The following is a 72,089-nucleotide window of genomic DNA, read 5'->3' on the forward strand; positions in this document are numbered from 1 at the left end:
TATGCATGCGCAATGCGCATATGGCATACCCTATCGTTGGTCCAAAACAGTGGTTCAAACATTGGTATACATCAGTGGTAACCAACCTTTTCAAGCCCAAGAGCCCATTTTATTCCCAATTGTAAGCCATGATCTACCACTAAAATAGGCTATGTTTAAAAAAACACTTTTTTTTGCTTGATTTCTGACAGGCTCAATGCATGTGCACACATCCACACAAAGACTATAGTTTAAATAAGAATAAATACTGATAGTTATATAATCAATGCCAAAATATTAAGACAAATGTATTTTTCCATAGTCAGAGTAGAGTAGAGTAGTCACTGCTTGCCTGTGTAGGTATAGTAGTGAGTGAGAGGCTGTTTAGCTCTGTGGGTTTTTATACCATAGTTCTGTTCTGATATGCATGACTATTATGCACAAGTCAAGTTGTGCATCACAACGCCCCCCCGTGTTGTGATGCGGGGGGTAGCGGTCAAACAAGAGAACAAACAAACTCTGCAGTTGATGGCCCGATACACATGTCTGGGGCCATCACTGCAAGCTATTCTAAATCCACGTTATGTGTATTGGTATACTGGCTGCCTGTCAGTCTGACACCCGCTCACTCCGGGATCTACTTGAATGGCTCGTGCGAGCTACTGGTAGCTCCCGAACCCCTGGTTGGTTACCCCTGGTTTAGAGGGTATGCACTATGCGCGTGACATCATCATTATACCTTATGCGGGAAGGTCTACTCAACTGAGTAGTAATTGACATCCAAACAGAAAAGTCTGATTGCATTAAACGACGTTAAACAATGTTAAACTCACTTTGCCACTTGATTTGCCATTCACTTTATGCATGCGCAATATGCGCATATGGCATACCCTATCGTTGGTCCAAAACAGTGGTTCAAACATTGGTATACATGATTAGGCCACCGCCACCCCATGAAAGTGTAGGCCTGCAAATGATAAATGGAACCAAATGAACTCTTGGGTCTATTTGTACATTTAAGGCCTATTCATCATACTCCAGTTTTAGGTGGTTAGTAAGTTTTAGGTGATAAGCGGTGAACCGCTTATCACCACTGCATGACGTCATGTTGTAGTTTTCCCAACCAAACTCTTCTCCCTTCTGGCTCCAAAACTGTGGAATGCACTCCCCGTTGCAGTCAGAACTGCAGCATCACTCCCAATCTTCCGCCGTAGTCTGAAAACCCACCTTTTCAGACTCCACCATGGCCCATAGCACTTACCCTACCCCCTTAGACAGCACTTTTTAGACTTAGATAGCATTTGATACAGACTTATAGCATGTTATGTAGTCATAGCACTTCATAGTATATATGTACAGCATAGTATAGTATATATGTATAGTTTATATGTACAGTGTCATTATATATATATGTTCTAGCTACGTTCTTAGCTTACGCATGTTTCTTGATAAATGCTTTTTATATATGTGATGTATTCCCATGCTTTTGTTCTTGCTTAATGTAAGTCGCTCTGGATTAAGAGCGTCTGCTAAATGCCTAAATTGTAAATTGTAACCACCGCGGTGGTCATCTTATCACCTAAAACTGGAGTATGAATAGGCCTTTACAATTTACAATTTACAATTTAGGCATTTAGCAGACGCTCTTAATCCAGAGCGACTTACATTAAGCAATAACAAAAAGCATGGCATACATCACATGTATAAAAAGTAGTTATCATGAATCATGCGTAAACTAAGAACGTAACAGTGGAGTATCTATGTAAACTATACATACTATACTATATAATATATTATACATGTGTACTATAAAGTGCTATGACTACATAAAGTGCAATTCTAGAGCTGTCTACATAACAAGCTATAAGTCTGTTTAAAATACTATCTAAGTCTACATAATGTGCTATCTAAGGGGCTAGGCTAGGGCAAGTGCTACGGGCCATGGTGGAGTCTGAAGAGGTGGGTTTTCAGACTACGGCGGAAGATTGGGAGTCCATTGGGTTCCAATGGACCATTGGGTTCCAATTTAGCTATGGGCCCGCCCCCCTGGCTGGAACCACCTCAAGGATAAAGGCTAACTCTTTGACAACACTAAGCCCAGGTGCTAAACATGAATAACCCTGCCTGCCCCCCAGAGCTACTCAGCAGAGGGGGAAGAGGGGCCTGGCCTTTGACGTTTTTCACCCTGGACCCTGCCTTTGCCCTGGGGTCTACAAGATCTACAAGGTAAAACAGACGTCTTGTCCTTTTCCGGACCTAGGCTGGAGGTACCCACCTTTAAGCACAACTCAGCGGGCACTAAGTGAGATTGATTGATTGAAATATTTTGCAGTTTGCAGAATTACAGTACATTTCAAGTACAAACTCAATACAAAGACTGTTAACTGTGAGTGGACGACCCAATTAAGCATTACACTTGTTTACAAGAGGGTCCACCTTTCAATTCATCAAAGAGAGAGACATGAGCCGTGGCCGCAGGGACCTGGTGGTACAACCGCCTCCCCGACAGAGCGGGCGAGGCGGACTGGCGGGGTTTCCCCGGATGCTGGGCGGTCGACCCGCCACCTGTTCCATAACACCAGGTCCCCGTGGTCCATCTCTAACTTGTTGCCCGCCGAGGGCCCAGGCCCAGGGGCACTTACCTCCAGCCTACAGTAGGCCCCCTGCTAAAGCGTTATTCATAGTCTGATTTATCGGTGGTGAGGTGACCACCGCAACTACAACATGACGTCACTGAGCCGCGGTGAAGAGCAAACCACCGCTCTCCCCAGCCCTTCTCTCTGTTTTTACTCACCACCGCTCCACGTTATTACAGCTCCGGTGGTCACCTCACCACCGGAGCGGTGGTCACCTCACCACCGAAAATCCAGACTATGAATAGGCCTTAAGTAGCTCCTTGGCACGTCTCCAACCCATGCCGCTACGGGGCTCCTGAGTCAGGTAGACGGCCCACCCTGTGTAGCCTACCTCCATGGCTGGGAGAGGGCCCATCTGGTACCCAGAAAGGGTGTGTGACTGTGTGTCCCATCTGGTACCCAGAAAGGGTGTGTGGCCCTTCGGACAGGTCGGTCAGCTGAGCGACAGTCCTGGAGTTTCTGTCCGAAAAGTCAAAAATTGGGTGGTGTGGGTTGGTCCAGTGAAAACCCAGATCTATGTTTGATACTTTATAACAACTTTAATGTCAAGATGTAGAAGGGCAATAAATAAAGTAATATAAGTCCAAAAATACATTCATTTATTAAAACGTGGTTTTCATGTATTTATACTATTTATGTATGTATGTACTGTAGGCCTATTTAACTTTGGTATAAATAGTCTCCCCTGGCTCCATGGTGATATGATTCATAGAGCTATGATACAGTAGTACAGTTGTGTGGTGTCATACTAGTTGTGTACGTACTGTTCTGTTCGGCAAAAAAAAAAGAAAAAAAAAGCCTGTTCCGTTTTTCACTCCACTCCCCCGCCTTGCCGCGCTGCATGCTGGGATTCTGCGGGAAGGAGCGGAGCGGGCAGAGAATGCGGGACGCCATCTTTAAACCCCACAACAAGACTCTCTACACAGTCACACAGTACAGCAGCAGCGCCGGGAGGGAATGAACGAACAACGACACAGCATCAAGCCAGCGGCTCCCACAACATACGCAATAACTTTGTGATTTCTGGGGGGTTCGTTTAGCGGGCGAAGTCAACGAGGAGAGCCGTCCGGAGGGACCCGCAGCACGGCCGCACCACCGTGGCCCAGTGGACGTGTTGTTGAGCACAACAGCAGCCGCACATCAACAATAGAGACGGGAAAGAACAACAACAACGGGACTGTTGCTAGCGAGCTTAGCATCTTAGCTCCTCGAGCTAATAATTCCGAATGATAATTACGAGCTAAAGCTAACTGTTAGTGAGCCACATCGCTAGCTAATCTGCTCTAAACGTTGTTTTTTACTAGACAGTGTTGTCTTGTCCCGACTAACAAACAGTCCGGTGGCGATTCATAAAACCCCTCTTCGTGTTTTTACGACACGTACCCCCCGCCTCGTCCATTTTTCAGTGTTGGGGACTAGAAATCGCGGCTGTTTTTTTTGGCTGTTAAAACTGTTAGCATTAGCTGGGCTAACGAGCTAAAGCTAAGTCCCCGGACTCGCCCCCACTCTCCCCTGCTATTCCCCGTCCCTTCCCCATCGGCCCGGCCGGCCGGAGATGCGTGGAAGATGTCGGTGTCGGGGCTGAAGGCCGAGCTGAAGTTTTTGGAATCTATTTTCGACACGAACCACGAACGCTTCAGGATCATAGACTGGAAACCAGACGAGCTTAGCTGCCAGTTCAACGTGACCGGAGAGAAACTGTTGATTATTCACTGCAACATAACGGTAAATACTGGACTTAATGTGTGTGTGTGTGGTGGGGTGGGGGGGAGAGAGGTTACATGACCATCCGCCTTGTTTATTGTTAATTTAACCCCTGGAGTGTACAAATGGAACCAGATGGACCCGTGATGATGGTCCACTTGGTTCCGTTTGTACACCAAGAGTACAAAATGGATACACCAACAACACGGAGCATTATTTTTTTTTTCTCTTTTTTTTTTTTTCTCTTTTTTTTTCTTACTGCTAGCTAAAGTTAGCTAGCATTTAGCCGATCTTTTAGCCCAGGCAGCATTTCGTGATGTGATGATGAAACTGTAGCAGGCTTCGTTCTAGGCTTTGCGTAGTTTGTTACCTACGCAGTGAGTGAGGATCTATTTCTTGAAGTCGTCACACCTTGAAAACACCCCTAAAGGCCACAGTCAAATGCGGCTGGTGACGTTATTTATTTTCTATCCTCACCACGATGATGAGGTCTAGTACTCACTCACTCACTGCAAGAGAGAGAGAGAGAGACACACGCAGTATGTTAATGTCAGCGACGTGATGATGATGATCTGAACGTTTGTTTTCCCACAATCTTTCCTCCTCTAGGAAGCATACCCTTCTACACCTCCCATATGGTTTGTGGACTCTGATGACCCGAGCCTTGCACAAGTTCTGGAGCGTTTGGAGGATGTAAGACGAGGCAATACCCTGGTAGGTGTCGAGGTCTTTCTTGGCAAATGCACGCACCACCATTATAAATCCATGCCATCGGACGCCCGTTGAATTTGCAGTGACATGGTCATGGCAGCATTTACAATGAGCTGAATTAATCTTTTAATGCATTTAAGGATGCCAAATGTTCTCAGGAATTAAATGTATATGATCTCACAGCCCAAGTCAGGAATCAACTTCAGCAATTTCAAAACAACAATGAGGCAGATAAATAATACAGCAAAGCTTTTCACGTTTTCTTTATAAACATTCTGTAGTGCTAGTTTTATCTAGCATGCTAAAGCAAATTTAATTTTCCTTTTCAGCAAAACTGCCCTGGCAGGGAACTGAGAGATTAGGGTTTATTTGATGAGAGTTGCCAGGTTAAATAATTATTGCCCAGGTTGTTTCTCAGCAGGGGTGTTTGTCTGTATGCATTATGGTGCCATAACGACAGCATGCTGGGTTTCAAAATACAGCAGATAATTGTAGTGCTAAATCATCTTTTGGCTTGTTTCAATAAGAACCTTTTATTTAACTGTCAGGCAATGCAATCAATGCAAATGTTTGTTTGCGTGTCTGTGTCAATATTTTGGGGGTATTTGCAACAGATATGCAGAATTGCAATACATTTTCCGATACATTATTTGTTTCCTATTTTATACTTTCACAAATTCCTTTGAAAATAGCTCACAATGCATCACATCTCAACACACAGTCGGCTATTTTCATAATTTTTTTCGTAAAGTTCACCAACAATGACATGACCAAAATAGGGACGCCAGTTTTAAAGTTTATTATGGTGGTGTTTTAGAAAATGTTCATTGCTCCTCATAAATTCCATGCTGCTTATAGTGATGTTCATGTAGCTGGAGTTAACCCATTTTGGGAGGGAACCCCTTTTGGTGTTATAACTAAGCATTATGATATACTTTAGCTATTAAAAAATAGCAGATCTACAAGCTCGTAGCGCGCCACCGAGTGGCGCGCTACGAGCTTGTAGGTCTGCTATTTTTGAAAAATCGTGAAAATGTGGCACAAATCTTTGAATATATATTCTTTCAGAATACCTTTTTTTTTATTTCGAAGTCAGGCCTAGTGCTGTTCACTGCCACTGAACAGGTTACCGTGTCGATTTTACCCATGCGATTTGTTGCAGCTGGGAGGGTTTTTGCTGTTGGTTATCAATATCGTTCAAACATTAGACAGCTTTCGGTTGTTGACGTGAATGCAGAGGTCGTCTGACAAAGCTGTACTACTCGCTGTCAGGCAACGGGAGGGGAGGGGTCCATTTGGCAGGGCTGACTAGGCTCAGAGGGGTGGCTTTTCATTAGGCCAAAGGGCCCGTCATGTGAACACCAATGACATTTTGAAGTCAGAATATCAATGACAAGCAGTTCCTTGTATACACTTGGTGGTGACATCCTTCAGTTTAGATAGCCTACTTCTTCACGCCACGTGGCCCATGCGCTTGTTTGTAGGCCATGAGATATGCTTTTTCTGGAAGTGTTGTCATTTTTTGGTGCCGGAGTTGTGTTCTTTTTTTTTTTTTTGCACCTTTGCACCAATACTGCTTTCAGTAAATGATGGCAGTTACACAAAGGCAAACTTTGCATTCCTCTGCACAGATACCATCTGTCTTTGCCAAAGTGTCTCGCTCTTGTGCAGTCCTGAGGTATGTTTGTGTCGCACAAAATTTGAAGGGAGTAATACCAGCTCGCAATACTAGTAATACCAGCTGTATATAGTGAATATTTTTCCTTTGGTTGCAAATATGACCAATCTTGTATATTTGGTCACAAATGTGTTTTTGATGTATATGGCTTTCTGAAATTACGTCATAGGCCAGTCAAGTCTATGGACTTTTAATGTTTGTCGAGAGCCTAATTATACATTTCCCACCACAGCCAAAGTCTATGGACTGTTTGTTCAGGGTAAATTATGATGTATTTTTTTGCCAACCAAGTCTATGGACTTTAATGTTTGTTTAGGGTCATCTTGTAATACATTTTTCACGGACATGAGAACATCCACATGCCCCCAAAAATCTGGACCCCCCCCTCACTTCACACAAGTGTGGGGAAGAAGGAAAAAATACATAAATAAAAAACTGCATAGAAGGGGTTAGCACCCCTCAAATACATTTTGGGTTAATCTCGAGAGAGAGAACTAGTACAGGATACTGGATAAAAAAGTGATGAAACAAAACCAATACATTTGCAGACAAATGTAGAACACAAGCTGCGTAATGATCTTTGTGGGCTTCTCTCTCCTGATTGGAAGACATTTGTAATCCACCTGAAAATGAAATTTCTGTTTACTAACCCATTTTGACCTGAGATCAGATTCTAAAAATGTCTTCTACATCCTGACAGTTTTCTGAAAAAGCTATGTTTCTATGTCAGGAAAAAAAAAATAGCAGACCTACAAGCTCGTAGCGCGCCACTCGGTGGCGCGCTATGAGCTTGTAGATCTGCTATTTTTCAATAGCTAAAGCATAACATAATGCTAACACCAAAAGGGGTTCCCGCACAGGATGGGCTAAAGAGCTTGATAACAGTGGTTTTCAACCCTTTTCATATCAAGGCCCATTATTTATTCGGCATTTGAGCCACAGACCACCATTTGATGAGATTAAGGGCCGATTCATACTCCTATTTTACCGCTGTTTCGGCGCTGTAGTGCCGAAATGATTTCGGCTCGTCAGAAATTTTCAGTAGCACCGAAGAGCCGATTTTAGGACGGTACCCCCCCCCCCCCCCCCCCCCGAACCTCAAATGACGTTTGATCCGAACCGACTTTTATTCGGCTATGTATGAAACTATGAATCGAGTATGAATCGCGCCTTAGCCTCAGACATGAACAAAACTAAAGAATATTTTGTTATTTTTGGATAAAATTCACAATTCCATGGTGTATTGATGTTGGTACCATTAGGATAGATAACAGGCAAAATAACAATTAAAGTTTACATTCTCTAATTGTGTAGACTTTGTAAATGAAGTAATGATGTTTAACAAAAAATGTTACTCTTGAGAGTGTTAAAGATCGATTTGATTACCAACCATCATTTAGCTGGGGACCACCTGGAACCCCCTCAGGGACCACCTGGAACCCCCTCAGGGACCACTGGTTGAAAACCACTGCACTATAACAATTACTATCAGAATATATAGCTATAAAGGTAAAAAATTGATATTTTTTAGTTAGAAAAAAACAAACATCTTATTAAATCTTTTTTGCTAAAAGATTAAAGCACTATATTCTGATAGTAATCATTGAGTGTTGGTTCAGTAACAGGAGTCTCAACAGCTACTTAAAAAAATCAGGTGGGTTGCAAAATGTCAGACGGTATCCGCTTAATTTTTATATTGTTCCAATTTTGTCTGCTCATTTCTTTGCCATCACTTCTAATTGCACATGTTTAATCTGTATTCTCTCCGAGTTCTCTCTCCTGATTGGATGAAATTGGTATCCCGACCTGAAAAAGCATTTTCTGTTTAATAAAGAGCTGGAGAGACATGGAGACTCCTTATTTGCTAGATCCGTATATATATATATACGGACCCCAACGTATACTAATATTGATCCGGTTGCTATGCAACGCCTCCGTCACCACCAGCTATGGGACGTTAAATCTGATCTCCGTTTACCTCGGCTCAAAGGAGGATTTTCAAACCTCAAAGTCGGAATCCAGGAGATCTTCAGCCATCCAAAGTTCGGATGTCATTTGTGACTTTGTACCACGTCGCTCCCGACATTTAACCGATTGATACAGAATCATATTTGTGCGATTTCCCACAAATCCTAGGATCCCTTTTCTAGGCATGTCAAAATAGGCGAACATTCTGCAAAAATAGCTCATCTACATGCTCACAATGTGCGAGTGTGACACATTATGATCTTGTAGATCGACTTAAGGAGGGGAGAAGTTTAGATGAAAATGGCCCCTGGGGCATCCAAGTCAATTAAGTATATAGGTTTTTAAGTGTTTAATAATGTGCAATTGTTCACCAGAGTTTTTGTTGACTGGTGATACCCATGGTTCACATTTTTTGCTTCATAAAATTAAATTGTTGCCTCCGTTCTTGTATTATGCTAAAAAAAAAACACCTACACTGCACCGACAAAAGCAAATCTTAAAATGTTCCTGTGTATGGCCTATGTCTATCATGTGTCTACTGCTTTTTTTTTTACCCTCTCAGTCACCCTGTTGCCTCTGTTTTTCAGCTTTTGCAGCAGCTGAAGAAGCTCATATGTGACCTCTGTCGGCTGTACAACCTTCCCCAGCACCCCGATGTGGAGATGTTGGACCAGCCCCTGCCTGCAGGCCCCGTAGCACAAGACCGAAAGGCAAGTCTGCCCAAAAATTGCTCTTGCCATGTAACTCTTTCTGTGGCTTTAGCACAGCACAGGCCTGCGTTTGATTTTGGGTGACACACTTTCTAGCGATGTGGGAGGAACATCCGTAGCAGGGTTCTCTGCACTTGCAAACCACTTATGCTCGCACAGTAGTGCTGAGATGGTAGCTTACAGGAGACCTGTAATGATGTGCTCTAAGCCTTCCACAGATCAATAGCCTCTTCCTGTGGTTTCGGGTCAGTGAAAGGTGCTCTCCTCGCTTGACAAATTGTCTCGTCAACTTGGCATGTCTGCTTTTAACCACTTGAACCCCAGCATCTTTATTCTGGGGGGGGACATTCGCTAAAAGTAGCGGATCTACATGCTCACGTCTCATTGTGACTTGTAGCTTGTAAGGGCCGATTCATACTCCTATTTTACCGCTGTTTCGGCGCTGTAGTGCCGAAATGATTTCGGCTCGTCAGAAAATTTCAGTAGCACCGAAGAGCCGACTTTAGGACGGTACCCGGCCCCCGAACCTAAAATGACGTCACATTGTAGGCTCTACAGCGCCGAACCGACTTTTATGCGGCTCTAAAATAGGAGTATGAATCGGCCCTAAGTCTGCTACTTTTGGCGAGGAGATTTGGGGTAGATTGAACAAAGAGTACCAAGTACAGTGCAACTCCTATTTATTTTTTTACTAAGTATAGAGGGTCTAAGTGGTTACACCACTAGAGTCAACTTACCTCATTGTGTTATGTTTATAGCATGGGACCACTGATGAAGTCACATCCGAGGAAGAGGAGGAGGAAGAGATGGGAGAGGTATGTACACACTATGTTCTAATAGATAGAAACTGTAGTCGACTACCATCTTTGTAACAAGATGGTGTTGGGAGATGGATGGCAAGCTTCCATTTTAACCCATTTAGGACTGACGTAAAAAAAAAAAAAAAGTTCACTCTGAAAGAATATATATTCAAAGATTTGTGCCGCATTTTCATGATTTTTCAAAAAATAGCAGACCTACGAGCTTGTAGGTCTGCTATTTTTCAATAGCTAAAGTATAACAAAATGCTTAGTTAAAACACCAAAAGGGGTTCCCGTCCAGAATGGGTTACCAACAGTGTGTATTAATACTGGCTAAATTTTCTATTTGTCATGGACAAGCCTATATTACTATTCTATCGCTTAAATGGTTAAAATAATGGGTCCTGACTCCTGACTTTGAGGTCACAATATAACTTAGGTCCCAGTAAAGAAGAAAGACAATCACTGTTTAAAAAAAAAAAGATCTTGTTTGTTAAGGGTGCCATTATTATCAGGTTATTATTCATGTTTATATTATTATCTAATAAACTATGAATGATCGAGCTTGCACAAAAAGTAATTTCATCCACTTAAATCCTGATGTGATAAAACTGTTTCTGATTCTGAATCATAATGTTCAAAATATATAAGGAATTTTGAGAGATAATAGAGAGATGAGAGAAAATATATAAGAATTAGAGTAAGGTGCAAAAAAGTAAAACTTGGAATATAATTAGTGTAGGGTCAGACCAGGTGTAACAATTATGGACAATATGAACTCTATTGGACATTGAAGAATGGGGCCTGCAGTGCACAAAATCATTACACAGCATTTCTGTCAGCACCTGTAATATTTGATTACATTACAGTTATAACACACACATCTTCATGTATGAACATTTATAGCAGTATAGTTGTTGCTGTATACAAAGTGCTCTGTACCATGTTCTAGTTCCTAAATTAGCAATTGATTGTGTTCTGGCCCCTCATCTAATGGCGTAGGAAACAATTGGCTGATGGCCAAACTTTAACCCATTTTGGGCGGGAACCCCATTTGGTGTTTTAAACATTGTTATAATTTAGCTATTGAAAAATAGCAGATCTACAAGCTCATAGCGCGCCACCGAGTGGCGCGCTACAAGCTTGTAGGTCTGCTATTTTTGAAAAATCGTGAAAATGTGTCAAACATTTGAATATATATTCTTTCAGAGTGAACGTTTTTAACTCAAATCTTTGCTTCTGAGGGGGTTCCTGGAACAACATATTTTCAGATGGGGGTCGGTGGCCAATTGCATAACATTTTTGGGGGTCCTTGACATGAAATATTGAGCACCACTGATACAGAAACATGAGGTATTTCAGAAAACTGTCAGACTTTAGAAGACATTTTTTAAATGTCGACGTCGGGCCTAAATGGGTTAAACCCTGTACTTGACTGGAGTCCCCCAGGGACTTGTTGTGCCCTTTCTCATTTCCCTCTACACCAAATAACATTGCTAAAAAAAATAGCCAATCTACAAGCTTATAACGCATTGCTTTGCGCCAGGTTGTGAAATTGTAGTTCTATTTTTGTTCCCTCTGTGAACTTGTGTATGTTAAACAGATTTTGATGCTATATTAATAAACTTTGCTGGGAACCCCCTCAATGATCCCTGTGAGTCCCCAGACTTTACTTTGAGAACCAATTATTTATTGAATGTATCCATGTTGTGTCCATGTTGTTTAGATTTGTCTGGACAAAACTGATTATTCAATTCAACGATGTACCTGCATGTTTTATGTTTTAATCGAGGTTCCCAACCACTGGTACTAGAGCCCCCCTCTGGTGGTACACAGAGGAGTACTAGAGCCCCCCTCTGGTGGTACACAGAGGAGTACTAGAGCCCCCCTCTGGTGGTACACAGAGGAGTCGCCTCTGAAAAAAGACTAAAGTGGAATGAAATATTTATATTTGGTAGTTCTTCTGACCAAGCAATTGGTTGAAATAGGCTATCCAGCCATGCTGAAATGAGCATGACGGCACACCTAGCCGTTAATAGAAGATTTGAGAACGGTTTAATCACATTATAAATATAATCAGTTGTGCTGATTAGTGATTAGACAGCGTTTTGTCAGAGCAGCAGCATTATTGGCTTAGGAATGGAACAAAAAGGGCAGGTATAAGCTCCTTTTATTTTAACCCATTTTGGGCGGGAACCCCTTTTGGTGTTAGCATTATGTTATGCTTTAGCTATTGAAAAATAGCAGATCTACAAGCTCGTAGCGCGCCACTCGGTGGCGCGCTACGAGCTTGTAGATCTGCTATTTTTGAAAAATCGAAGGACGACTGACATGGAAACAGCTTTTTCAGAAAACTGTCAGGATGTAGAAGACATTTTTAGAATCTGATCTCAGGTCAAAATGGGTTAACATCAGTTATTACGGTGGTACATTGAGAGAATCTGATCTCAGATCAGTTATTACGGTGGTACATTGACAGCCAAATATCTTCTGAGGTGGTACTCTGGTATAAAAAGGTTGGGAACCATGTTAGGATAAAGAAGAAATTATTCTCATACATAATTGAAAGATATGACATTTTGAATACATTAATCCATTTAGGCCTGACGAAATGAAAAAAAAACGTTCGCTCTGAAAGAATATATATTCAAAGATTCAAAAATAGCAGACCTACAAGCTCGTAGCGCTATGAGCTTGTAGATCTGCTATTTTTCAATAGCTAAAGTATAACATAATGCTTAGTTAAAACGCCAAAAGAGGTTCCCGCCCAGAATGGGTTAACCCTACATGAACCTTACGCCTTTATAGTCAATTGCTTTTCATGTGGATGACCTGAAAATGTATAAGCTCTTTCACTGCCCCTCATAAGTGTGTGTGAGATAAATGCCCAACAATGCCAATTATACCCCGCAGGACATCGAAGACCTGGACCACTATGAGATGAAAGAGGAGGAGCCCGTGGACGGGAAGAAGTCAGAGGACGACGGCATCGAAAAGGAGAACCTGGCCATCCTGGAGAAGATCCGTAAGAACCAGAGGCAGGACCACTTGAACGTAAGTGCTCATTCGGTAAGGTGACCTTTCATACATTTTTGGGGGTTGGGGCTGCATGCGGTTGATAGTGATTGATTACAGCTGATATAGATCATGATCTCAGTGTATTGGTAAATTATCTGATAGTGTTACAGCTGATATAGATCATGATCTCAGTGTATTGATAGTGTTGACCCATTTTGACCTGAGATCAGATTCTAAAAATGTCTGTTTGAAAATGACAGTTTTCTGAAAAAATCAGACCTACAAGCTCGTAGCGCGCCACTCGGTGGCACGCTACGAGCTTGTAGATCTGCTATTTTTCAATAGCTAAAGCACAACATAATGCTAACACCAAAAGGGGTTCCTGCCCAAAATGGGTTATAGCTGATATAGATCATGATCTCAGTGTATTGGTAAATTATCTGCATGCCCTTTTGGAGAAATTGTGCATGATCAATCCGCTAACTATTTTACATACCGTTTACACCATCCTATGTCTGTCAGTTTTATAGAGTTGAAATAATACCATCAAAATATGATCAACCCTGTTTTAATACTCAATAACAGTGTGTGAATGATTTAAATGACAACTTGAGTTTTTTTTCAACCGAGTTTCATGTTTTAGGTTATTAGAGAAAGTAAAAGATGAGTGTTATTATTATTTTTTGAATTTGCTGCTTTCTTTCGTTTAAGCTATTTTCGAACATGGGGCTAAATACATATTTTTGTACAAAATTTTACGGCGATTTTCTTTATTATTATTTACTATAGTACTACTAGACCCCAGGAAATTACATCTGGCCACACAAGATCACGGGATCTACTGAATGTGAAGGGGGGTACTAGGAGGATTCCAGTCAGTTTGTCACCTCCCCCTTGACATCCAATACTAGATCCCGTGATCTTTTGTGACCAGATGTATTAGAATGCCCCCGCCCCCCCTGTCAAAAATAGCTAAACGAAAGAAAGCCGCAAATGAAACAAAATGTACACTCATCTTTTACTTTCTCCAATAACAACCAAAAACATGAACCTTGGTTGAAAAAATAACTAAAGTTGTCCTTTTATTGAAATGCTGGCTTAAATACAAATACAAATAATTTTGGGCTAAATTTGCTTGACATTGGAGGTGCTGTTTTTCTATGTCCTTCTATATACTGTATGCCTACAGCATCCTTCCTATGTCCTTCTATAGACTGTATGCCTACAGCATCCTTCCTATGTCCTTCTATAGACTGTATGCCTACAGCATCCTTCCTTTCGGGTTACTTTAGATTCTGCCCGTTGATGCAGCATTCTTGTGCAAACAATTGCTTGTTCGGAGGGACTTTCCCCACCCCAGCCTTCTCTTCCCTCTGTTTAGACATTCAGCTGTCTGGGTTTATTTGGGGTCCGAAATTGGTCAGAAACTCTTATTATAGGTCAACCCAGTGGCGCAGACTTCCCATGCACTCCCAAAGCATGGGGTGGGGGGGGGACTTGGGACTTGTGAGATTCAGTCAGGCATTATCTCGCAGTGTGGGAGAGATGAATATCAAAGTCTAACATGTTTGCATTTGATGCTAGGAAAAGAGAAGGGAAGCCGCACACTCATATGCTCCAAAAGATACATTTATTGACGACGTTTCGAGCCAAGGCTCTTCATCTGGTCAAAACTTGACTAACTCTGGTTTTGACCAGATGAAGAGCCTTCAATAAATGTATCTTTTGGAGCATATGAGTGTGCGGGTTCCCTTCTCTTTTCCTATGTCACTTTTTGAACCCAGCACCTCCACGAAGTGATGTGCGCATTTTACTATAGTTTCTGCATTTGATGCTAGTCCATGCTTCGTGTTATTGATGCGTTATTAAGCCCGTGCTGTGTCTTCGTGTCTCATTTAATCTGTAGGGTGCCGTGTCTGGTTCAGTGCAAGCCTCTGACCGGCTGATGAAGGAGCTTAGAGAGATCTACAGGTCCCAGAGTTACAAGACGGGTATGCACTCCTTAGAAGTTCTCATAATTGGATCCAGTTGTTTAGTTAAGCCATTTTGACCTGAGATCAGATTCTAAAAATGTCTTCTACATCCTGACAGTTTTTTGAAAAAGCTATGTTTCTATGTCAGTCGTTCTTCGATTAAAAAAAAATAGCAGACCTACAAGCTCGTAGCGCGCCGAGCTTGTAGATCTGCTATTTTTCAATAGCTAAAGCATAACATAATGGTAACACCAAAAGGGGTTCCCGCCCAAAATGGGTTAATAAAAAGTTAACGCTCTATATTCTGATGGTCATCATTATTATAGTGTTCAGTTAACAGGGTCTCCCTGTCTTTCCAGCTATTTACTAAACAGAAAATACATGGTGGGTCACCAATTTTAATCAAGAGAACCATTTATCTGCTTCAATTTGATATTATTCCAATTTTGTCCGATTTATTTTATTTGTGTCATCACTTCCAATTTCACATGTTTATGTTCTTTCCTGATTGGATGAAATTGGTATCCCAACTTGGAATTGTTTGTTTACCAAAAAGCCGGGCAAAACTCTTATTTTACTGTTATTATACTCTTGTTATTGAACACATTCTCTATAGCAATGATTATCAGAATTTAGCTGTCATCCCTTTTTAACTAATGTGTATTATAATGTTTTTTCGTACCAGATGTGTTATAACGTCATGTTTGATAATGTATGTTTGATAATGAGTTCTTAATACTGTGAAGTAAAATTGGGATTTTTGTTTTACCATTACCTCACAGTGATGCAACATTCCATATGATTTAAAAGGATTGTGTGTAAATACTATTTGACCTAGCAGCTCCATTAGAAATGGATAGAGGCATGTTGATTTCCTCCAGAACAATGGATGTGATCTGATGCATACAAGCATTAAGGTTTGACGAAGCAGGCAATTTCTTGACACTTAAATAGGTGATGTTATCTAGGTGTGGGGATCTCTTTTCTCTCCCAGAAATGACAGAAAAGATGTGCTTAGATGTGACGGGTGTGGTAATCTTCTGTCTTATTATATAGTGGCAAATTAATCATTTGAATTGTAGTCTTATCTCATTGCAGAATGCAGTCTTATCTAATTGAATTGAAGTGTGAGCTCATTAATTTGCAGGGCAATCCAATTATGTGATCTTCAAGTAAATGGGAAGACTGGAAACATTTTAATTTTTAGGATTCTTTCAATGACACCAAACCACCTTGTCTCTCAATAGGCATCTATTCTGTGGAGCTCGTCAATGACAGCCTTTATGAATGGCATGTCAAGCTGAGGACGTAAGTAGCCTCTGGATTTACATTTTTGTTTTCGACTGAAACTATTTACTTTCATAGACTGGTTATATATTGATGACACATATTGTACAATTCAACAGGGTGGATCCAGACAGCCCTTTACACAGTGACCTGCAAGTCCTTAAGGAAAAGGAGGGAATGGATTACATTCTTCTAAACTTCTCATATAAAGTGAGTACAGAGATTAATTTCCTCAGATCGATTATTTTGCCCCGATGAAGACCCTGTTGGGTTGAGACGTTGCTGGTGGATAGAAGTATTGGGAGATGTAATCTAATGTGCAATCTGTTGATTGATTTCCTCCATAGGATAACTTTCCCTTTGATCCACCATTCGTGCGGGTAGTTTCACCTGTGCTTTCTGGAGGGTGAGTTTTTTCCACATGATTGTTTCCCCTGCAGGTTTAATCGACACCTGGGTGTTTGTCTGCTTTCTGGAGGTGGCTGCTTCTGACAACACACCCAGTACATGCCCCTGAGGGAGCAATAAAGATGGCAAAATAGATGACGATTTGATTATAACTTCATAATCTTATCTTGTAACATCTTGTAACTGTGTAGCTCATGTTCTTATTTTGACTTTTCTTCTTGTTCAAGTTATGTTCTTGGAGGAGGTGCCCTGTGCATGGAGCTTCTCACAAAGCAGGTATATTGACGTTATATTTTTACACTTAGACATGAATTGAATACATGGAATTGTAAGCGAAAACTATTGATATATATATATTATTGATATCAAAACCGATCGCATCGTTCCACAGGCTGGGAGCGTGGGACGTCATCGAAAATGTTCCCCACCCCCTGTTTAGCCGACGAGATGGAAAATATTAATACGTGAATAACTTCTAATGATCTAAATCATTCCGTCCGATTCTAAGAAAAGATTATGTGTCCCGTCGCTAGTCGCGATAGAATTAATCATACCTCCCGTTGTTGTTGTTCGCCTCAAGAGTGTTTTGGCTACATCAAGCTACTTCAGCCACATCCGGGATAACACCCGGTCCGTCTCTAAATGTGCTCCGCTGCTATAAATCGCTGGGCGCTCTGATTTAATGGATTCAATAACCCCGGGCGTTTGGGGTGTTGTAATGGCAGTGAATACTATATATGTTGCTGTGAATTTGTCTAATTTACACCTTTATGTTCATTGGCACTACTTTGACTCTACATTGCAGGGCTGGAGCAGTGCCTATTCCATAGAGTCTGTTATCATGCAGATCAATGCCACTTTAGTCAAAGGGAAAGCCAGAGTGCAGTTTGGAGCCAATAAGGTAAGCCGGGCAAACTGTTAAAGGAGTTCACTGAAAGTCTAATGACTAAAATGTCATGTGGTAACTTTAACCTACTTAACAGAATGAGAATGAGACACAGACCATGGTCATATTGCTTGATTTAGGGCATTTCTGTGAACGATTCTGAGAACGCCAAGTATCTGTTCCAGTAGTCATTTGCACGTGGTTCGATGCATAACAGTTGTAAATGGCTCATTCCTACATTTTTGGCACCGTTTGATTACAATGTTCAACAAAATTGAAGTATACCAGTGGGAGGGGTTTAATGACGTAGGAATTTAGTTATTGTTTTTACGGCTTTGTGTCTTAAGGGGCGATTCGTCTAGAACGGTGATTCCCAACCTGATTTTTTTTTGGCACTATCATAGGCTAATTTATGTGACTCATTGCGTATGCTCGATAAAGTCAGTCTTACTGGAGGCGTCAGACCGCTTCCAACGGATATGACCTTGATTTGGTCCAGTTGAGGCTAAACAGGGTAATGTGTAGCTTTATGTCAGCCTCAGAATGATTGGTCCAGTTGAGGCTAACCAGGGTAATGTGTAGCTTTATGTCAGCCTCAGAATGATTGGTCCAGTTGAGGCTAACCAGGGTAATGTGTAGCTTTATGTCAGCCTCAGAATGATTGGTCCAGTTGAGGCTAACCAGGGTAATGTGTAGCTTTATGTCAGCCTCAGAATGATTGGTCCAGTTGAGGCTAAACAGGGTAATGTGTAGCTTTATGTCAGCCTCAGAATGATTGGTCCAGTTGAGGCTAAACAGGGTAATGTGTAGCTTTATGTCAGCCTCAGAATGATTGGTCCAGTTGAGGCTAAACAGGGTAATGTGTAGCTTTATGTCAGCCTCAGAATGATTGGTCCAGTTGAGGCTAACCAGGGTAATGTGTAGCTTTATGTCAGCCTCAGAATGATTGGTCCAGTTGAGGCTAAACAGGGTAATGTGTAGCTTTATGTCAGCCTCAGAATGATTGGTCCAGTTGAGGCTAAACAGGGTAATGTGTAGCTTTATGTCAGGGGCCTCATTCAGCCTCAGAATGATTGGTCCAGTTGAGGCTAACCAGGGTAATGTGTAGCTTTATGTCAGCCTCATTCAGCCACAGAATGATTGGTCCAGTTGAGGCTAACCAGGGTAATGTGTAGCTTTATGTCAGCCTCATTCAGCCACAGAATGATTGGTCCAGTTGAGGCTAACCAGGGTAATGTGTAGCTTTATGTCAGGGGCCTCATTCAGCCTCAGAATGATTGGTCCAGTTGAGGCTAACCAGGGTAATGTGTAGCTTTATGTCAGCCTCATTCAGCCACAGAATGATTGGTCCAGTTGAGGCTAACCAGGGTAATGTGTAGCTTTATGTCAGGGGCCTCATTCAGCCTCAGAATGATTGGTCCAGTTGAGGCTAACCAGGGTAATGTGTAGCTTTATGTCAGCCTCATTCAGCCACAGAATGATTGGTCCAGTTGAGGCTAACCAGGGTAATGTGTAGCTTTATGTCAGCCTCATTCAGCCACAGAATGATTGGTCCAGTTGAGGCTAACCAGGGTAATGTGTAGCTTTATGTCAGCCTCATTCAGCCACAGAATGATTGGTCCAGTTGAGGCTAACCAGGGTAATGTGTAGCTTTATGTCAGGGGCCTCATTCAGCCTCAGAATGATTGGTCCAGTTGAGGCTAAACAGCGTAATGTGTAGCTTTATGTCAGCCTCAGAATGATTGGTCCAGTTGAGGCTAACCAGGGTAATGTGTAGCTTTATGTCAGCCTCAGAATGATTGGTCCAGTTGAGGCTAACCAGGATAATGTGTAGCTTTATGTCAGCCTCAGAATGATTGGTCCAGTTGAGGCTAACCAGGGTAATGTGTAGCTTTATGTCAGCCTCAGAATGATTGGTCCAGTTGAGGCTAAACAGGGTAATGTGTAGCTTTATGTCAGCCTCAGAATGATTGGTCCAGTTGAGGCTAACCAGGGTAATGTGTAGCTTTATGTCAGGGGCCTCATTCAGCCTCAGAATGATTGGTCCAGTTGAGGCTAAACAGGGTAATGTGTAGCTTTATGTCAGGGGCCTCATTCAGCCTCAGAATGATTGGTCCAGTTGAGGCTAAACAGGGTAATGTGTAGCTTTATGTCAGGGGCCTCATTCAGCCTCAGAATGATTGGTCCAGTTGAGGCTAAACAGGGTAATGTGTAGCTTTATGTCAGGGGCCTCATTCAGCCTCAGAATGATTGGTCCAGTTGAGGCTAAACAGGGTAATGTGTAGCTTTATGTCAGCCTCAGAATGATTGGTCCAGTTGAGGCTAAACAGGGTAATGTGTAGCTTTATGTCAGCCTCAGAATGATTGGTCCAGTTGAGGCTAACCAGGGTAATGTGTAGGCGCTACACAATCATTCAGCCTCAGAATGATTGTGGAAAAGCGGCGTTTAACCCATTCTGGGCGGAAACCCCTTTTGGTGCGTTATACTTTAGCTATTGAAAAATAGCAGATCTACAAGCTCATAGCGCGCCACCGAGTGGCTTGTAGTTCTGCTATTTTTGAAAATTTGTAAAAATGCAGCACAAATCTTTGAATATATATTCTTTCAGGGCGTACGTTTATTTATTTTTTTCGACGTCGGGCCTAAATGGGTTAACCTCTGCAAACTTGCCTCTTGTATAAAGGGTATGCGTGTGACATCATACCTGGAAGTTATGCGGGAACACCTGAGTGGCAAAATACTACTTTCTGGCCATGACAGCCCCTACATCCAAACAGAAAAGTCATATCTGATTTTATTAAAACGTGGCCCGATTGTTAGTGTTGATTCCCTTATGGTGGAACTGTAAAGCTAACCAAATTGTTTTTCTGCCTTATGTATAGCCGGAAAGGTGACTTTCCCTATGCCTAACTATGTTTTGAGACATCTCAAAGCATAGCTAGCCACAGCAAATAAGTTACACGGCCAAATCCCAAGAAAAACACAGGATATTAGCGACGCATGTGCACAACAGATGAGCATTGCCGGCTCTCCTAATGCCTGCCTGAGCGTGGTCATTAACAAGTGTAATCAATGTCACAGACCGTGGCCGTAATGCAGCCCAGAGTGACTGACCCCTCAGAGCAGGCCTGTTGTAATTCTGTCTACATGGTCCTGAAGGCTCGACTTACGCAACATGGCACTGTGCTTTGCACCCTGTTGCGTCGTGGATAGCCAGGGAAGTGCTGAGCTCTTAATGCAGCAGCATCCTTCCAGTTCACTCTGTGCCGTCACTTTCCTTAGACTTTAACGTTCTTTTGGTGGCAACCAAAATGGCCCCCAGGCTCCCGTTAGAGTTTCAAACAGACCCAAACAATCTAAGATAGTATTTGTAAGCCACCCTGGAAAGAAAGCTTGTTGTCCCAGTTTGGCCTTATCTCAGCCCTGATGTTTTGATTTCCCTTTAAACATTCCGTTTCTTTTTTTTTTCTTGCCTGGTCTTGTTTTGTTGTTTTAAGTTGTAAATAAAATATTTCCTACATGTATATTTTCTTTCTGTGTTGTTGAATATGTTGTCAAATCAATCAGAAATATCTCTTTTTGCATCCCTCAAAATGAATAAACATGGCTACCGGTATGCAAGGTTATTATAGTGATTGCTTATTTTTGGAAAAGCAATAGAGCACCTAAGTCCTGACGTCACTGTCAGTAGAGGGCGTCAGTCCACAGGTTCATGTACTTTTTATTTGCATTGTAATCTCCATAGGGGGAATTTAGATCGCCTCATATAAGAACTGCGATCACCCCGGCCTTTTCACTCATATGGATATGAAGCATCAACTGAAGGTGGAAATGTACAAATATACCCAAAGAGTAACAAAATAAGCTTTAGAAACGAGTCAAACAACCCAGACTACATTTCCGGGTAGGGGGGGTGGCTGCATCTGCCTGTCGCACAACAGAAACAATGTCAATTACGTTTATTTTTATTTTATTGATATTTAATGTTTCGTGGTTAGTACGAGTCGAGTCACCACCAGCTGAGCTTACGTCAACGAGGAATCTCGGGAACGCAATGTGTTGACAGCTGGGCATGACGTATATTAGCAGCGACATTGCCTTCATAATTTCATATGTAGTTTCAAGGCTTTTGCAGCCACATTAATTCCATTTTCTCCAGAAACTGGCTGTATCAAATATGAATGGACATAATTAACAACGCACAGCCACTCCCCTGACAGAAAGGCCGGGGTGGTCGGTTTATTTTTCAAACACAGTTCTTATATGAGTGGTGCAAGGTCTTATATAGCCTGATCAGCTGTGGTCTGACGTAATGTCAGTGACCATGGTAACCATGCTCACCTGTGCACGTACACAGGTACACAAACATACAGACAAAGCTGGTTGTTGGAGTGGTTTGCACCACTCAAAAATACATGAACCTGTGTGTTGGTGCCCTCTACTGAAAGTGACGTCAGACTTCGGTGCTCTATACATTTTAGACACCGATACAATCACAACAAGAGGACTCAAGTGCATGTTACGGGCACACCATTTTTACACTTTTTTAAAAAAATGTATAGATCTGTAGTTAGCATAGCACACTGTCATAGGTTGACTGTCTTCTCTTTAGCGTAGCACACTGTCATAGGTTGACTGTCTCTTCTCTTTAGTGTAGCACACTGTCATAGGTTGACTTGTCTCTTCTCTTTGTGCAGAACCAGTACAATCTTGCCAGAGCACAGCAGTCCTACAAGTCGCTGGTCCAGATCCATGAAAAGAACGGTGAGCGTTATCATATCCTGTTTCATACAGGGAACATTGCTGACCTTGTTTACTGAAACCCAATCCCTCCTTCTGTTCATCAAAGTGTTTGAAAATGACTGCTGGCTCAGTGATACGGCACTTCATATTGTTTCTGCGGTAAACATGGACAGCAATTGCATGCACACAGTGTAGTTATTGACCTTACTCGTGAGTCTGAAACGAATTGTTATGCAAAAATAGCAAGCCAAGAAAGTGTCGCAATGTGACGTGTTCTTTCTGTACATCGGCTATTTTTGGTGAAGACATTGGGTGTTGAGGAGAAAAAATAAGTTTTATAACTATTATGCAACTAAGTATAACAATATATATGTGTGGTTATTATAACGTAGCATTCCAAGTATTCGTAGAGCTCACTCAAAAACAGGACAGACGGATCCTCACAGAAAGGTACTGGAATAGATTTGCACATCAGAATTGTGAAGGCATTACAATTTCAAGATTGTCAGTTAAAAAATAAATAAAATTAATTCATAGCAGTGTGCTTTCCTCCTGAATTAAGAAATGGTTTGTCACAATTGTTTGTCAAATCCACAAATGTCATGTTAAGATATCATTTTCAACATAATGTTTGAAATCATTATAATAAAAGTATTATTATTATTAATGCTAGAGTAAGATAACCTGACTCGGCCATATGGTGGCAGTAGTGAGTTCCTCCTCCTGCCTCAAAGGCGAGACTGATGATGTATTGAAGCTGTGCCACAGAGCACATGTAATCACTACCTAACAGGACTACAACTCTAATGTAATCACTACCTAACAGGACTACAACTCTAATGTAATCACTACCTAACAGGACTACAACTCTAATGTAATCACTACCTAACAGGACTACAACTCTAATGTAATCACTACCTAACAGGACTACAACTCTAATGTAATCACTACCTAACAGGACTACAACTCTAATGTAATCACTACCTAACAGGACTACAACTCTAATGTGATCACTACCTAACAGGACTACAACTCTAATGTGATCACTACCTAACAGGACTACAACTCTAATGTGATCACTACCTAACAGGACTACAACTCTAATGTGATCACTACCTAACAGGACTACAACTCTAATGTAATCACTACCTAACAGGACTACAACTCTAATGTAATCACTACCTAACAGGACTACAACTCTAATGTAATCACTACAACTCTAATGTAATCACTACCTAACAGGACTACAACTCAAAATTATTATGGAGATATCAGATTTTGGTTTTTTTTGGGTTAATCATTTCTGCTTGAGAGAGACCAGATTGTGGTAGGAGAGAATTTGTGAACTCAATATTGCCGCAATCTGGCGAGTCAGGTTGAGAGTAAGACTAGGGAGCTGAAATTCAATGTCTCAAAAAAATGACAGATTTTCCATTCCATCTCTCAGCACATTATTATATATATAGATGTATTTCATGTGAGTTTTCTGCCATCTTCACTTGCAAAAAAGGGGGACATAAAGTTACTATAACTTTTGAATCCGCTGAAATACTTCAATGTATGAAACTCAAAATCTGTACCCGACTTTGAAAGTAAAAGAGAAAAAAACCCCATGCAATTTTACTTTGTCATATTAACGCTGTTGTTCTTGTCCTCCCAGGTTGGTACACGCCACCAAAAGAGGATGGCTAGGAGAGAACCAGCCACCTTTTCCTGCACCCGGGACCACATGTCGTAGGATCAACACCTTATTTTTTTTTCTTCTTGCGACCAATATTCTTTCAAAAAAATGTTCCCGCCTGTTATTTCTGGAGTCAGTGGAGTTACTTTCAGTTGAAGTTTTGGTCCTCTGACCAAATTCCTCTCATTCGGCAACCACCCCGTTACCTGCACACACATACACACACATGCATACGTGTCAGAATACAACATCATCCGGCTAGTACGGGATCTTGTCTCCTACTCTAGATATTTTGCTTCTTCACCTTTTGTCGCCTACATTCACACTTTTTAGTTTTTCATTTGCACCCCCCCCCCCCTATCCCATACTCCTGAGGAAACAGTGGACTATGTATCAAACCCCCCTCTGTTTGATTTGATATCTGCGTTGGGCATGCCAACATTACTGCCTATGACCTCGGCCTAAAGGCTGAGGCATGGCAAAGCTTCCCAGCTGCGACGGCGCGTTAACGATGGGTTGCTGGACAGTGCCTCTCCAGCCAACAGACTGGAACTGAAGGACAAGTGACATTTACCCCCTATTGTGATTGCAGTGGTGGGCTGGGTGGGACATGTACAACACCCCTGCGTTGTACAGGTGGTGGTCGGAGCCACTGCCTCGCTGGGTGGGATGGTCGGAGCCACTGCCTCGCTGGGTGGGATGGTCGGAGCCACTGCCTCGCTGGGTGGGATGGTCGGAGCCACTGCCTCGCTGGGTGGGACATGTACAACACAGGGTAGGTGGTGGTGGTCGGAGCCACTGCCTCGCTGGGTGGGACATGTACAACGTAGGGTAGGTGGTGGTGGTCGGAGCCACTGCCTCGCTGGGTGGGATGGTCGGAGCCACTGCCTCGCTGGGTGGGACATGTACAACACAGGGTAGGTGGTGGTGGTCGGAGCCACTGCCTCGCTGGGTGGGACATGTACAACGTAGGGTAGGTGGTGGTGGTCGGAGCCACTGCTTCGCTGGGTGGGACATGTACAACACAGGGTGGTGTTGGTCGGAGCCACTGCCTCGCTGGGTGGGACATGTACAACACAGGGTGGTGTTGGTGGTCGGAGCCACTGCCTCGCTGGGTGGGACATGTACAACGCTCGCTTTCCCCTGGATTGCTTCTATAATATTTGTGCTTATAAAAATATCTCTATAAATGCCAAGATTCCACTAAACCGTGGAATAACAACACGCTCCTGACTGAGGCAAGCTTGCTTTCAAAACACCTTAACTGTTTTGTTTTCTTATGTTATTGAAGAAAAAAAGCTTGAAGCCCTGAGATGGAATGGAAGTTAAAACGAGACTTCTGTGTCCTGGGTGGGACACAGAAGTCCCCCCCCCCCCCCCAATGAAGTATGATATACACTGTTGAGCTCCCGAGGTGAAGGACACTGTTGTCCAGAACCACGGCCCACCGACCAGGCCGTTGTTCCCCCTAGAGCTTCAGAGAGTATGGCTAAAGATGGCAGCATCCTGCAACATGACCAGGTCAAGCCAGGGGCATGTTGGAATTCGATCACACTGTAAATGTAGTCGATTTTAACACCTCGTGTAAACTTGTAAATTTGTATTTCTGCAAAAAGGATTTAATTGTTTTTAATGTAACCTTGTCTGGGTCTTGGGCTGGGCAGAGACTGTGTTACTATATTATACCCTTGACTATTAACAGCAGGGGAATATCTGCAACTTCTCAAGACTTGATAGAACAAGGGGGGGAAAAAAATTGCTTCATGGATACTCTTGCGGAAGTAAAAAAAAAAAAAAAAAAGATGACAAAATAAGAAAAAAATGTATAAAAAAAAAAACCCGTCAACCATATTCTTATGTAAGCTTAATGACTACTGCTGTTTGTTTTCTGTTTTGTTATTGAGTTTTAATCCTTTAGATTTGTTATTGGCAACAATGACTATATCATTCCTCTTTCTTTGATGACACCTCTTTACTATGATGGCTGTAACAATAATTGCATAGACACAGCTGTTTTATGGCATTCCAGAGATTTCAGCTTATTTGTACCTAAATCGCTCAAAACGTGATGAACCTCAGTAAGGCTATGCAGAGACGAGACGGATACTGGAGGTCAGATGGGACTGAGATGTCACCCGCTTCACATCCTGGCTGTCGTGCTAATCGTTTTCCTTCACAATATTAGAGAATAAGTGACCTTTTTTTCCTGCTGTCTCCTCCTTGACCTCATGGCAGTTTTTTTTTTTTAAATACAGCCACAGTTTCAATAGTATTGGTTATAAATAATGACTGGCTTCACTCAATCTATTTAAGTCCATTCTGTTACTAGTGTATTTCTGCAAGTTTGTATTCTATCTGAATTGGCCACAGGAAGGACCCAGCTCTCCCCGTCTTCATAACCACTCAGTGCTACCACATCCTTCACTCTCAGTGCTACCACATCCTTTAGCATAGCATGCTGAGTCGTAAATATAATGTGAATAATAGGCAGAAAACCGTGTGAAGCATTCTAGTCAGTGCTGTTAACACATTTGTTGTGGGTGTTTTGTTATGTGGGTATTCACATTGTTTTATGTCTGTTGTCCTGGTGGAAGAAATGGCATCGACAACAGTCGATTCCATGCATTCCTCAGTTTCTGGGCTACGTTTTGGATTATCACAAAAATAACTAACCTCATTCACAATACAGACCCCGGCTTGCCAAAAAAAGGTGGTGATGTAAATTTGAGTCCCAAGTCCCTTAATCTGTCTGGTATCGGTAGTCAATGGTCATTCCACTTGCAAACATCAACAGTCATGTTTGAACTCTTCGGAGACATTTAATATCCTACTTAGCGAGTCTCGTTCACAACTGAACACGCCCTCAACATTATGGTGGTCATCAGCATGGATGTTTGGTGTCGTGCCTCTGGTGTCGTACTGTTTGTTTCATTTTGGTTGCGTTCCGTCAAGCCCTTCCCTCTGTTCTCTGGAGAAGCAATCTCAGGAATACATACTGCACACTTGACTTTGCAAGGGATTGGCACAGAATATCATGATGCAAGATCTGGATGTCTTTCTGTCTTTGAAGTGGGCATGGTGAGCGGTTATGAACCAGCTCCTCTTGTTTCACTGTAGACTCTGCAGTGCGTTTTGTTCTTGGCATTTAGGCTTTATTTTTTGATTTTTCTGAATAACTTTACAACGGATACATTCACAGTTCATAAGCTTGTACTGTAAAGAAGGTTTTGGAGTGATATTGTTTTGGGGCAGGTTTAAGCCCGTTGTCTCATCCCCTCAAATTGGCTTGCTCTTTAAGGGTGTGTTTGGACTGGTAAACGGCCCCCCTTTCCTTTTGATATTGCTGTCTTCTGCATGTCAGTGTATCAGTAAGTGGTTTCTCCCAAGTTGCTGAAAATGGCGGGCAGGTTTGCAGAGGTTGAGTGGGGTTTATAGCAAGACAGTTTTTTTTCCTCTTGCTCATTTAGTTAATATTATGGTTTGCCTACGTTGTGCCACAGGGGTCTCGTTCTCCTTGGTGCATTTAATGAGCCAAGAGTCAACATCAGAGACACTTGGACTTGAATAACTCATCCTTTCTGGGTCACCTTTACAAATGCCAGGACTCCCAACACTGTAGCAGTTCAGATTGTTGTGCCATGGGATCTAGTTTAGGTCAACATCTTTTACCTGGCTCTATAGAGCATACAACGTAGTCTTGTTTTCAGTACTGCAGTGGATTAAAAGCTTCTCTTTAAGTAAGACAGGTGGTCTGATTAACACAACCTCCCAGTGCTCGACCAACAACATAATTTTGGCTCTGAGATCTGAACTAGCCGGAATCTGGGTTCCTTTATCTTGCTTCATTCTGCGGTGGCCGGGTTTTAAAGTTATGCACTGTTGGCATGCTTTGGTTTTGTTTTTTTCCATTGCAAGGGTGATTTTGACAATGTACAGTAATTTGTAAACTTGCATCAAGTTTATGAATAAAGAATTTTATGAAATACATTTGTTTTTTGTGCATTATTACATTATTACAGTATTTGTACATAACTAAAGCCTCAATCTTCCTGACAATTGAATCAGATTTGTGTAGGTCATTAAACAAAAATGCATCTTTTTAGGGATGTCCCGATACACATTTTTCGTTTCCGATCCGATCCCGATACCACAATTTCTGTGTTAGCCGATACCGAATACCGATACCAGAGAATAATATTTATAATAATACAAAAAGAAAAAATATCTTATTTTGAAGTCCACCAACCAGGAATAGTGTTTATAGATATCTAGCTATATATCTCGTGTTGTGTTTATAGCAGACTCCTCACTCAAATGTGCCCTTGCAGTTTGGACAACTCCAAAGCAAACTCCACATGCCCCAACATTTGATTTACCGGCCAAAGGCTGCCATCGTGTCAACCCCTTAACCCTGTGTTGGATCTGTGGTTAGACGATACCGATATGACCAAATAAGGGCCGATCCGATACCGATACAGTATCGGGACATCTCTACATCTTTTATTTGTGTATTGCACACTGTAAATTAGCTGGAAAACAAATAAGCACAATGGCAAACAATGAAGCTTAGTTTCCAAAACGCATAAAGAATCTTAGGAACTGGTAAAAAATGCATGAATATTTGGTTGCTGCAACTGTTAATTCCCTTCTCAATTCAGCACTGTCCTAAATATATTTTATCGTGAGCCAAAAGATACTGACAAACGGTAGACTTGTAGTTTACAGTACTGTAAACGGAATATTTGTTGTCCAGCAGATGGTGCCCTTTGCAAAGGATTTAGGTTAGTTTTGTCCCAGGCTGACTTTGTAGTATCCAAGTTCCTACTTAATAATTCACAGCAAATACTTGTTGGAAGGGATCCTATCTGCTTCTCTATTGTAGAACAATTGTTATGTCAATTAAAAAAATATATAATTCTGATGGTTCTTTGAATTACACTTTGTCTACGCGTCATGATGTGATGCATTTCTGAAGATTTGTATACATTTAGAAAACTTGTTAAATGGAACATGCTTCATTATGAGTACTTTTCCATTTGGTACTATAAGTATATTTAGATGACAGTACAGTACTCTATGACCGTACTTTTACTTAAGTAAAGAAAATGAGTACTACTTCCTCCACTGTAACATCGTCGTCGTGGCTCAGATTGCTCCGGCTAAAGTGGGTCATGTTGTAGATGCCTGGCTTCTGTGATTAATATTCACAGAATATTATTAGTGTTTAGGAAGTTTTAGACATATCTGTCTTATAAGTTGCATAAGATAGTTATTAATAAAACAATTTAATAAATCATTAAGAGGAGTTCAACAAGTGTTAAACAATGTATTCATTGAACATGTCAATTGGAAAGATTACATTTTTAATATTATGTATTATTGTCTGGACCCAATGTTTTATACAATTGTGTCAATAAAGTAACCATCCAAATAACTAGTTAGGACTCTGGACCATACTGATGGTCTGGAAAACCCATTGATGATCAAATGGGTTTTTTTTTGTGGCTTTCGCCTTTATTTTTATTTTTTTATGGAGGGACAGACAGTAGGCTGACAGGAAGTGGGAGAGAGATGGGGGGGAAGACATGCAGTAAAGGCCGTCGGGATCGGGAGTCGAACCCGCGGCACACTGCCAGACTGGATTGCCAGCCAAGGTGCCTGGACCGCTGAGCCATGGCCCAGGCCACCCATTGATTATCATTCACCGTACTTGACTAATACTGCCAATCACCATGATTTTAAAGGAATCCGTTAGATTCCTATTACAGTATGAAAACCAACTTGCAGAGACTGTAAACTGGATTGAGTACAGGACAGGTAATCCAAAACACTAAATATCAATTGTACAGTTAATTTCTGTCAAGGTTATTGTTGCGTTTTAAAAGCACACATTTAAAAAAAAATCCTAGGCAAAAAGGCCTGGAGAAAACATTGCAAACTAAATTAACCTGCACTGAAATAAAGAGCACTCACAGTGACTGAGGTTTTTATGTATTATTGTGTTTCATGTGCTTCTATTCACATCCCTGAAAAACATTTTTTACAGCCCATTGAATCCCAAAGCTCTGGTATTGATACAATGAAAAAAGGCCAACTGGAAACACGCTGACATCAATGACAACCACATCTCCCTGCATTGCAAAAACACTGATAATTCCAATTATCATCTGCATCGCAATGTTTTTCAACAAACATGAATGGAAAGGACACAGGCCAGCCTACTGGAGATGGGTTGAAGATGGAACAGTGGAACTCTCCATGGCTCCCCACCAGAGGATAATTGCCTATTATTGCAGCCATTTGTATTTGTGTCAGTTTTGTTTATTTGGACGCTTCCTTCCTTGGCTGCCTGACCTCTTGGCTGCAGAGGACAGACCTCATTATCCAGCCTGAGCCTGTCTGTCTGTCTGTCTGTCTGTCTGTCTGTCTGTCTGTCTGTCTGTCTGTCTGTCTGTCTGTCTGTCTGTCTGTCTGTCTGTCTGTCTGTCTGTCTGTCTGTCTGTCTGCCTGCCTGCCTGCCTGCCTGCCTGCCTGCCTGCCTGCCTGCCTGCCTGTCTGTCTGTCTGTCTGTCTGTCTGTCTGTCTGTCTGTCTGTCTGCCTGCCTGCCTGCCTGCCTGCCTGCCTGCCTCCCTGGTTGAACGCTGAACACTCTGGGGAGGGCAACTGGGCAGTGGTGGAAAAAAGCATTCACATTTATTTTATAATGGCTGTCAGGGTCGGAGACCCTCCGCTACGCGTCGGATCTCACTACGCCTCTCAGCCATTATAAAATACCCGGTAACATGAGACCTCTTGTAGCTTATTGCTTTAATCTACGAGCTCACGTGTCACATATGTAGCACATTTTGGCCTAGAGTACATCAGGCTAGGACTAGGTTTATGCAGTGGTGGAAAAAGTAGTCGCATATTTTTACTTAAGTAAAAGTATAAATACTGCAATGTAGAACTACTCCGTTAATAGTCCGAAATTCAAAATGTATTGGTATCAAAATGTACTTAAAGTACCAAAAGTAGGTGGTTAGTGTATGTTTTGTTATAGTAATCAAACTCTACAAAGTAACTAGTAGGCTAACTAACGTTTTCAAATAAACGTAGTGGAGTAAAAGTACAATATGTAATGCCTCTGAAATGCAGAAGTAAAAAAATCGGAAATTGGAAATACTCAAGTAAAGTACAAATACCTCAACATTGTACTTAAGTAAATGTACTTAGTTAGTTTCCTGGTGTACTTGGTATGCGAGGACAGAGCGAGGTATAGCTGGTTTTCCCTCCCTTAGAGTATCCCTCCCCCAACGCAGGGCAGAGAAAACCTACATTCTAACACATTAGCCAGAGTTGATTGATAGCCTGTGGCTTAAGTGTCCATCAGAGCTTGACTTTCCAAAGCGTTGCCATCCATTTGTAGCATCTTATTCAGACCTGCTCCAACCATGCTATTCCTATCTAGGAATAGCATGGTTGGAGCAGGTGCAGGACTGCAGGTCTCACACATTTAAGCTATTTATACAAAGTTGAAGCTTGATGTTCTGATAGTAATCATTGCCATAGAGTGTTTGATTAGTAACGGGGGTGTCCCTGTCTCTTCAGCTCTATAATAAAATAAATTGTCAGGGGGGGTTGCCAAATTCAGCCAATCAGGCGAGGGTACCCGCATTTATCAGCTTCAATGTTATGGTTCCAGTTTTGTATCATTTCTTTGTGCAATTTCACTTGTTTTCCTGTATCCTGTAAGAGTTCTCTCTCCTGATTGGATAATATTGTTATCCTGTTTACTAAAGAGAAAATTGCAGATCTTCTATTTTCCCTAGGTATGAAATAAATGAGTTAAGTGGTTGACTGGATGTGTGAAGGTAATGATAGCCTACGCCCTACATAGACCTCCTTGTGACCGTCAGGGAGGTCTGAATGCAATCAGTGACAGATTGATGATTACTTGCTTGAACCACAAATTAATGTAATTACCTGCACTTAGTAGCACACTTTGATTACTCTCATTTTTGTGTTTCTGTATGTAGAAGATCCATACACAAAATTAGACAGACAATTAATTCTAATTTATGGAGAGCAATTTATTCTAATTTGCAGACTGGCTTATGTACGGGCTGTGTAGCGTGGCACTGCTTTGATTCCCTCAGCCGTAGTAAACACTTCAACACTAATAGTATCAAAAAGATCCTTCTTCAAACAGGTTTCTGGGTTTTCCAGGATCGTAATAACCTTTGTAATGTAATATGATTAATTGACTATCATAAAGAGATTGCAGTTAGCATTCTGTCTAACCAGATTACTATAATCCCATTCCCAGTAATCCACTCTCGCTGGCCTTGCTGGTCCATATCCCACATCTGAGTCTGTACAACTAGACAGATGCTGTTTACTGCTTCCTGATGATAATGGAAAGGAATAGAAAAACCAACACTTTTGAGTTGGTCTGTCTGCCTTGTTAGAGGAAATTGACACAGAAGGCACATGGCTTTAGAGACATGGCTGTAAAAGACCACCCCCAGCCCCCACTGTGACCTCATGAATGCCCTGGTGCTGCAGCCCAGCATCTGGGGTGCAATAAGGGCAGGTGTCATCTGCAAAAAGACCTCATCCCATCACAATGACACAATAGATCACATAAAACCTGTTCTGTCTAACAGAGAATGAAACGAGCATTTTACTGCTTAGCTCTACCACCAAAACCTTTTATGCCATACATTCTTTTCAAGGGAGGTATTCTTTTGTGATGCATTTTGAAAATCAAAAATCACTCATCCTGTAATCCGCCAGATGTAAACAACCAGTTTCAAGTACAAACATTAACATTAGGATAATTTAGCTGGTTATTGTATCAAATGCATGATGTGATTTGCTATAGCTGATGAACTGCTCTGATTAACTAATACAAAAATAACCAATGATAAATTTCTTTTTATATTTTTTGTTTTGTTTTTATTTTTATTTTTTAAAATTGTTTTTCTGTCTATTGTTTGTCTGCTTCTGTTTTGTACTTATCGTTGAATGTATTGAATGTAGGTGGTTTATTATTTTGTCTGTCTTAAAAATAAAAATAAAAGCACAGGGACGTTACAATGTAATGATACAAGCACATGTATTGATTGATTGATTGATTGAAATATTTATTAACAGTTTGCAGAATTACAGTACATTTCAAGCACAAACTCAATACAAAAGACTGTTAACTGTGAGTGGACGACCCAATTAAGCATTACACTTGTTTACAATAGGGTCCACCATGTTCAATTCATCAAAACATTTAGAGACGTACAAATAGACACTTCTATATAGTCAAAGAACAGAACAGGAATTCATCATAGAGGTAAAAAGGGAAAAGAGACATATACAGTGAGGGGGAAAAAAGGGGAGGGGGGATTCAGATTTTTACGGGGGCCAGTTTCAAATTGCAGCCATCCGTAGGTGCCCTTTGAGAGCGGTTTTGAAGGAGTCAAGGGATTTGCATGTCTTAATGACTGTTGGTAGGGCGTTCCACATTTTGGTGGTATGTGTATACTGTACATTGATGTGCTCAAATAAATAAACATGTAAAAAACAAACATTAAAATTAATAAGATTTCAAGAGTGTCCATCCATGGGAACTGGAAGGGCCCTGGTTAGATACCCAGCTCCTCTTGGCAGTGCAACACACCTCTAACTGCTACTGAACATCGGAAAGTGCTTTGGATAAACACACGTTACAGAAACACAGACCATCATTTAATTTTCTTTATGTTCTACCCCTGCATCTCTGCTTTATTTCTGATAGTGACAGAGAGGGAGAGAGAGACAGGGAAGGCAGTAAACAGTGAGCCGATGACATGCAGCAAAGAAAGAGCCTAGGGTGGATTCTATTCCGACCAGCTGCGGTTATAGGCCCATAGCCTTTTATTATTTATGTGGTGGCTCAGCTCGGTCCAGGTGAACCACTGGGGCACCCCCGTTTACCATTTCCTTCCCACAACAACTGTGCTATAATGTAAACCTGAAGTCCTCCTGATACATACCGTATACAAACAGCATGGGTTGCCAAGAGGAGGAGAAGGGATGCTCTGGCATTGCAAGCTATTATCATTTTGCAGGCATGGCGGTGCTCTGAATGGCTACTGAATAAAATATGGTGTATGAAACTGTTTATCTTCTGAATATTTCAGCTGGAGGTTTGCGTGGATGGATTGAGGGATTTCTACACATACCGTAGTATGTATTTAACCACTTAAACCTTATACACTCCAGATCCTCTTAGCAACAAGTAGGAAAGCGATCACACGACGCTGGTACCACCGGGACCCACCAACGAAAGAACATTGGATGGACATTACTGAGGAACTGTATGTTATGGAAAAACTAACATTCATACTTTTAGACTACAAGAGGATACGTTCTATAAAAAGTGGGAAAAGTGGGATCTTTTCTCTCAGCCTAGCGTTTAATGCAAGTGGATTTCAATGAATGTATCTTGTAATATGAAAAATGCAGCCTTTGTCTTTTGTTTTTTGTTTTTGTCTTCCTCCTTTTTGTTCTTTTTCTTTTTCGTATTGTCTTTTTTGTTTTGTTTTTGTTGTCTCTGTCTTTTCATCAATAAAGATGAAGTGAAAAAAATAAAACCTTATACACTCCATTGGCGGGAGTACCCGAGGGCCCCTCCTCTCCGCCGACTCGCAGGTTTTAGCCAAATGTTCACCTATTTCCGCCGAATGTTATTCACACAGAATAGGGATGTTAGGGGTTCATGTGGTCAAAATTCACTTGTGCTTTGCTTTTTAACTTGGCCTGCCATCTGTGTTGCCTGAGCAGGGCCGCTGTGTTTTCATCTGTGTTGCCTGAGCAGGGCCGCTGTGTTTTCATCTGTGTTGCCTGAGCAGGGCCGCTGTGTTTTCATCTGTGTTGCCTGAGCAGGGCCGCTGTGTTTTCATCTGTGTTGCCTGAGCAGGGCCGCTGTGTTGTCCTGTCATCAGGGTTGTCCTTGCAACGGAGCGTCTCAATGCACGTCATATCGGTGACAGATCTCCGCCTCAAGGACTTGTAAATAAATCCTAAGAGAGTATTGGACGGAAAGCCTGAGATACAGGGCAGAATTTTAATAGGAATCATAAAGGCTGACATACAGACTGACACAGACTCGGAGAAAGATGGAGGCGGAGTGAGAGTGAATTATGTTATTATGTCTGTGTCCCTTGTATGCCCATATATGGAGTTCTTTATCAGGCATGCCCAAATATGGAGTCTATGCAGATGTCAGAACGTCGTTGTGATGTCAGAACAGGCCAGCTCCATATATGGAGATCTAGGGGTGATCAGGTGTGATCAGCTGGCTAATTTGGGCCCTTGTCCAGAGCCTCTAGAGCGGTGCCAGTTGGGCACTGCATGGTCTACTTGGAAATGGTCTACTTGGAAACATTTCAAAGATTCCTTTTCAGGCAAACATGTCCACCGTAAGATGAACCTAAGTAGGTTTGAATGGGGTTTCTAGGTGTAAGTATGTAGGACTAGTAGCGTGACGACGAGTCAAAAATCACTCCGAGACCATGGGCTATAGCCCATCGTCTCGGAGTGATTTTCGTCTTTTTTTCAAATCCTCAAAAATGATGAAAAACGGTATGCCGTCCGATATGGGCTATAGCCCATGGTCATAAATGATGAAAAACGAGGATTTGAAAAAAAGACGAAAATGACTCCGAGACGATGGGCTATAGCCCATGGTCTCGGAGTGATTTTCGTCTTTTTTTCAAATCCTCAAAAATGATGGAAAACGGCATGCTATAGTATGCCGTTCGAGACCATGGGCTATAGCCCATCGTCTCGGAGTGATTTTCGTCTTTTTTTCAAATCCTCAAAAATTATGGAAAACGGCATGCTAAAACTATGAAACATTTCAAAGATTCCTTTTCAGGCAAACATGTCCACCGTAAGATGAACCTAAATAGGTTTGAATGGGGTTTCTAGGTGTAAGTATGTAGGACTAGTAGCATGCCAAAGTTTGTGCTATTGCCATTGAGAATGCATTGGGCGTTTAAGTAAAATAACTCAGAAACTACAATTTCAAAGTAAAGAGTTCCAGCATGTATCTCCACAGTAAGATGAATTTGAAACAGTGTGAATGCAGTTTCTAGGTGAAAGTTCTTTTTTGACGTGCCAATATCTGCCATTGGGCCCCATTGTAGATTTCTCAAATTTGAAAGCACTATATTTCTAAAACTATGAAACATTTCAAAGATTCCTTTTCAAGCAAACATTTTCACCGTAAGATGAACCTAAGTAGGTTTGAATGGGGTTTCTAGGTGTAAGTATGTAGGACTAGTAGCGTGACGACGAGTACAATAAACTGGAAGAAAAGTAACGAGTGTGTGTTCTGGTCCTGTTGATTGAGCAGAGCAGGACCTATAAACCTTGAAGGTTTATAGGTCCTTCTCAGCTCAATCAACAGGACCAGAACACACCTGGGCTGGCTGCCAGGATCACATCCACCAATGGGGAGGCTGTCTGTGTCCTGTCATGGTTTCTCCTCTGTATTATCTGATTAACATCCACGATAACGCTTAAAAGCACTAAAGACACCTTTGATGCACAGCACCATTCAAATGCTCTGTACATGATCCCAAGGCCCCATTTGAAAAGTGACACCAAGAAGAACAACTTACAACCTAAAAGTCACTGAGAGCTCAGTGGCACCCTTGTTAAGATGACGTCCATGTGAGCCAGAGATTGTGAGTTCAAATCCAGCTGAGTTCCTCATACTTTCACTCTGCAGCATGTTTTAGAGAATAACATCCAGAAGAGAACTGGAAAGAGATGGAAAGCTGAGGAGATTCTCAGAGAGCATGGTGGCACTCTGTGATAAGCTGCTGTCTATGTGAGCCACAGGTCGTGGGTTCAAGTTCAGCCCATGGCCTCAGACGACATACTATAGCAAAAGACAAAACTCACTCCGAGACCATGGGCTATAGCCCTCGTCTCGGAGTCATTTTCGTCTTTTTTTCAAAAACGATGCAAAACGGCATGCTATAGTATGCCGTTCGAGACCATGGGCTATAGCCCATCGTCTCGGAGTGATTTTCGTCTTTTTTTCAAATCCTCAAAAATTATGGAAAACGGAATGCTAAAACTATGAAACATTTCAAAGATTCCTTTTCAGGCAAACATGTCCACCGTAAGATGAACCTAAATAGGTTTGAATGGGGTTTCTAGGTGTAAGTATGTAGGACTAGTAGCATGCCAAAGTTTGTGCTATTGCCATTGAGAATGCATTGGGCGTTTAAATTAAATAACTCAGAAACTACAAAACATTTCAAAGTAAAAAGTTCCAGCATGTGTCTCCACAGTAAGCTGAATTTGAAACAGTGTGAATGCAGTTTCTAGGTGAAAGTGCTTTTTTGACGTGCCAATATCTGCCATTGGGCCCCATTGTAGATTTCTCAAATTTTAAAGCACTATATTTATAAAACTATGAAACATTTCAAAGATTCCTTTTCAGGCAAACATGTCCACCGTAAGATGAACCTAAGTAGGTTTGAATGGGGTTTCTAGGTGTAAGTATGTAGGACTAGTAGCGTGACGACGAGTATAATAAACCTGAAGGTTTATAGGTCCTTCTCAGCTCAATCAACAGGACCAGAACACACCTGGGCTGGCTGCCAGGATCACATCCACCAATAGGGAGGCTGTCTGTGTCCTGTCATGGTTTCTCCTCTGTATTATCTGATTAACATCCACGATAACACTTAAAAGCACTAAAGACACCTTTGATGCACAGCACCATTCAAATGCTCTGTACATGATCCCAAGGCCCCATTTGAAAAGTGACACCAAGAAGGACAACTTACAAAATTACAACCTAAAAATCACTGAGAGCTCAGTGGCACCCTTGTTAAGATGACGTCCATGTGAGCCAGAGGTTGTGAGTTCAAATCCAGCTGAGTTCCTCCTACTTTCACTCTGCAGCATGTTTTGGAGAATAACATCCAGAAGAGAACTGGAAAGAGATGGAAAGCTGAGGAGATTCTCAGAGAGCATGGTGGCACTCTGTGATAAGCTGCTGTCTATGTGAGCCTCAGGTCGTGGGTTCAAGTTCAGCCCATGGCCTCAGACGACATACTATAGCATGCCATTTTTCATCATTTTTGAGGATTTGAAAAAAACACAAAACTCACTCCGAGACCATGGGCTATAGCCCATCGTCTCGGAGTGATTTTCGTCTTTTTTTCAAATCCTCAAAAATGATGAAAAACGGTATGCCGTCCGATATGGGCTATAGCCCATGGTCATAAATGATGAAAAACGAGGATTTGAAAAAAAGACGAAAATGACTCCGAGACGATGGGCTATAGCCCATGGTCTCGGAGTGATTTTCGTCTTTTTTTCAAATCCTCAAAAATGATGGAAAACGGCATGCTATAGTATGCCGTTCGAGACCATGGGCTATAGCCCATCGTCTCGGAGTGATTTTCGTCTTTTTTTCAAATCCTCAAAAATTATGGAAAACGGCATGCTAAAACTACGAAACATTTCAAAGATTCCTTTTCAGGCAAACATGTCCACCGTAAGATGAACCTAAATAGGTTTGAATGGGGTTTCTAGGTGTAAGTATGTAGGACTAGTAGCATGCCAAAGTTTGTGCTATTGCCATTGAGAATGCATTGGGCGTTTAAGTTAAATAACTCAGAAACTACAAAACATTTCAAAGTAAAAAGTTCCAGCATGTGTCTCCACAATAAGCTGAATTTGAAACAGTGTGAATGCAGTTTCTAGGTGAAAGTGCTTTTTTGACGTGCCAATATCTGCCATTGGGCCCCATTGTAGATTTCTCAAATTTGAAAGCACTATATTTCTAAAACTATGAAACATTTCAAAGATTCCTTTTCAGGCAAACATGTCCACCGTAAGATGAACCTAAGTAGGTTTGAATGGGGTTTCTAGGTGTAAGTATGTAGGACTAGTAGCGTGACGACGAGTATAATAAACCTGAAGGTTTATAGGTCCTTCTCAGCTCAATCAACAGGACCAGAACACACCTGGGCTGGCTGCCAGGATCACATCCACCAATGGGGAGGCTGTCTGTGTCCTGTCATGGTTTCTCCTCTGTATTATCTGATTAACATCCACGATAACACTTAAAAGCACTAAAGACACCTTTGATGCACAGCACCATTCAAATGCTCTGTACATGATCCCAAGGCCCCATTTGAAAAGTGACACCAAGTAGGACAACTTACAAAATTACAACCTAAAAATCACTGAGAGCTCAGTGGCACCCTTGTTAAGATGACGTCCATGTGAGCCAGAGGTTGTGAGTTCAAATCCAGCTGAGTTCCTCCTACTTTCACTCTGCAGCATGTTTTGGAGAATAACATCCAGAAGAGAACTGGAAAGAGATGGAAAGCTGAGGAGATTCTCAGAGAGCATGGTGGCACTCTGTGATAAGCTGCTGTCTATGTGAGCCTCAGGTCGTGGGTTCAAGTTCAGCCCATGGCCTCAGACGACATACTATAGCATGCCATTTTTCATCATTTTTGAGGATTTGAAAAAAACACAAAACTCACTCCGAGACCATGGGCTATAGCCCATGGTCTCGGAGTGATTTTCGTATTTTTTTCAAATCCTCAAAAATGATGAAAAACGGTATGCCGTCCGATATGGGCTATAGCCCATGGTCATAAATGATGAAAAACGAGGATTTGAAAAAAAGACGAAAATGACTCCGAGACGATGGGCTATAGCCCATGGTCTCGGAGTGATTTTCGTCTTTTTTTCAAATCCTCAAAAATGATGGAAAACGGCATGCTATAGTATGCCGTTCGAGACCATGGGCTATAGCCCATCGTCTCGGAGTGATTTTAGTCTTTTTTTCAAATCCTCAAAAATTATGGAAAACGGAATGCTAAAACTATGAAACATTTCAAAGATTCCTTTTCAGGCAAACATGTCCACCGTAAGATGAACCTAAATAGGTTTGAATGGGGTTTCTAGGTGTAAGTATGTAGGACTAGTAGCATGCCAAAGTTTGTGCTATTGCCATTGAGAATGCATTGGGCGTTTAAATTAAATAACTCAGAAACTACAAAACATTTCAAAGTAAAAAGTTCCAGCATGTGTCTCCACAATAAGCTGAATTTGAAACAGTGTGAATGCAGTTTCTAGGTGAAAGTGCTTTTTTGACGTGCCAATATCTGCCATTGGGCCCCATTGTAGATTTCTCAAATTTGAAAGCACTATATTTCTAAAACTATGAAACATTTCAAAGATTCCTTTTCAGGCAAACATGTCCACCGTAAGATGAACCTAAGTAGGTTTGAATGGGGTTTCTATGTGTAAGTATGTAGGACTAGTAGCGTGACGAAGAGTATAATAAACCTGAAGGTTTATAGGTCCTTCTCAGCTCAATCAACAGGACCAGAACACACCTGGGCTGGCTGCCAGGATCACATCCACCAATGGGGAGGCTGTCTGTGTCCTGTCATGGTTTCTCCTCTGTATTATCTGATTAACATCCACGATAACACTTAAATGCACTAAAGACACCTTTGATGCACAGCACCATTCAAATGCTCTGTACATGATCCCAAGGCCCCATTTGAAAAGTGACACCAAGAAGGACAACTTACAAAATTACAACCTAAAAATCACTGAGAGCTCAGTGGCACCCTTGTTAAGATGACGTCCATGTGAGCCAGAGGTTGTGAGTTCAAATCCAGCTGAGTTCCTCCTACTTTCACTCTGCAGCATGTTTTGGAGAATAACATCCAGAAGAGAACTGGAAAGAGATGGAAAGCTGAGGAGATTCTCAGAGAGCATGGTGGCACTCTGTGATAAGCTGCTGTCTATGTGAGCCTCAGGTCGTGGGTTCAAGTTCAGCCCATGGCCTCAGACGACATACTATAGCATGCCATTTTTCATCATTTTTGAGGATTTGAAAAAAACACAAAACTCACTCCGAGACCATGGGCTATAGCCCATCGTCTCGGAGTGATTTTCGTCTTTTTTTCAAATCCTCAAAAAGTATGGAAAACGGAATGCTAAAACTATGAAACATTTCAAAGATTCCTTTTCAGGCAAACATGTCCACCGTAAGATGACCTAAATAGGTTTGAATGGGGTTTCTAGGTGTAAGTATGTAGGACTAGTAGCATGCCAAAGTTTGTGCTATTGCCATTGAGAATGCATTGGGCGTTTAAATTAAATAACTCAGAAACTACAAAACATTTCAAAGTAAAAAGTTCCAGCATGTGTCTCCACAATAAGCTGAATTTGAAACAGTGTGAATGCAGTTTCTAGGTGAAAGTGCTTTTTTGACGTGCCAATATCTGCCATTGGGCCCCATTGTAGATTTCTCAAATTTGAAAGCACTATATTTCTAAAACTATGAAACATTTCAAAGATTCCTTTTCAGGCAAACATGTCCACCGTAAGATGAACCTAAGTAGGTTTGAATGGGGTTTCTATGTGTAAGTATGTAGAACTAGTAGCGTGACGACGAGTATAATAAACCTGAAGGTTTATAGGTCCTTCTCAGCTCAATCAACAGGACCAGAACACACCTGGGCTGGCTGCCAGGATCACATCCACCAATGGGGAGGCTGTCTGTGTCCTGTCATGGTTTCTCCTCTGTATTATCTGATTAACATCCACGATAACACTTAAAAGCACTAAAGACACCTTTGATGCACAGCACCATTCAAATGCTCTGTACATGATCCCAAGGCCCCATTTGAAAAGTGACACCAAGTAGGACAACTTACAAAATTACAACCTAAAAATCACTGAGAGCTCAGTGGCACCCTTGGTAAGATGATGTCCATGTGAGCCAGAGGTTGTGAGTTCAAATCCAGCTGAGTTCCTCCTACTTTCACTCTGCAGCATGTTTTGGAGAATAACATCCAGAAGAGAACTGGAAAGAGATGGAAAGCTGAGGAGATTCTCAGAGAGCATGGTGGCACTCTGTGATAAGCTGCTGTCTATGTGAGCCTCAGGTCGTGGGTTCAAGTTCAGCCCATGGCCTCAGACGACATACTATAGCATGCCATTTTTCATCATTTTTGAGGATTTGAAAAAAACACAAAACTCACTCCGAGACCATGGGCTATAGCCCATGGTCTCGGAGTGATTTTCGTATTTTTTTCAAATCCTCAAAAATGATGAAAAACGGTATGCCGTCCGATATGGGCTATAGCCCATGGTCATAAATGATGAAAAACGAGGATTTGAAAAAAAGACGAAAATGACTCCGAGACGATGGGCTATAGCCCATGGTCTCGGAGTGATTTTCGTCTTTTTTTCAAATCCTCAAAAATGATGGAAAACGGCATGCTATAGTATGCCGTTCGAGACCATGGGCTATAGCCCATCGTCTCGGAGTGATTTTAGTCTTTTTTTCAAATCCTCAAAAATTATGGAAAACGGAATGCTAAAACTATGAAACATTTCAAAGATTCCTTTTCAGGCAAACATGTCCACCGTAAGATGAACCTAAATAGGTTTGAATGGGGTTTCTAGGTGTAAGTATGTAGGACTAGTAGCATGCCAAAGTTTGTGCTATTGCCATTGAGAATGCATTGGGCGTTTAAATTAAATAACTCAGAAACTACAAAACATTTCAAAGTAAAAAGTTCCAGCATGTGTCTCCACAATAAGCTGAATTTGAAACAGTGTGAATGCAGTTTCTAGGTGAAAGTGCTTTTTTGACGTGCCAATATCTGCCATTGGGCCCCATTGTAGATTTCTCAAATTTGAAAGCACTATATTTCTAAAACTATGAAACATTTCAAAGATTCCTTTTCAGGCAAACATGTCCACCGTAAGATGAACCTAAGTACGTTTGAATGGGGTTTCTATGTGTAAGTATGTAGAACTAGTAGCGTGACGACGAGTATAATAAACCTGAAGGTTTATAGGTCCTTCTCAGCTCAATCAACAGGACCAGAACACACCTGGGCTGGCTGCCAGGATCACATCCACCAATGGGGAGGCTGTCTGTGTCCTGTCATGGTTTCTCCTCTGTATTATCTGATTAACATCCACGATAACACTTAAAAGCACTAAAGACACCTTTGATGCACAGCACCATTCAAATGCTCTGTACATGATCCCAAGGCCCCATTTGAAAAGTGACACCAAGTAGGACAACTTACAAAATTACAACCTAAAAATCACTGAGAGCTCAGTGGCACCCTTGTTAAGATGATGTCCATGTGAGCCAGAGGTTGTGAGTTCAAATCCAGCTGAGTTCCTCCTACTTTCACTCTGCAGCATGTTTTGGAGAATAACATCCAGAAGAGAACTGGAAAGAGATGGAAAGCTGAGGAGATTCTCAGAGAGCATGGTGGCACTCTGTGATAAGCTGCTGTCTATGTGAGCCTCAGGTCGTGGGTTCAAGTTCAGCCCATGGCCTCAGACGACATACTATAGCATGCCATTTTTCATCATTTTTGAGGATTTGAAAAAAACACAAAACTCACTCCGAGACCATGGGCTATAGCCCATGGTCTCGGAGTGATTTTCGTATTTTTTTCAAATCCTCAAAAATGATGAAAAACGGTATGCCGTCCGATATGGGCTATAGCCCATGGTCATAAATGATGAAAAACGAGGATTTGAAAAAAAGACGAAAATGACTCCGAGACGATGGGCTATAGCCCATGGTCTCGGAGTGATTTTCGTCTTTTTTTCAAATCCTCAAAAATGATGGAAAACGGCATGCTATAGTATGCCGTTCGAGACCATGGGCTATAGCCCATCGTCTCGGAGTGATTTTAGTCTTTTTTTCAAATCCTCAAAAATTATGGAAAACGGAATGCTAAAACTATGAAACATTTCAAAGATTCCTTTTCAGGCAAACATGTCCACCGTAAGATGAACCTAAATAGGTTTGAATGGGGTTTCTAGGTGTAAGTATGTAGGACTAGTAGCATGCCAAAGTTTGTGCTATTGCCATTGAGAATGCATTGGGCGTTTAAATTAAATAACTCAGAAACTACAAAACATTTCAAAGTAAAAAGTTCCAGCATGTGTCTCCACAATAAGCTGAATTTGAAACAGTGTGAATGCAGTTTCTAGGTGAAAGTGCTTTTTTGACGTGCCAATATCTGCCATTGGGCCCCATTGTAGATTTCTCAAATTTGAAAGCACTATATTTCTAAAACTATGAAACATTTCAAAGATTCCTTTTCAGGCAAACATGTCCACCGTAAGATGAACCTAAGTAGGTTTGAATGGGGTTTCTATGTGTAAGTATGTAGGACTAGTAGCGTGACGAAGAGTATAATAAACCTGAAGGTTTATAGGTCCTTCTCAGCTCAATCAACAGGACCAGAACACACCTGGGCTGGCTGCCAGGATCACATCCACCAATGGGGAGGCTGTCTGTGTCCTGTCATGGTTTCTCCTCTGTATTATCTGATTAACATCCACGATAACACTTAAATGCACTAAAGACACCTTTGATGCACAGCACCATTCAAATGCTCTGTACATGATCCCAAGGCCCCATTTGAAAAGTGACACCAAGAAGGACAACTTACAAAATTACAACCTAAAAATCACTGAGAGCTCAGTGGCACCCTTGTTAAGATGACGTCCATGTGAGCCAGAGGTTGTGAGTTCAAATCCAGCTGAGTTCCTCCTACTTTCACTCTGCAGCATGTTTTGGAGAATAACATCCAGAAGAGAACTGGAAAGAGATGGAAAGCTGAGGAGATTCTCAGAGAGCATGGTGGCACTCTGTGATAAGCTGCTGTCTATGTGAGCCTCAGGTCGTGGGTTCAAGTTCAGCCCATGGCCTCAGACGACATACTATAGCATGCCATTTTTCATCATTTTTGAGGATTTGAAAAAAACACAAAACTCACTCCGAGACCATGGGCTATAGCCCATCGTCTCGGAGTGATTTTCGTCTTTTTTTCAAATCCTCAAAAAGTATGGAAAACGGAATGCTAAAACTATGAAACATTTCAAAGATTCCTTTTCAGGCAAACATGTCCACCGTAAGATGAACCTAAATAGGTTTGAATGGGGTTTCTAGGTGTAAGTATGTAGGACTAGTAGCATGCCAAAGTTTGTGCTATTGCCATTGAGAATGCATTGGGCGTTTAAATTAAATAACTCAGAAACTACAAAACATTTCAAAGTAAAAAGTTCCAGCATGTGTCTCCACAATAAGCTGAATTTGAAACAGTGTGAATGCAGTTTCTAGGTGAAAGTGCTTTTTTGACGTGCCAATATCTGCCATTGGGCCCCATTGTAGATTTCTCAAATTTGAAAGCACTATATTTCTAAAACTATGAAACATTTCAAAGATTCCTTTTCAGGCAAACATGTCCACCGTAAGATGAACCTAAGTAGGTTTGAATGGGGTTTCTATGTGTAAGTATGTAGGACTAGTAGCGTGACGACGAGTATAATAAACCTGAAGGTTTATAGGTCCTTCTCAGCTCAATCAACAGGACCAGAACACACCTGGGCTGGCTGCCAGGATCACATCCACCAATGGGGAGGCTGTCTGTGTCCTGTCATGGTTTCTCCTCTGTATTATCTGATTAACATCCACGATAACACTTAAAAGCACTAAAGACACCTTTGATGCACAGCACCATTCAAATGCTCTGTACATGATCCCAAGGCCCCATTTGAAAAGTGACACCAAGAAGGACAACTTACAAAATTACAACCTAAAAATCACTGAGAGCTCAGTGGCACCCTTGTTAAGATGACGTCCATGTGAGCCAGAGGTTGTGAGTTCAAATCCGGCTGAGTTCCTCCTACTTTCACTCTGCAGCATGTTTTGGAGAATAACATCCAGAAGAGAACTGGAAAGAGATGGAAAGCTGAGGAGATTCTCAGAGAGCATGGTGGCACTCTGTGATAAGCTGCTGTCTATGTGAGCCTCAGGTCGTGGGTTCAAGTTCAGCCCATGGCCTCAGACGACATACTATAGCATGCCATTTTTCATCATTTTTGAGGATTTGAAAAAAACACAAAACTCACTCCGAGACCATGGGCTATAGCCCATCGTCTCGGAGTGATTTTCGTCTTTTTTTCAAATCCTCAAAAATGATGAAAAACGGTATGCCGTCCGATATGGGCTATAGCCCATGGTCATAAATGATGAAAAACGAGGATTTGAAAAAAAGACGAAAATGACTCCGAGACGATGGGCTATAGCCCATGGTCTCGGAGTGATTTTCGTCTTTTTTTCAAATCCTCAAAAATGATGGAAACGGCATGCTATAGTATGCCGTTCGAGACCATGGGCTATAGCCCATCGTCTCGGAGTGATTTTAGTCTTTTTTTCAAATCCTCAAAAATTATGGAAAACGGAATGCTAAAACTATGAAACATTTCAAAGATTCCTTTTCAGGCAAACATGTCCACCGTAAGATGAACCTAAATAGGTTTGAATGGGGTTTCTAGGTGTAAGTATGTAGGACTAGTAGCATGCCAAAGTTTGTGCTATTGCCATTGAGAATGCATTGGGCGTTTAAATTAAATAACTCAGAAACTACAAAACATTTCAAAGTAAAAAGTTCCAGCATGTGTCTCCACAATAAGCTGAATTTGAAACAGTGTGAATGCAGTTTCTAGGTGAAAGTGCTTTTTTGACGTGCCAATATCTGCCATTGGGCCCCATTGTAGATTTCTCAAATTTGAAAGCACTATATTTCTAAAACTATGAAACATTTCAAAGATTCCTTTTCAGGCAAACATGTCCACCGTAAGATGAACCTAAGTAGGTTTGAATGGGGTTTCTATGTGTAAGTATGTAGGACTAGTAGCGTGACGAAGAGTATAATAAACCTGAAGGTTTATAGGTCCTTCTCAGCTCAATCAACAGGACCAGAACACACCTGGGCTGGCTGCCAGGATCACATCCACCAATGGGGAGGCTGTCTGTGTCCTGTCATGGTTTCTCCTCTGTATTATCTGATTAACATCCACGATAACACTTAAATGCACTAAAGACACCTTTGATGCACAGCACCATTCAAATGCTCTGTACATGATCCCAAGGCCCCATTTGAAAAGTGACACCAAGAAGGACAACTTACAAAATTACAACCTAAAAATCACTGAGAGCTCAGTGGCACCCTTGTTAAGATGACGTCCATGTGAGCCAGAGGTTGTGAGTTCAAATCCAGCTGAGTTCCTCCTACTTTCACTCTGCAGCATGTTTTGGAGAATAACATCCAGAAGAGAACTGGAAAGAGATGGAAAGCTGAGGAGATTCTCAGAGAGCATGGTGGCACTCTGTGATAAGCTGCTGTCTATGTGAGCCTCAGGTCGTGGGTTCAAGTTCAGCCCATGGCCTCAGACGACATACTATAGCATGCCATTTTTCATCATTTTTGAGGATTTGAAAAAAACACAAAACTCACTCCGAGACCATGGGATTTGAAAAAAACACAAAACTCACTCCGAGACCATGGGCTATAGCCCATCGTCTCGGAGTGATTTTCGTCTTTTTTTCAAATCCTCAAAAATGATGAAAAACGGTATGCCGTCCGATATGGGCTATAGCCCATGGTCATAAATGATGAAAAACGAGGATTTGAAAAAAAGACGAAAATGACTCCGAGACGATGGGCTATAGCCCATGGTCTCGGAGTGATTTTCGTCTTTTTTTCAAATCCTCAAAAATGATGGAAACGGCATGCTATAGTATGCCGTTCGAGACCATGGGCTATAGCCCATCGTCTCGGAGTGATTTTCGTCTTTTTTTCAAATCCTCAAAAATTATGGAAAACGGCATGCTAAAACTACGAAACATTTCAAAGATTCCTTTTCAGGCAAACATGTCCACCGTAAGATGAACCTAAATAGGTTTGAATGGGGTTTCTAGGTGTAAGTATGTAGGACTAGTAGCATGCCAAAGTTTGTGCTATTGCCATTGAGAATGCATTGGGCGTTTAAGTTAAATAACTCAGAAACTACAAAACATTTCAAAGTAAAAAGTTCCAGCATGTGTCTCCACAATAAGCTGAATTTGAAACAGTGTGAATGCAGTTTCTAGGTGAAAGTGCTTTTTTGACGTGCCAATATCTGCCATTGGGCCCCATTGTAGATTTCTCAAATTTGAAAGCACTATATTTCTAAAACTATGAAACATTTCAAAGATTCCTTTTCAGGCAAACATGTCCACCGTAAGATGAACCTAAGTAGGTTTGAATGGGGTTTCTAGGTGTAAGTATGTAGGACTAGTAGCGTGACGACGAGTACAATAAACTGGAAGAAAAGTAACGAGTGTGTGTTCTGGTCCTGTTGATTGAGCAGAGCAGGACCTATAAACCTTGAAGGTTTATAGGTCCTTCTCAGCTCAATCAACAGGACCAGAACACACCTGGGCTGGCTGCCAGGATCACATCCACCAATGGGGAGGCTGTCTGTGTCCTGTCATGGTTTCTCCTCTGTATTATCTGATTAACATCCACGATAACGCTTAAAAGCACTAAAGACACCTTTGATGCACAGCACCATTCAAATGCTCTGTACATGATCCCAAGGCCCCATTTGAAAAGTGACACCAAGAAGAACAACTTACAACCTAAAAGTCACTGAGAGCTCAGTGGCACCCTTGTTAAGATGACGTCCATGTGAGCCAGAGGTTGTGAGTTCAAATCCAGCTGAGTTCCTCTTACTTTCACTCTGCAGCATGTTTTGGAGAATAACATCCAGAAGAGAACTGGAAAGAGATGGAAAGCTGAGGAGATTCTCAGAGAGCATGGTGGCACTCTGTGATAAGCTGCTGTCTATGTGAGCCACAGGTCGTGGGTTCAAGTTCAGCCCATGGCCTCAGACGACATACTATAGCAAAAGACAAAACTCACTCCGAGACCATGGGCTATAGCCCTCGTCTCGGAGTCATTTTCGTCTTTTTTTCAAATCCTCAAAAACTATGCAAAACGGCATGCTATAGTATGCCGTTCGAGACCATGGGCTATAGCCCATCGTCTCGGAGTGATTTTCGTCTTTTTTTCAAATCCTCAAAAAGTATGGAAAACGGAATGCTAAAACTATGAAACATTTCAAAGATTCCTTTTCAGGCAAACATGTCCACCGTAAGATGAACCTAAATAGGTTTGAATGGGGTTTCTAGGTGTAAGTATGTAGGACTAGTAGCATGCCAAAGTTTGTGCTATTGCCATTGAGAATGCATTGGGCGTTTAAATTAAATAACTCAGAAACTACAAAACATTTCAAAGTAAAAAGTTCCAGCATGTGTCTCCACAATAAGCTGAATTTGAAACAGTGTGAATGCAGTTTCTAGGTGAAAGTGCTTTTTTGACGTGCCAATATCTGCCATTGGGCCCCATTGTAGATTTCTCAAATTTGAAAGCACTATATTTCTAAAACTATGAAACATTTCAAAGATTCCTTTTCAGGCAAACATGTCCACCGTAAGATGAACCTAAGTAGGTTTGAATGGGGTTTCTATGTGTAAGTATGTAGGACTAGTAGCGTGACGAAGAGTATAATAAACCTGAAGGTTTATAGGTCCTTCTCAGCTCAATCAACAGGACCAGAACACACCTGGGCTGGCTGCCAGGATCACATCCACCAATGGGGAGGCTGTCTGTGTCCTGTCATGGTTTCTCCTCTGTATTATCTGATTAACATCCACGATAACACTTAAATGCACTAAAGACACCTTTGATGCACAGCACCATTCAAATGCTCTGTACATGATCCCAAGGCCCCATTTGAAAAGTGACACCAAGAAGGACAACTTACAAAATTACAACCTAAAAATCACTGAGAGCTCAGTGGCACCCTTGTTAAGATGACGTCCATGTGAGCCAGAGGTTGTGAGTTCAAATCCAGCTGAGTTCCTCCTACTTTCACTCTGCAGCATGTTTTGGAGAATAACATCCAGAAGAGAACTGGAAAGAGATGGAAAGCTGAGGAGATTCTCAGAGAGCATGGTGGCACTCTGTGATAAGCTGCTGTCTATGTGAGCCTCAGGTCGTGGGTTCAAGTTCAGCCCATGGCCTCAGACGACATACTATAGCATGCCATTTTTCATCATTTTTGAGGATTTGAAAAAAACACAAAACTCACTCCGAGACCATGGGCTATAGCCCATGGTCTCGGAGTGATTTTCGTATTTTTTTCAAATCCTCAAAAATGATGAAAAACGGTATGCCGTCCGATATGGGCTATAGCCCATGGTCATGATGAAAAACGAGGATTTGAAAAAAAGACGAAAATGACTCCGAGACGATGGGCTATAGCCCATGGTCTCGGAGTGATTTTCGTCTTTTTTTCAAATCCTCAAAAATGATGGAAAACGGCATGCTATAGTATGCCGTTCGAGACCATGGGCTATAGCCCATCGTCTCGGAGTGATTTTGGTCTTTTTTTCAAATCCTCAAAAATTATGGAAAACGGAATGCTAAAACTATGAAACATTTCAAAGATTCCTTTTCAGGCAAACATGTCCACCGTAAGATGAACCTAAATAGGTTTGAATGGGGTTTCTAGGTGTAAGTATGTAGGACTAGTAGCATGCCAAAGTTTGTGCTATTGCCATTGAGAATGCATTGGGCGTTTAAATTAAATAACTCAGAAACTACAAAACATTTCAAAGTAAAAAGTTCCAGCATGTGTCTCCACAATAAGCTGAATTTGAAACAGTGTGAATGCAGTTTCTAGGTGAAAGTGCTTTTTTGACGTGCCAATATCTGCCATTGGGCCCCATTGTAGATTTCTCAAATTTGAAAGCACTATATTTCTAAAACTATGAAACATTTCAAAGATTCCTTTTCAGGCAAACATGTCCACCGTAAGATGAACCTAAGTAGGTTTGAATGGGGTTTCTATGTGTAAGTATGTAGGACTAGTAGCGTGACGAAGAGTATAATAAACCTGAAGGTTTATAGGTCCTTCTCAGCTCAATCAACAGGACCAGAACACACCTGGGCTGGCTGCCAGGATCACATCCACCAATGGGGAGGCTGTCTGTGTCCTGTCATGGTTTCTCCTCTGTATTATCTGATTAACATCCACGATAACACTTAAATGCACTAAAGACACCTTTGATGCACAGCACCATTCAAATGCTCTGTACATGATCCCAAGGCCCCATTTGAAAAGTGACACCAAGAAGGACAACTTACAAAATTACAACCTAAAAATCACTGAGAGCTCAGTGGCACCCTTGTTAAGATGACGTCCATGTGAGCCAGAGGTTGTGAGTTCAAATCCAGCTGAGTTCCTCCTACTTTCACTCTGCAGCATGTTTTGGAGAATAACATCCAGAAGAGAACTGGAAAGAGATGGAAAGCTGAGGAGATTCTCAGAGAGCATGGTGGCACTCTGTGATAAGCTGCTGTCTATGTGAGCCTCAGGTCGTGGGTTCAAGTTCAGCCCATGGCCTCAGACGACATACTATAGCATGCCATTTTTCATCATTTTTGAGGATTTGAAAAAAACACAAAACTCACTCCGAGACCATGGGCATCGTCTCGGAGTGATTTTCGTCTTTTTTTCAAATCCTCAAAAAGTATGGAAAACGGAATGCTAAAACTATGAAACATTTCAAAGATTCCTTTTCAGGCAAACATGTCCACCGTAAGATGAACCTAAATAGGTTTGAATGGGGTTTCTAGGTGTAAGTATGTAGGACTAGTAGCATGCCAAAGTTTGTGCTATTGCCATTGAGAATGCATTGGGCGTTTAAATTAAATAACTCAGAAACTACAAAACATTTCAAAGTAAAAAGTTCCAGCATGTGTCTCCACAATAAGCTGAATTTGAAACAGTGTGAATGCAGTTTCTAGGTGAAAGTGCTTTTTTGACGTGCCAATATCTGCCATTGGGCCCCATTGTAGATTTCTCAAATTTGAAAGCACTATATTTCTAAAACTATGAAACATTTCAAAGATTCCTTTTCAGGCAAACATGTCCACCGTAAGATGAACCTAAGTAGGTTTGAATGGGGTTTCTATGTGTAAGTATGTAGGACTAGTAGCGTGACGACGAGTATAATAAACCTGAAGGTTTATAGGTCCTTCTCAGCTCAATCAACAGGACCAGAACACACCTGGGCTGGCTGCCAGGATCACATCCACCAATGGGGAGGCTGTCTGTGTCCTGTCATGGTTTCTCCTCTGTATTATCTGATTAACATCCACGATAACACTTAAAAGCACTAAAAACACCTTTGATGCACAGCACCATTCAAATGCTCTGTACATGATCCCAAGGCCCCATTTGAAAAGTGACACCAAGAAGGACAACTTACAAAATTACAACCTAAAAATCACTGAGAGCTCAGTGGCACCCTTGTTAAGATGACGTCCATGTGAGCCAGAGGTTGTGAGTTCAAATCCAGCTGAGTTCCTCCTACTTTCACTCTGCAGCATGTTTTGGAGAATAACATCCAGAAGAGAACTGGAAAGAGATGGAAAGCTGAGGAGATTCTCAGAGAGCATGGTGGCACTCTGTGATAAGCTGCTGTCTATGTGAGCCTCAGGTCGTGGGTTCAAGTTCAGCCCATGGCCTCAGACGACATACTATAGCATGCCATTTTTCATCATTTTTGAGGATTTGAAAAAAACACAAAACTCACTCCGAGACCATGGGCTATAGCCCATCGTCTCGGAGTGATTTTCGTCTTTTTTTCAAATCCTCAAAAATGATGAAAAACGGTATGCCGTCCGATATGGGCTATAGCCCATGGTCATAAATGATGAAAAACGAGGATTTGAAAAAAAGACGAAAATGACTCCGAGACGATGGGCTATAGCCCATGGTCTCGGAGTGATTTTCGTCTTTTTTTCAAATCCTCAAAAATGATGGAAACGGCATGCTATAGTATGCCGTTCGAGACCATGGGCTATAGCCCATCGTCTCGGAGTGATTTTAGTCTTTTTTTCAAATCCTCAAAAATTATGGAAAACGGAATGCTAAAACTATGAAACATTTCAAAGATTCCTTTTCAGGCAAACATGTCCACCGTAAGATGAACCTAAATAGGTTTGAATGGGGTTTCTAGGTGTAAGTATGTAGGACTAGTAGCATGCCAAAGTTTGTGCTATTGCCATTGAGAATGCATTGGGCGTTTAAATTAAATAACTCAGAAACTACAAAACATTTCAAAGTAAAAAGTTCCAGCATGTGTCTCCACAATAAGCTGAATTTGAAACAGTGTGAATGCAGTTTCTAGGTGAAAGTGCTTTTTTGACGTGCCAATATCTGCCATTGGGCCCCATTGTAGATTTCTCAAATTTGAAAGCACTATATTTCTAAAACTATGAAACATTTCAAAGATTCCTTTTCAGGCAAACATGTCCACCGTAAGATGAACCTAAGTAGGTTTGAATGGGGTTTCTATGTGTAAGTATGTAGGACTAGTAGCGTGACGAAGAGTATAATAAACCTGAAGGTTTATAGGTCCTTCTCAGCTCAATCAACAGGACCAGAACACACCTGGGCTGGCTGCCAGGATCACATCCACCAATAGGGAGGCTGTCTGTGTCCTGTCATGGTTTCTCCTCTGTATTATCTGATTAACATCCACGATAACACTTAAATGCACTAAAGACACCTTTGATGCACAGCACCATTCAAATGCTCTGTACATGATCCCAAGGCCCCATTTGAAAAGTGACACCAAGAAGGACAACTTACAAAATTACAACCTAAAAATCACTGAGAGCTCAGTGGCACCCTTGTTAAGATGACGTCCATGTGAGCCAGAGGTTGTGAGTTCAAATCCAGCTGAGTTCCTCCTACTTTCACTCTGCAGCATGTTTTGGAGAATAACATCCAGAAGAGAACTGGAAAGAGATGGAAAGCTGAGGAGATTCTCAGAGAGCATGGTGGCACTCTGTGATAAGCTGCTGTCTATGTGAGCCTCAGGTCGTGGGTTCAAGTTCAGCCCATGGCCTCAGACGACATACTATAGCATGCCATTTTTCATCATTTTTGAGGATTTGAAAAAAACACAAAACTCACTCCGAGACCATGGGCTATAGCCCATCGTCTCGGAGTGATTTTCGTCTTTTTTTCAAATCCTCAAAAAGTATGGAAAACGGAATGCTAAAACTATGAAACATTTCAAAGATTCCTTTTCAGGCAAACATGTCCACCGTAAGATGAACCTAAATAGGTTTGAATGGGGTTTCTAGGTGTAAGTATGTAGGACTAGTAGCATGCCAAAGTTTGTGCTATTGCCATTGAGAATGCATTGGGCGTTTAAATTAAATAACTCAGAAACTACAAAACATTTCAAAGTAAAAAGTTCCAGCATGTGTCTCCACAATAAGCTGAATTTGAAACAGTGTGAATGCAGTTTCTAGGTGAAAGTGCTTTTTTGACGTGCCAATATCTGCCATTGGGCCCCATTGTAGATTTCTCAAATTTGAAAGCACTATATTTCTAAAACTATGAAACATTTCAAAGATTCCTTTTCAGGCAAACATGTCCACCGTAAGATGAACCTAAGTAGGTTTGAATGGGGTTTCTATGTGTAAGTATGTAGGACTAGTAGCGTGACGACGAGTATAATAAACCTGAAGGTTTATAGGTCCTTCTCAGCTCAATCAACAGGACCAGAACACACCTGGGCTGGCTGCCAGGATCACATCCACCAATGGGGAGGCTGTCTGTGTCCTGTCATGGTTTCTCCTCTGTATTATCTGATTAACATCCACGATAACACTTAAAAGCACTAAAAACACCTTTGATGCACAGCACCATTCAAATGCTCTGTACATGATCCCAAGGCCCCATTTGAAAAGTGACACCAAGAAGGACAACTTACAAAATTACAACCTAAAAATCACTGAGAGCTCAGTGGCACCCTTGTTAAGATGACGTCCATGTGAGCCAGAGGTTGTGAGTTCAAATCCAGCTGAGTTCCTCCTACTTTCACTCTGCAGCATGTTTTGGAGAATAACATCCAGAAGAGAACTGGAAAGAGATGGAAAGCTGAGGAGATTCTCAGAGAGCATGGTGGCACTCTGTGATAAGCTGCTGTCTATGTGAGCCTCAGGTCGTGGGTTCAAGTTCAGCCCATGGCCTCAGACGACATACTATAGCATGCCATTTTTCATCATTTTTGAGGATTTGAAAAAAACACAAAACTCACTCCGAGACCATGGGCTATAGCCCATCGTCTCGGAGTGATTTTCGTCTTTTTTTCAAATCCTCAAAAATGATGAAAAACGGTATGCCGTCCGATATGGGCTATAGCCCATGGTCATAAATGATGAAAAACGAGGATTTGAAAAAAAGACGAAAATGACTCCGAGACGATGGGCTATAGCCCATGGTCTCGGAGTGATTTTCGTCTTTTTTTCAAATCCTCAAAAATGATGGAAACGGCATGCTATAGTATGCCGTTCGAGACCATGGGCTATAGCCCATCGTCTCGGAGTGATTTTAGTCTTTTTTTCAAATCCTCAAAAATTATGGAAAACGGAATGCTAAAACTATGAAACATTTCAAAGATTCCTTTTCAGGCAAACATGTCCACCGTAAGATGAACCTAAATAGGTTTGAATGGGGTTTCTAGGTGTAAGTATGTAGGACTAGTAGCATGCCAAAGTTTGTGCTATTGCCATTGAGAATGCATTGGGCGTTTAAATTAAATAACTCAGAAACTACAAAACATTTCAAAGTAAAAAGTTCCAGCATGTGTCTCCACAATAAGCTGAATTTGAAACAGTGTGAATGCAGTTTCTAGGTGAAAGTGCTTTTTTGACGTGCCAATATCTGCCATTGGGCCCCATTGTAGATTTCTCAAATTTGAAAGCACTATATTTCTAAAACTATGAAACATTTCAAAGATTCCTTTTCAGGCAAACATGTCCACCGTAAGATGAACCTAAGTAGGTTTGAATGGGGTTTCTATGTGTAAGTATGTAGGACTAGTAGCGTGACGAAGAGTATAATAAACCTGAAGGTTTATAGGTCCTTCTCAGCTCAATCAACAGGACCAGAACACACCTGGGCTGGCTGCCAGGATCACATCCACCAATGGGGAGGCTGTCTGTGTCCTGTCATGGTTTCTCCTCTGTATTATCTGATTAACATCCACGATAACACTTAAATGCACTAAAGACACCTTTGATGCACAGCACCATTCAAATGCTCTGTACATGATCCCAAGGCCCCATTTGAAAAGTGACACCAAGAAGGACAACTTACAAAATTACAACCTAAAAATCACTGAGAGCTCAGTGGCACCCTTGTTAAGATGACGTCCATGTGAGCCAGAGGTTGTGAGTTCAAATCCAGCTGAGTTCCTCCTACTTTCACTCTGCAGCATGTTTTGGAGAATAACATCCAGAAGAGAACTGGAAAGAGATGGAAAGCTGAGGAGATTCTCAGAGAGCATGGTGGCACTCTGTGATAAGCTGCTGTCTATGCGAGCCTCAGGTCGTGGGTTCAAGTTCAGCCCATGGCCTCAGACGACATACTATAGCATGCCATTTTTCATCATTTTTGAGGATTTGAAAAAAACACAAAACTCACTCCGAGACCATGGGCTATAGCCCATCGTCTCGGAGTGATTTTCGTCTTTTTTTCAAATCCTCAAAAAGTATGGAAAACGGAATGCTAAAACTATGAAACATTTCAAAGATTCCTTTTCAGGCAAACATGTCCACCGTAAGATGAACCTAAATAGGTTTGAATGGGGTTTCTAGGTGTAAGTATGTAGGACTAGTAGCATGCCAAAGTTTGTGCTATTGCCATTGAGAATGCATTGGGCGTTTAAATTAAATAACTCAGAAACTACAAAACATTTCAAAGTAAAAAGTTCCAGCATGTGTCTCCACAATAAGCTGAATTTGAAACAGTGTGAATGCAGTTTCTAGGTGAAAGTGCTTTTTTGACGTGCCAATATCTGCCATTGGGCCCCATTGTAGATTTCTCAAATTTGAAAGCACTATATTTCTAAAACTATGAAACATTTCAAAGATTCCTTTTCAGGCAAACATGTCCACCGTAAGATGAACCTAAGTAGGTTTGAATGGGGTTTCTATGTGTAAGTATGTAGGACTAGTAGCGTGACGACGAGTATAATAAACCTGAAGGTTTATAGGTCCTTCTCAGCTCAATCAACAGGACCAGAACACACCTGGGCTGGCTGCCAGGATCACATCCACCAATGGGGAGGCTGTCTGTGTCCTGTCATGGTTTCTCCTCTGTATTATCTGATTAACATCCACGATAACACTTAAAAGCACTAAAGACACCTTTGATGCACAGCACCATTCAAATGCTCTGTACATGATCCCAAGGCCCCATTTGAAAAGTGACACCAAGAAGGACAACTTACAAAATTACAACCTAAAAATCACTGAGAGCTCAGTGGCACCCTTGTTAAGATGACGTCCATGTGAGCCAGAGGTTGTGAGTTCAAATCCAGCTGAGTTCCTCCTACTTTCACTCTGCAGCATGTTTTGGAGAATAACATCCAGAAGAGAACTGGAAAGAGATGGAAAGCTGAGGAGATTCTCAGAGAGCATGGTGGCACTCTGTGATAAGCTGCTGTCTATGTGAGCCTCAGGTCGTGGGTTCAAGTTCAGCCCATGGCCTCAGACGACATACTATAGCATGCCATTTTTCATCATTTTTGAGGATTTGAAAAAAACACAAAACTCACTCCGAGACCATGGGCTATAGCCCATCGTCTCGGAGTGATTTTCGTCTTTTTTTCAAATCCTCAAAAATGATGAAAAACGGTATGCCGTCCGATATGGGCTATAGCCCATGGTCATAAATGATGAAAAACGAGGATTTGAAAAAAAGACGAAAATGACTCCGAGACGATGGGCTATAGCCCATGGTCTCGGAGTGATTTTCGTCTTTTTTTCAAATCCTCAAAAATTATGGAAACGGCATGCTATAGTATGCCGTTCGAGACCATGGGCTATAGCCCATCGTCTCGGAGTGATTTTAGTCTTTTTTTCAAATCCTCAAAAATTATGGAAAACGGAATGCTAAAACTATGAAACATTTCAAAGATTCCTTTTCAGGCAAACATGTCCACCGTAAGATGAACCTAAATAGGTTTGAATGGGGTTTCTAGGTGTAAGTATGTAGGACTAGTAGCATGCCAAAGTTTGTGCTATTGCCATTGAGAATGCATTGGGCGTTTAAATTAAATAACTCAGAAACTACAAAACATTTCAAAGTAAAAAGTTCCAGCATGTGTCTCCACAATAAGCTGAATTTGAAACAGTGTGAATGCAGTTTCTAGGTGAAAGTGCTTTTTTGACGTGCCAATATCTGCCATTGGGCCCCATTGTAGATTTCTCAAATTTGAAAGCACTATATTTCTAAAACTATGAAACATTTCAAAGATTCCTTTTCAGGCAAACATGTCCACCGTAAGATGAACCTAAGTAGGTTTGAATGGGGTTTCTATGTGTAAGTATGTAGGACTAGTAGCGTGACGAAGAGTATAATAAACCTGAAGGTTTATAGGTCCTTCTCAGCTCAATCAACAGGACCAGAACACACCTGGGCTGGCTGCCAGGATCACATCCACCAATGGGGAGGCTGTCTGTGTCCTGTCATGGTTTCTCCTCTGTATTATCTGATTAACATCCACGATAACACTTAAATGCACTAAAGACACCTTTGATGCACAGCACCATTCAAATGCTCTGTACATGATCCCAAGGCCCCATTTGAAAAGTGACACCAAGAAGGACAACTTACAAAATTACAACCTAAAAATCACTGAGAGCTCAGCGGCACCCTTGTTAAGATGACGTCCATGTGAGCCAGAGGTTGTGAGTTCAAATCCAGCTGAGTTCCTCCTACTTTCACTCTGCAGCATGTTTTGGAGAATAACATCCAGAAGAGAACTGGAAAGAGATGGAAAGCTGAGGAGATTCTCAGAGAGCATGGTGGCACTCTGTGATAAGCTGCTGTCTATGTGAGCCTCAGGTCGTGGGTTCAAGTTCAGCCCATGGCCTCAGACGACATACTATAGCATGCCATTTTTCATCATTTTTGAGGATTTGAAAAAAACACAAAACTCACTCCGAGACCATGGGCTATAGCCCATCGTCTCGGAGTGATTTTCGTCTTTTTTTCAAATCCTCAAAAAGTATGGAAAACGGAATGCTAAAACTATGAAACATTTCAAAGATTCCTTTTCAGGCAAACATGTCCACCGTAAGATGAACCTAAATAGGTTTGAATGGGGTTTCTAGGTGTAAGTATGTAGGACTAGTAGCATGCCAAAGTTTGTGCTATTGCCATTGAGAATGCATTGGGCGTTTAAATTAAATAACTCAGAAACTACAAAACATTTCAAAGTAAAAAGTTCCAGCATGTGTCTCCACAATAAGCTGAATTTGAAACAGTGTGAATGCAGTTTCTAGGTGAAAGTGCTTTTTTGACGTGCCAATATCTGCCATTGGGCCCCATTGTAGATTTCTCAAATTTGAAAGCACTATATTTCTAAAACTATGAAACATTTCAAAGATTCCTTTTCAGGCAAACATGTCCACCGTAAGATGAACCTAAGTAGGTTTGAATGGGGTTTCTATGTGTAAGTATGTAGGACTAGTAGCGTGACGACGAGTATAATAAACCTGAAGGTTTATAGGTCCTTCTCAGCTCAATCAACAGGACCAGAACACACCTGGGCTGGCTGCCAGGATCACATCCACCAATGGGGAGGCTGTCTGTGTCCTGTCATGGTTTCTCCTCTGTATTATCTGATTAACATCCACGATAACACTTAAAAGCACTAAAGACACCTTTGATGCACAGCACCATTCAAATGCTCTGTACATGATCCCAAGGCCCCATTTGAAAAGTGACACCAAGAAGGACAACTTACAAAATTACAACCTAAAAATCACTGAGAGCTCAGTGGCACCCTTGTTAAGATGACGTCCATGTGAGCCAGAGGTTGTGAGTTCAAATCCAGCTGAGTTCCTCCTACTTTCACTCTGCAGCATGTTTTGGAGAATAACATCCAGAAGAGAACTGGAAAGAGATGGAAAGCTGAGGAGATTCTCAGAGAGCATGGTGGCACTCTGTGATAAGCTGCTGTCTATGTGAGCCTCAGGTCGTGGGTTCAAGTTCAGCCCATGGCCTCAGACGACATACTATAGCATGCCATTTTTCATCATTTTTGAGGATTTGAAAAAAACACAAAACTCACTCCGAGACCATGGGCTATAGCCCATCGTCTCGGAGTGATTTTCGTCTTTTTTTCAAATCCTCAAAAATGATGAAAAACGGTATGCCGTCCGATATGGGCTATAGCCCATGGTCATAAATGATGAAAAACGAGGATTTGAAAAAAAGACGAAAATGACTCCGAGACGATGGGCTATAGCCCATGGTCTCGGAGTGATTTTCGTCTTTTTTTCAAATCCTCAAAAATGATGGAAACGGCATGCTATAGTATGCCGTTCGAGACCATGGGCTATAGCCCATCGTCTCGGAGTGATTTTAGTCTTTTTTTCAAATCCTCAAAAATTATGGAAAACGGAATGCTAAAACTATGAAACATTTCAAAGATTCCTTTTCAGGCAAACATGTCCACCGTAAGATGAACCTAAATAGGTTTGAATGGGGTTTCTAGGTGTAAGTATGTAGGACTAGTAGCATGCCAAAGTTTGTGCTATTGCCATTGAGAATGCATTGGGCGTTTAAATTAAATAACTCAGAAACTACAAAACATTTCAAAGTAAAAAGTTCCAGCATGTGTCTCCACAATAAGCTGAATTTGAAACAGTGTGAATGCAGTTTCTAGGTGAAAGTGCTTTTTTGACGTGCCAATATCTGCCATTGGGCCCCATTGTAGATTTCTCAAATTTGAAAGCACTATATTTCTAAAACTATGAAACATTTCAAAGATTCCTTTTCAGGCAAACATGTCCACCGTAAGATGAACCTAAGTAGGTTTGAATGGGGTTTCTATGTGTAAGTATGTAGGACTAGTAGCGTGACGAAGAGTATAATAAACCTGAAGGTTTATAGGTCCTTCTCAGCTCAATCAACAGGACCAGAACACACCTGGGCTGGCTGCCAGGATCACATCCACCAATGGGGAGGCTGTCTGTGTCCTGTCATGGTTTCTCCTCTGTATTATCTGATTAACATCCACGATAACACTTAAATGCACTAAAGACACCTTTGATGCACAGCACCATTCAAATGCTCTGTACATGATCCCAAGGCCCCATTTGAAAAGTGACACCAAGAAGGACAACTTACAAAATTACAACCTAAAAATCACTGAGAGCTCAGTGGCACCCTTGTTAAGATGACGTCCATGTGAGCCAGAGGTTGTGAGTTCAAATCCAGCTGAGTTCCTCCTACTTTCACTCTGCAGCATGTTTTGGAGAATAACATCCAGAAGAGAACTGGAAAGAGATGGAAAGCTGAGGAGATTCTCAGAGAGCATGGTGGCACTCTGTGATAAGCTGCTGTCTATGTGAGCCTCAGGTCGTGGGTTCAAGTTCAGCCCATGGCCTCAGACGACATACTATAGCATGCCATTTTTCATCATTTTTGAGGATTTGAAAAAAACACAAAACTCACTCCGAGACCATGGGCTATAGCCCATCGTCTCGGAGTGATTTTCGTCTTTTTTTCAAATCCTCAAAAATGATGAAAAACGGTATGCCGTCCGATATGGGCTATAGCCCATGGTCATAAATGATGAAAAACGAGGATTTGAAAAAAAGACGAAAATGACTCCGAGACGATGGGCTATAGCCCATCGTCTCGGAGTGATTTTCGTCTTTTTTTCAAATCCTCAAAAATTATGGAAAACGGCATGCTAAAACTACGAAACATTTCAAAGATTCCTTTTCAGGCAAACATGTCCACCGTAAGATGAACCTAAATAGGTTTGAATGGGGTTTCTAGGTGTAAGTATGTAGGACTAGTAGCATGCCAAAGTTTGTGCTATTGCCATTGAGAATGCATTGGGCGTTTAAGTTAAATAACTCAGAAACTACAAAACATTTCAAAGTAAAAAGTTCCAGCATGTGTCTCCACAATAAGCTGAATTTGAAACAGTGTGAATGCAGTTTCTAGGTGAAAGTGCTTTTTTGACGTGCCAATATCTGCCATTGGGCCCCATTGTAGATTTCTCAAATTTGAAAGCACTATATTTCTGAAACTATGAAACATTTCAAAGATTCCTTTTCAGGCAAACATGTCCACCGTAAGATGAACCTAAGTAGGTTTGAATGGGGTTTCTAGGTGTAAGTATGTAGGACTAGTAGCGTGACGACGAGTATAATAAACCTGAAGGTTTATAGGTCCTTCTCAGCTCAATCAACAGGACCAGAACACACCTGGGCTGGCTGCCAGGATCACATCCACCAATGGGGAGGCTGTCTGTGTCCTGTCATGGTTATCTGATTAACATCCACGATAACACTTAAAAGCACTAAAGACACCTTTGATGCACAGCACCATTCAAATGCTCTGTACATGATCCCAAGGCCCCATTTGAAAAGTGACACCAAGAAGAACAACTTACAACCTAAAAGTCACTGAGAGCTCAGTGGCACCCTTGTTAAGATGACGTCCATGTGAGCCAGAGGTTGTGAGTTCAAATCCAGCTGAGTTCCTCTTACTTTCACTCTGCAGCATGTTTTGGAGAATAACATCCAGAAGAGAACTGGAAAGAGATGGAAAGCTGAGGAGATTCTCAGAGAGCATGGTGGCACTCTGTGATAAGCTGCTGTCTATGTGAGCCACAGGTCGTGGGTTCAAGTTCAGCCTATGGCCTCAGACGACATACTATAGCAAAAGACAAAACTCACTCCGAGACCATGGGCTATAGCCCTCGTCTCGGAGTCATTTTCGTCTTTTTTTCAAATCCTCAAAAACGATGCAAAACGGCATGCTATAGTATGCCGTTCGAGACCATGGGCTATAGCCCATCATCGAGCCCGTCGAGCCCCTCGCCCACGAGGATTTGAAAAAAAGACGAAAATGACTCCGAGAGACCGAGACCATGGGCTATAGCCCATCGTCTCGGAGTGATTTTCGTCTTTTTTTCAAATCCTCAAAAATTATGGAAAACGGCATGCTAAAACTATGAAACATTTCAAAGATTCCTTTTCAGGCAAACATGTCCACCGTAAGATGAACCTAAATAGGTTTGAATTGGGTTTCTAGGTGTAAGTATGTAGGACTAGTAGCATGCCAAAGTTTGTGCTATTGCCATTGAGAATGCATTGGGCGTTTAAGTTAAATAACTCAGAAACTACAAAACATTTCAAAGTAAAAAGTTCCAGCATGTGTCTCCACAATAAGCTGAATTTGAAACAGTGTGAATGCAGTTTCTAGGTGAAAGTGCTTTTTTGACGTGCCAATATCTGCCATTGGGCCCCATTGTAGATTTCTCAAATTTGAAAGCACTATATTTCTAAAACTATGAAACATTTCAAAGATTCCTTTTCAGGCAAACATGTCCACCGTAAGATGAACCTAAGTAGGTTTGAATGGGGTTTCTAGGTGTAAGTATGTAGGACTAGTAGCGTGACGACGAGTATAATAAACCTGAAGGTTTATAGGTCCTTCTCAGCTCAATCAACAGGACCAGAACACACCTGGGCTGGCTGCCAGGATCACATCCACCAATGGGGAGGCTGTCTGTGTCCTGTCATGGTTTCTCCTCTGTATTATCTGATTAACATCCACGATAACACTTAAAAGCACTAAAGACACCTTTGATGCACAGCACCATTCAAATGCTCTGTACATGATCCCAAGGCCCCATTTGAAAAGTGACACCAAGAAGGACAACTTACAAAATTACAACCTAAAAATCACTGAGAGCTCAGTGGCACCCTTGTTAAGATGACGTCCATGTGAGCCAGAGGTTGTGAGTTCAAATCCAGCTGAGTTCCTCCTACTTTCACTCTGCAGCATGTTTTGGAGAATAACATCCAGAAGAGAACTGGAAAGAGATGGAAAGCTAAGGAGATTCTCAGAGAGCATGGTGGCACTCTGTGATAAGCTGCTGTCTATGTGAGCCACAGGTTGTGGGTTCAAGTTCAGCCCATGGCCTCAGACGACATACTATAGCATGCCATTTTTCATCATTTTTGAGGATTTGAAAAAAACACAAAACTCACTCCGAGACCATGGGCTATAGCCCATCGTCTCGGAGTGATTTTCGTCTTTTTTTCAAATCCTCAAAAATTATGGAAAACGGCATGCTAAAACTATGAAACATTTCAAAGATTCCTTTTCAGGCAAACATGTCCACCGTAAGATGAACCTAAATAGGTTTGAATGGGGTTTCTAGGTGTAAGTATGTAGGACTAGTAGCATGCCAAAGTTTGTGCTATTGCCATTGAGAATGCATTGGGCGTTTAAGTTAAATAACTCAGAAACTACAAAACATTTCAAAGTAAAAAGTTCCAGCATGTGTCTCCACAGTAAGCTGAATTTGAAACAGTGTGAATGCAGTTTCTAGGTGAAAGTGCTTTTTTGACGTGCCAATATCTGCCATTGGGCCCCATTGTAGATTTCTCCAATTTGAAAGCACTATATTTCTAAAACTATGAAACATTTCAAAGATTCCTTTTCAGGCAAACATGTCCACCGTAAGATGAACCTAAGTAGGTTTGAATGGGGTTTCTAGGTGTAAGTATGTAGGACTAGTAGCGTGACGACGATTATAATAAACCTGAAGGTTTATAGGTCCTTCTCAGCTCAATCAACAGGACCAGAATACGCCTGGGCTGGCTGCCAGGATCACATCCACCAATGGGGAGGCTGTCTGTGTCCTGTCATGGTTTCTCCTCTGTATTATCTGATTAACATCCACGATAACACTAAAAAGCACTAAAGACACCTTTGATGCACAGCACCATTCAAATGCTCTGTACATGATCCCAAGGCCCCATTTGAAAAGTGACACCAAGAAGAACAACTTACAACCTAAAAGTCACTGAGAGCTCAGTGGCACCCTTGTTAAGATGACGTCCATGTGAGCCAGAGGTTGTGAGTTCAAATCCAGCTGAGTTCCTCCTACTTTCACTCTGCAGCATGTTTTGGAGAATAACATCCAGAAGAGAACTGGAAAGAGATGGAAAGCTGAGGAGATTCTCAGAGAGCATGGTGGCACTCTGTGATAAGCTGCTGTCTATGTGAGCCACAGGTCGTGGGTTCAAGTTCAGCCCATGGCCTCAGACGACATACTATAGCAAAAGACAAAACTCACTCCGAGACCATGGGCTATAGCCCTCGTCTCGGAGTCATTTTCGTCTTTTTTTCAAATCCTCAAAAACGATGCAAAACGGCATGCTATAGTATGCCGTTCGAGACCATGGGCTATAGCCCATCATCGAGCCCGTCGAGCCCCTCGCCCACGAGGATTTGAAAAAAAGACGAAAATGACTCCGAGAGACCGAGACCATGGGCTATAGCCCATCGTCTCGGAGTGATTTTCGTCTTTTTTTCAAATCCTCAAAAATTATGGAAAACGGCATGCTAAAACTATGAAACATTTCAAAGATTCCTTTTCAGGCAAACATGTCCACCGTAAGATGAACCTAAATAGGTTTGAATTGGGTTTCTAGGTGTAAGTATGTAGGACTAGTAGCATGCCAAAGTTTGTGCTATTGCCATTGAGAATGCATTGGGCGTTTAAGTTAAATAACTCAGAAACTACAAAACATTTCAAAGTAAAAAGTTCCAGCATGTGTCTCCACAGTAAGCTGAATTTGAAACAGTGTGAATGCAGTTTCTAGGTGAAAGTGCTTTTTTGACGTGCCAATATCTGCCATTGGGCCCCATTGTAGATTTCTCAAATTTGAAAGCACTATATTTCTAAAACTATGAAACATTTCAAAGATTCCTTTTCAGGCAAACATGTCCACCGTAAGATGAACCTAAGTAGGTTTGAATGGGGTTTCTAGGTGTAAGTATGTAGGACTAGTAGCGTGACGACGAGTATAATAAACCTGAAGGTTTATAGGTCCTTCTCAGCTCAATCAACAGGACCAGAACACACCTGGGCTGGCTGCCAGGATCACATCCACCAATGGGGAGGCTGTCTGTGTCCTGTCATGGTTTCTCCTCTGTATTATCTGATTAACATCCACGATAACACTTAAAAGCACTAAAGACACCTTTGATGCACAGCACCATTCAAATGCTCTGTACATGATCCCAAGGCCCCATTTGAAAAGTGACACCAAGAAGGACAACTTACAAAATTACAACCTAAAAATCACTGAGAGCTCAGTAGCACCCTTGTTAAGATGACGTCCATGTGAGCCAGAGGTTGTGAGTTCAAATCCAGCTGAGTTCCTCCTACTTTCACTCTGCAGCATGTTTTGGAGAATAACATCCAGAAGAGAACTGGAAAGAGATGGAAAGCTGAGGAGATTCTCAGAGAGCATGGTGGTACTCTGTGATAAGCTGCTGTCTATGTGAGCCACAGGTTGTGGGTTCAAGTTCAGCCCATGGCCTCAGACGACATACTATAGCATGCCATTTTTCATCATTTTTGAGGATTTGAAAAAAACACAAAACTCACTCCGAGACCATGGGCTATAGCCCATGGTCTCGGAGTGATTTTCGTCTTTTTTTCAAATCCTCAAAAATGATGAAAAACGGTATGCCGTCCGATATGGGCTATAGCCCATGGTCATAAATGATGAAAAACGAGGATTTGAAAAAAAGACGAAAAGGGCTATAGCCCATGGTCTCGGAGTGATTTTCGTCTTTTTTTCAAATCCTCAAAAATGATGGAAAACGGCATGCTATAGTATGCCGTTCGAGACCATGGGCTATAGCCCATCGTCTCGGAGTGATTTTCGTCTTTTTTTCAAATCCTCAAAAATTATGGAAAACGGCATGCTAAAACTATGAAACATTTCAAAGATTCCTTTTCAGGCAAACATGTCCACCGTAAGATGAACCTAAATAGGTTTGAATTGGGTTTCTAGGTGTAAGTGTGTAAGGGAGGAGGTGGTAACTAACGTCTAACTAACGTCTCACCCTGCCCCGCCCCTCCCTCCATGCCCCGCCCCTCCCTATGTTCCCCGCCCCTCCCTCCATGCCCCCCCCCCCCGCCTTTGTCCCAGAAGCCTCTTTTCTTTTTTCTCTGTGTCGTCCCCCCTCTCTCTCTGTCTCTCGCTCTCTCTCTCTCTCTCTCTCTCTCTCTCTCTCTCTCTCTCTCTCTCTCTATCTCTCGCTCTCAGTCTCTCTCTCTCTCTCGCTCTCAGTCTCTCTCTCTCGCTCTCTCAGTCTCTCTCTCTCGCTCTCTCAGTCTCTCTCTCGCTCTCAGTCTCTCTCTCCCTCTCAGTCTTGCAATGAATCCAATGCTGGCCTATTTAACATTGGATTCATTGCAAACGGACCACTAGGGGGCGAGCCCAACTCGTTTGCGATGGTTTTTGAAAACCTTATGCCCATACCTAACACCATGCCAAAAATCCAAAAACTTGTCACCAAGTGCATAATTGTTATGATTTTGTATGTATTAAATCCCAGTTTATAGGAATTTTAAGCTCACTGAGGCCACAGTGGACGCCATCTCGAAAATTATGCCTTTCCAGAAGTTATTTTCACCCACATCTTTTATATGTTATTTAGCATACCCAATACTAATATAATCCATTGGAAAATCTCTTTTATCAATTATTTTGTTTTTTAACCATATACTTTAATATTTGAGCCATTGCAAACACCATACCAAAAATCCAAAACGTGTCACCAAGTGCACGATCTTGTTGACGAATTGGGACCCAGCTATCACCAGTATAAATGACCTTGACCAGAATAGATGACCTTCGAAATGGTGAAACACGACATACTATAGTAAGCCCTCCGAGGCCATGGACTACAGCCTTTCGCTTTTCACCTTTTTCAAATCCTCAAAAATCATGCAAAAAGTGGCACACTATTGTATGCCCTCCGAGACCATGGACTATAGCCTTTCGCTTTTCCGTGATTTTCACCTTTCTTTCAAATCCTCAACAATGATGAAGAATCGCGCTCTAAAGTGCGCCGTTAAATTACCTTGACCAGTATAAATGACCTTGACCAGAATAGATGACCTTCGAAATGGTGAAACAAGACATACTATAGTAAGCCCTCCGAGACCATGGACTACAGCCTTTCGCTTTTCACCTTTTTCAAATCCTCAAAAATCATGCAAAAAGTGGCCCTCCGAAACCATGGACTATAGCCTTTCGCTTTTCCGTGATTTTCACCTTTCTTTCAAATCCTCAACAATGATGAAGAATCGCGCACTATAGCGCGCCAGTATCAATGACATTGACCAGTATAAATGACCTTCATAAGACTAGTAAATGACCTTCACCAGTATAAATGACCTTGACCAGTATAAATTACCTTCATAAGACTAGTAAATGACCTTCACCAGTATAAATGACCTTCACCAGTATAGATTACCTTCACCAGTATAAATTACCTTGACCAGTATAAATGACCTTGACCAGTATAAATTACCTTCACCATATAAATGACCTTGACCAGTATAAATTACCTTCACCAGTATAAATGACCTTGACCCTGAAATATTCGCTGCGCTGGCTTGCTGGGCTCGCATTCTGAGCGGGCTGGCTTGCCAGGGTGGCTGTTTCTTTTGCTGCAAGGCAAGGCGGGCAGACCGGGCCAGGCAGACAGAGAGCCAGGCCGCGAGAGAGGCCAGGCTGAGCTGACTGAGCAAGGCTGGCTGCAAGGGCTGGCTGCAAGGGCTGATGTGCGCTGGCTTGGCAGCCTGACTTTCTACACTGGCTGACTGGCGGGGCTGGCTGGCTGCGTTGGCTGACTGGGCAGGCTTGCTGGCTTGCTGGGCTCCCCGGGGGAAGCTTTGGGAAGGATCTCTAGGGGCATCGGCTTGTGTTGAGCCTTCCAACGGCGTCTACCTTGATCTCCGTCCTAAGAAAGAAAGACAGAAAAAAAGAAAGACACACATAAACCCAACTATGCAGCTTCCACCTGAGGAACCGAGACGCGAAAAAATAACTGAGCGTCACTTGGGATGGTCACAAACTCTCCAACCATACCCTCCCCATGTATCTTGGAGTTACACTGGACAGGACACTCTCCTTCAAAAAACACCTGGAGAACACAAAACCCACGGTCAACACCCACAATAACATCCTGTGAAAACTAGTGAACTCCAAGTGGGGCGCAGACCCACAAACAATCCGTGCAACTGCCATGGATGGCCCTGACCTCTACAGCAGAGTATGCCTGCTCAAGCTGGAGCCGATCACGTGCCTTTATGCGCTAGCCGGCACCTCCCCCCCGCACATCAGACGACTGTGTATCGCTCAAGATGAATGGAGAACACAGGAGATAGACAGTGAAGTTGGGGATGAACGGAGGAAAGTCTGGAAGGAAATGATAGAGAACACCAACATGACAATAAACAGCAGGAAGGCATGGGCCACAATCCGCCTTCTTGGCAAAGACCACACCACCCATAATCACAATGGTCACAGCAAACTCTGTTGCATCACAACTGGTGGCCAAAAGTCGTAACAAACACCGCTGCCGACCCACAGGAGCACACCATCACACAGTGGTATCAGACCAACCACAATCAGCCAGCCCTCAAACCAAACCCTTCGACCTAGAAGAACTCGAAACTGCAATGGGAAAGTTGAAATCTGGAAAAGTAGCAGGGATTGATGACATAATGGCAGAATGATACAGCACAGAACGCAAAGACCTGGCTCCTGGGGATGCTGAACACATGCATGGCACAGAAAACCATCCCTTCTGTCTGGAGAAAGGCCAAAGTGGTTGCAATCCCCAAACATGGCAAAGACCCATCATCCACAAAGAGCTACCGACCCATTTCCCACCTCTGCATCACCTACAAGCTCTATGAGAGGCTGCTACTCCAACGCCTCATGCCACTCATAGACACCAAGCTGACTAAAGACCAAGCTGGTTTCCGTCCCGGCCGCTCCTGTGCTGGACAGAGCTTAACCTCACCCAACACATTGAGGATGGGTCTGAGGGAAAACAAATAATCAAAAGCCTCCTCAACAACAGGCGCTTCTATGTCCAGTTAAATGAACAGAGGAGTAAATGGAAATCCCAAAAGAACGGCCTCCCACAAGGTAGCGTGCTCACCCCCCTCCTTTTCAATATCTACACAAACGACCAGCCACTACCCACAGAATGCCAGCGTTTCATCTACACCGACGACCCCTGCATTACCACCCAACAAGCAGACTTCCAGAAGATTGAGTCACCCATCAAAAACCAGACTATGCAGCTTCCACCTGAGGAACCGAGACGCGAAAAAAAGAACTGAGCGTCACTTGGGATGGTCAAAAACCTAACCATACCCACCCCATGTAATTTGGAGTTACACTGGACAGAACACTCTCCTTCAAGAAACAACTGGAGAACACAAAAGCCACGGTCAACACCCACACCCGTAAAATAAGTGTTTACACACCTCATTCAAGTTGCAGGCAGGCAGGCAGGCAGGCAGGCAGGCAGGCAGGCAGGCAGGCAGGCAGGACGAGACAGGCAAGCATGCAGGCAAGCAAGCAAGCAGGCCGAGGCAGGCATGCAGGTAGGCCGGCCGAGGCAGCCAAAGGTTAGGGTTAGTCAGCTCAGCCAAGCCTCTCTCGAGGCTTGGCTCTCTGTCTGCCTGGCCCGGTCAGCCCCGCCCTGCCTTGCAGCAACAGAACCAGCCGGCCTGGCAAGCCAGCCAGCTCAGAATGCGAGCTCAGGCAAGCCAGCGCAGCGAAATTTTTTAGACTCAGACCCATTTGAGCCACTGACTGACTGACCACCATTGTGAGAGGCTCAAATGCTGAATAAATAATTGACTAGATGTGAAAAGAGTATTGTTTGTTGTTTGGTTGGTAAAAGGACAAACATTGTTTGGGATCAAACAAACATTCTTTGGAATTGGCGGGAAGCGATCCCAGGTCCTCATGTAAACAGACGGCCGAGACTAACAAATCGGGTACAGTAACATAAATAAACTAATTCGGCAGATTAAAATCAAATTATTCTACATTCTCTAATTGTGATGTTACTTATGTTATTTATACTACTGCCCCAATGAACCATGTTCCTATAGTCGAATGGTTAGAGTTGGCGCCTAGCAAACACAGGGCCCGAGTTCTAGCCCCAGTCGCGGCATAAGTCTTTTTCCCAACCAAACAAACAAACATCATACCCATTTGAGCCACTGACCACCATTGTGAGAGTCAAATAGGTGGTCCGTGGCTCAAATGCTGAATAGAATGGACCTTTTGACCAGATGTGAAATGTATTTATTTGAGGGGGGAGTCACTTCCTTCCGGTGTGAGGCTCCGCCCACGAGTTTTTCCCGCGAGTGTGTGTAATCATTTGTAGTCCTACTACGTTACATCCGGGTCCTAGTCCTCACCAGCTCCCGTCCGCTTCTCATTGTAAACAGCAACGCGTGAATCTTTTTACAATGACGTTATTTTTCAGAAAGGAAGCCATTGATGGATAACATGGGTCTTAATGCTTCCAACCCGAGTAGAATTATTAATCTAACTGTACAAGTGTCTATGACAAAGAAAATATATGACGTGGAAGCTTCCTTGAGTAAGACCCAGAGGTGGCTATGGAAGAGTTTGATTGATTGAAGAATTTATTAACAGTTTGCAGAATTACAGTACATTTCAAGCACAAACTCAATACAAAGGCTGTTAACTGTGAGTGGACGACCCAATTAAGCATTACACTTGTTTCCAATAGGGTCCACCATGTTCAAATCATCAAAACATTTAGAGACGTACAAATAGACACTTCTATAGACAGAACAGGAATTCATCATAAAGGAGGTAAAAAGGGAAAAGAAACATATACAGTGAGGGAAAAAAAGGGGTGGGCGGTGGGGGGGATTCACGTTCAGCTCCGTTAATTTGTTTGTTACGTCAAGGATTAAATAGTCAATACAGAATGTGATCCCCATCCTGTC

The 72,089-nt window shown here is 42.0% G+C and overlaps 1 protein-coding gene across 2 annotated transcripts; it reads left to right on the forward strand.

Annotated features, from left to right (window-relative positions):
• The first annotated feature begins 3,451 nt into the window (after positions 1–3,451).
• Positions 3,452–28,170, forward strand: LOC306920869 (ubiquitin-conjugating enzyme E2 Q2-like). Of its 2 annotated transcripts, none has more exons than XM_079497829.1 (13): positions 3,452–4,340; positions 4,929–5,033; positions 9,264–9,386; positions 10,145–10,201; positions 13,100–13,255; positions 15,111–15,195; positions 16,425–16,485; positions 16,584–16,674; positions 16,812–16,870; positions 17,100–17,148; positions 17,678–17,773; positions 22,457–22,523; positions 24,163–28,170. In XM_079497829.1, exons 1-13 carry the CDS (start codon positions 4,182–4,184, stop codon positions 24,192–24,194), a joined length of 1,140 nt encoding a protein of 379 aa, XP_079353955.1. In that variant the 5' UTR covers positions 3,452–4,181; the 3' UTR covers positions 24,195–28,170. The 2 variants fall into 2 exon arrangements, with proteins under 2 accessions (XP_079353955.1, XP_079353956.1); XM_079497830.1 differs by having other exon boundaries at positions 13,100–13,240.
• Positions 28,171–72,089: the final 43,919 nt, after the last annotated feature.

Source organism: Electrona antarctica (assembly GCF_951216825.1).
Source record: "Electrona antarctica genome assembly, chromosome: 3".
In the NCBI taxonomy this organism is placed as follows: domain Eukaryota; kingdom Metazoa; phylum Chordata; class Actinopteri; order Myctophiformes; family Myctophidae; genus Electrona; species Electrona antarctica.

Excerpts from the sequence above, each read along its gene's own strand:
- LOC306920869 (XM_079497829.1), top strand. The coding sequence starts at position 4,182 with ATGTCGGTGTCGGGGCTGAAGGCCGAGCTGAAGTTTTTGGAATCTATT. Across the intron at positions 16,486-16,583 it reads TGGCATGTCAAGCTGAGGAC|GGTGGATCCAGACAGCCCTT; the intron begins GTAAGTAGCCTC and ends ACAATTCAACAG. Across the intron at positions 16,675-16,811 it reads TTCTAAACTTCTCATATAAA|GATAACTTTCCCTTTGATCC; the intron begins GTGAGTACAGAG and ends TTTCCTCCATAG.